General features: G+C 36.6%; 4 protein-coding genes across 5 annotated transcripts; 3 read left to right on the forward strand and 1 right to left on the reverse strand.

The window, feature by feature from the left end:
• Window positions 1-28,760: 28,760 nt before the first annotated feature.
• On the forward strand, window positions 28,761-35,716 carry LOC129948255 (actin-5C). Of its 2 annotated transcripts, none has more exons than XM_056059182.1 (3): window positions 28,761-28,919; window positions 32,483-32,680; window positions 33,416-35,716. In XM_056059182.1, exons 2-3 carry the CDS (start codon window positions 32,491-32,493, stop codon window positions 34,354-34,356), a joined length of 1,131 nt encoding a protein of 376 aa, XP_055915157.1. In that variant the 5' UTR covers window positions 28,761-28,919; window positions 32,483-32,490; the 3' UTR covers window positions 34,357-35,716. The 2 variants fall into 2 exon arrangements, with proteins under 2 accessions (XP_055915157.1, XP_055915158.1); XM_056059183.1 differs by lacking the exon at window positions 28,761-28,919 and adding an exon at window positions 31,915-32,130.
• Window positions 35,717-37,640: 1,924 nt separating this feature from the next.
• LOC129944967 (uncharacterized) lies at window positions 37,641-38,797 on the forward strand. The gene is made up of 2 exons (XM_056054628.1): window positions 37,641-38,035; window positions 38,539-38,797. The coding sequence occupies exons 1-2, from the start codon at window positions 37,641-37,643 to the stop codon at window positions 38,795-38,797; spliced, it is 654 nt and encodes a 217-aa protein (XP_055910603.1).
• Window positions 38,798-42,066: 3,269 nt separating this feature from the next.
• Window positions 42,067-43,411, reverse strand: LOC129947661 (3-hydroxyacyl-CoA dehydrogenase type-2). Its single transcript, XM_056058294.1, has 2 exons — window positions 43,197-43,411; window positions 42,067-42,938 (listed from the first exon to the last, which is right to left on the reverse strand). The coding sequence occupies exons 1-2, from the start codon at window positions 43,203-43,205 to the stop codon at window positions 42,180-42,182; spliced, it is 768 nt and encodes a 255-aa protein (XP_055914269.1). The 5' UTR covers window positions 43,206-43,411; the 3' UTR covers window positions 42,067-42,179.
• Window positions 43,412-46,542: 3,131 nt separating this feature from the next.
• Window positions 46,543-49,047, forward strand: LOC129945651 (transcriptional protein SWT1). Its single transcript, XM_056055494.1, has 6 exons — window positions 46,543-46,788; window positions 46,849-47,706; window positions 47,773-47,987; window positions 48,053-48,269; window positions 48,338-48,493; window positions 48,553-49,047. Exons 1-6 carry the CDS (start codon window positions 46,623-46,625, stop codon window positions 48,759-48,761), a joined length of 1,821 nt encoding a protein of 606 aa, XP_055911469.1. The 5' UTR covers window positions 46,543-46,622; the 3' UTR covers window positions 48,762-49,047.
• Window positions 49,048-60,948: the final 11,901 nt, after the last annotated feature.

Consider the following 60,948-nt stretch of genomic DNA (forward strand, 5'->3'; position numbering starts at 1 on the left):
TCTGGATACTGATCGAACCTGTTGGTATCGAGGACATTCTCGAGATGGTCAAAGTGTGTAACCCGTCCCTTCCGACGCATAACTGGAAAATAGCCAAGCTAGAGGAAGTGAAGGGTCTTTATAGGAGTGCCATTGTGGTACTCAATAAAGAATCATTGGCTCCTCTAGCCCTAAACGAGGGCTCCATAAACTATGGCTTCGAATCCATCAAAATTCGAATTTATAAAAAAGATGAGGTTAACGCGGAAAGCGGGCCTCCAAAAACTACCGAAGGTGAACTAGCGGTTGGTGAACCTGGGACGTCGTCTTCTCTCCTAACAGAGGGTGACGATGCACCCTTGTCCTCTCCAATCGCGACTGCACACTCTACAAAAGACGTAGACAGTCCATCCTTAATGGAGACTGAGAACGACCTTAACATGATCCTTCTGAGCGAGGACGAACTCTTGGGTTCATCCGCAGACTCAGAGGATCAGAACAAAACCGTGGTGGAGGTTGATTTGCCTAATTGTAGCCAAAATGCTGCAGTTAGTACAGATTAATCTCCAACACTCCATAAAGGCCTCGGCCTCACTTCTTCTCCGTCTGGCGAGTAACGGGGAAGACATTGTCCTGATCCAAGAGCCATGGATTGTAGGATCCGTTGTTCGAGGACTCAGGACTCCTGGATACTACACAATTTCTGTGACATATAAAGGTGAACCTAGATCTTGCATACTAGTGAAACGTAGCATTAATGTATTTTTACTCCATCGTTTCAGTGACAAAGATACCACCGTAGCTAGGCTGGAAACAACCAAATATAATCAGCCTCTCAAGTTTCGTAAGGGACTCTAACTGGTTCCATTGAGCTTAGGAGGAAGCCTCAAGATTCGTGTGGTATCACAATGGGCCAGTAAACTGGCCTAAGTGTGTCCGTTTCCATCTTGGACAGCCACTATAACCTAACCTAACCTAGGGTTAACCAAAATTTTCACCTTTTTTCAAACTACGATGGTAAAAAAACCACCCACGTAATTTTCTTGAGAGCCCTTTCTGCATCTTTCTGTCTTATTATCTGTATAACAAAATTTATTTGAAGTCGATATCTCTTCTGGCTCTTGAGCTATGGACGACGAAAAAACGTACGTACACACGCACGCACAGACATCTTTCTAAAAATCTTTTATTTCGACTCTAGGGACCTTGAAACGTCGAGAAATGTCAAAATTGTCAATTTGAAAAATCGGACCCATTACAATAACTTCCTATGGGAAGTTAATAAATTGGAGAGCTTGATCAAATCAAGAGCCTATTTGAAATGCTTAGGCTCTCCCCAGTGCTCTCCTCTGAGCTTAAAAACAAAATGCCTTATTTTTTCTTTGACCGTTTATGTTTTTTTTTCTGAACTAAAAAAGAAAAACGTCTAAAGTAAGATACATCATGCTGTTTATGATGGAAATCAAATCTTCGGTCTGCAGTAATACGCAGTCCAGTCGTTCCTTTCCATCGTTAGTCAATAGAAAAGAAGGAAAGCACTGCATTGAGAATTCAGTTTTGCGAATTCAATAATCACCATAAATAATAAAATTTAAACTTTTTTTTCTATTCATTAGCATTTGTAGTTTGAAACTCTAAAACTTTATTTTCAAGCTTTTCAACATCCTAGATTAGGTTAGTTTAGATTGATGGGCTGGCAATTGATGACGTTATCGCAACTCTTAGTTCAATGTAGATCCATTGTGATACCCTGAATTATTGAACTTCCCTAAAAGAAATAATTAGAACATTCTCGTATGATGCCTATAGAGTTTATTTCTAGTGTGAAGAAGTGCTGCTCTTCCTCATCGCTGCAGCTTTTTAACATCAGTACCAATTAAAAACAATTCCTTTGACCTGTAGAAACCCAAAACCCAATGTAGAGTTTGTTGAAATTAAATCAGTAAATGTGATGTACAAAAACGTTTAATGATTTCAACTACCATCGTTAAACGTAAGCTTTTTGATACTCTGACCCCAAAGTCATGATCATCATATGATAGAATATATGTTTATACTTTTACTATTGTTTTTGTATTTCAAATGCAAGGTGAAGCCAACAACAAAAACAACTTTAAACTTGATGAGCGTGTTGTTTTTTTTTTTTTTCTTTTAAACATTTTATGTTGATATTTGCTGCAATAAGCAATAGCATTTCTAAAGAAGAAAATTTAATTTCATATTTGATTGTTGTTTAACTTAACTTGCAATCAAATGCAGAAAACACGAAAGAAAGTAGAAAATTAATAGCCACAATATAACGACATTGTAATAATTTCACATCGCATATTGTGCGGGATATTTGCACCTCAAGTCTTATGTTTTTTTTTCATTTATTCGCTTGTAAAATAATTTGATGGAGTCATGTCGCATCATCATTTTCTTTGTAATATTGAACTAGTGAATGGACTTTAGAGTCAACTATAACTATTAAAGTTTTTCCAACTAAAAGCCTAGTCATTTTAAATTTATCGTTATCAGGTATTACAATTCTTTAGTCAGAGCCTCTTAACGTCTTTCAATTTTGTTGAACATTTAAACCATTTATTTATTTAACTTATGTGTGGTGACTAATTTGAATTTTTCTTTTTTTTCAGATATGACTAATTTATCAGTACAAACCAATTCAATTTGAAAAAATAAGAGTTAACATTTTGTAGATGTGTGATGCAAAGTACCTATTTAAATTTTTAAATTATTTAATGTCTAGTGACTCATTTTAAGAATGTTGTTTGCTTATTTATTATTAATAGATTATTCAATTGATAAGTATTTATTTCATAAAGAAAAAAAAACTTAACGAAAAGAAAAGAAGCAGATAAAAACATCGAATATATTATTTAAAAATTAAGAATGTGACGATGACTCAATTCAAATACTAAATATATTTTGTATGTTGTCAGAAATCATAAATACATTTAAATTGCTTATAGATAGATGGTAGATAGATACATTTTATTCATGAAAAACAAATTTTTATACATTGCATTGAATATTGAACATGAATAAATTAAGGCATGACAACGTTTGTCGTGTGCCTGTAGTATACAATATTATGTGATAATAATTCGTTTATAATTTTTAAACATTAATTTGATTTTTAACTGATACATTTTGCCAAATAAAAAAAATTTGTAATATTACAATTTTTAAAACAATTTTCGTGGACTTTGAGTTTAGTTAAAACGGAATGACTTTTTTTTTAGTTAAAACAAAAATTAAAATTTTAATTAATGCTAAAACATACATTATTGCATACCTAATTAAAAACTTTCGGTGATTATCCTTGTTCTATAAGCATAGGCCTTACTATAATAGTTGAATAGAAACTGCCAGTCGAAACCATTTAGATATCTCTTTACTTCCTCGATGAACAGAACATTTTTACCAAAGTAGTGACGCCTTATTGATGTTCAAATGGTAGACATGTGCATTCAAGAGGACACAAGCGTCCACAGGTTTTTCTTAAAACCAACCTCTGTCTGTCAACTCCTACTCTCACCTCCACGTGGTGAACATCGGGTGCCTAGTACCTCAACTGGAGATTGGGTTCTAACCCCAAATTCTCGAGATGGAATCAACGGTGGCGTCTACAGTTCTAGTAAGGTTGAACTACTTATTGAACACCTTATAGGGCTTCTTCGACATATTTGGGGCCCAGGCCCGTAAGAAGCGGTTTATCCGGCTCCCCTTCCTTGGAGTTATACTAAGGATCTGGCCCTTCAGGTTAGGGGATGTGCCGTTGGGTTGACTTCCTATCCACGTAAAAGCTTTCATAGTTGCGAAGCACCAACAAGCCTCGGATACGGACGGATTTACTGCTGACAACCAACGCAAACGAATAAAGGACGTGGAATGTTAGGTCCCTTAACAGACCACGTGCGGCCGAAGAATTAGCGGAGGCCCTAGAACGATATAAAGCAGATATCACCGCCATCCAGGAAATACGATGGGATGGGCCGGAAAAAAAGAGGATGAAAAACTGCGATATTTACAATGGTGACTGCTACCACGAAAACCAACAGCGCTTATTTGGATGCGGCTTCGTCATTGGAGTCAGACTTAGGCAAGAAGTCTTGAGCTATAGGTGCATCAATGAGCGCCTTATGACCATACGCATCAAGGCTAAATTCGGCAACATTAGCCTGTTTTGCGCGCACGCCCCCACAGAAGAGAAAGACGACAACACCAAAAATATATGTTCTTCGAGCTCCTAGACAAAACATATGAGTAGTGCTCTAGCTACGATATTAAAATAGTCCTGGGCGATTTTAATGCCAAGCTAGGAAGGGAAGACATCTTTGGTGGAATAATCGGGAAGAACAGCCTGCACGACAACACTTCCGACAATGGATTCAGGCTCATAGATTTTGCTGCGGGGCGAAACGTCATGGTAGCCAGTACGCGTTTTCCACACCTCAACATCCACAAAGGAACTTGGACTTCTCCAGATCAATCTACCGTCAACCAGATTGACCATATTGCGATCTACGCCAGACACGCTTCCAGCATTATGGATGTACGAACTTTCCGAGGAGCTAACATCGACTCGGACCACTACCTCGTTGTAGCCAGGGTAGCACTTCGGATTTCCAGACCCAAGGCAAAACAGGGAGGTGCTGGGAGAAGATACAACGTCGAACGGCTACAATCGCCAGAGATCGCCAAATCCTTTTCCGACCGAGTGACAAGTAAACTCTCTCGAAGTTCTCTGACAATGTATCGAAAACCAGTGGCAACATTGCCAAGATGCAATCAGAGAAGCCGCCTCTGATGTGCTGGGTTTCAAACAGCCACCAACAAGGAACCCCTGGTTTGATGAAGAATGTCGGCAGGCAAATGCAGCCAAACAACAGGCACGCAAAGTGGCGCTGCATAAAAGGACGAGAGCTGCTCATGACCTCTATAAGCAGAAGAGGCGAGAGGAGCACCGACTTCTCAGAAGGAAAAAGAGAGAGCATGAGAAGCGTACGGTCGAAGATGTTGAAAGGTTTAAAAGCAGGAATGAAGTTCGAAAGTTTTATGAACAGGTGAAACGAAATTCACAGGTACATAAGGCTTCAAAGACGAAAGTGGAAACATCATCGTGGAACCGCAGTCAATATGAATATGGAAGGACCAATTCTGCGACGAAAGCCAACAATCCCTTCCTCCCGACTTAGACGAAGTAAAGATTGCCATATCTAAGTTGAAGTCTAATAAAGCCGCTGGAGCGGATGGCTTGAATACCGAGCTCTTTAAAGCAGATGGAGATAAGTTGGTTAGGAGCATGCACCAACTTATCTGTAGGATATGTTCGGAAAAAAGCATGCCCGATGAATGGAACCTCAGTATTGTTTGCCCGATCCTGAAAAAAGGAGACACTCTAAACTGCACCAACTATAGAGGACTCAGTCTACTTAACATCGCCTATAAAATCTTCTTTGCCGTAATATGTGAACGTCTAAAGCCCATCGTCAACAACCTGATAGAACCTTATCAGTGTGGTTTTAGACCAGGAAAGTCCACAGTTGATCAAATATTCACATTACGGCAGATCCTGGAAAAAACCCAAGAACACCAAATCGACACCCACCATTTTTTTTAACGATGATGGTCCCTGCATCTACAGGGACCAGCTGTATAGAGCCATGTCTACCTTTCGATGTCAAAAAGGTTTTAGCACAGATAATAAATTTATGAGAGAAAAGTTCTTCGTGTGATGTACGGTCCCGTATGCATCGAACGACGAGCTGTACGGGCTGTACAGTGACGTAGACTTAGCCAGAAGAGTAAAAGTCCAACGACTAAGATGGCTGGGTCACGTATAGCGCATGGAAACCAATGCTCCGGCCTGGAAATCTTCGAATCCGCACCCACAGGACAGCGCAGTAAAGGAAGACCGCGGATCAGGTGGCGCGCACAAGTGGAAGGTGACCTCACCCAACTTGGAGCGCGAAACTGGAGACATCTAGCTAGGGACCGAGTTAGATGGAGAAGTTTGTTGGGTGAGGCCCTAGTTCACACAGAATTGTAGCGCCACCTTAAGTAAGTAAGTAAGTGACGCCTTATTTCTTTAAGCACGGGACAAACTCCAATAAAATGAAGGATGTCTTCCCTCTCTTGCAGATTACATAAACTACAGTTCCCCGCCGTTCGATATGGAGTAAAATTTAATTTGATGAGTTCGCCTTTAATTTTGAAGATGGTCCCTATGTTGTAGCACGAGGAACAGCTTTTAATGTAGTTATTTTCATTAAGATTGTAATTGATTAATGAATAATACTTTCGGTCTGTTGAACTGCTGAGCTTTTTCGATAAAGGCATATCTTTCATTTTCATCAGTCAGTTGGATTATTTCATAAAAGATCTTTTTCCACTGGTTTGAGTTAGCTTCTGACAAGTTAATCGTCATTCCACAGTTTCCAGCAAGTTTAACCCAATTTTTGACGAAGAGAGTTTTCTTTTTCAGTGCATACTTAAGAATCATCTTTGGAAGTCTAATCTGCATGTAGTTTAAAAGCAGAAATAAACATTGTTGGCAACCCCGACTCCAGGTGATACGTATATTTTGGCGTGTTTAATGGAAGGTAAAAGATTTTCCTTAGAAAGAACCGCAGCAGGCTTTCAATCACCTCCTGTCGTTCTTTCCCCCAAACTTGTGCACCATAAAACATAATAGATTTGGCTGTACCATTAAATACACTATATTTGGTGCTGATAGTTATTAAATTGTTGCTGAAAATGTTTTTCCAATTCTGGCATATTACTGATTTCGCCTTATCTACCTTATTTTTTAGGTGGTTTTCCATTATTAAATTGAACGGTAATTCCAATCCGAGATAGGTATATTTTTTTTACTACTTCTAGCTTACGTTCGCTATATTTCCAATTTTCACCGCTTGCAATTCTTCCGGACCCTTTTTGGAAAATCATAACCTTTGATTTTTCCACATTTACCTCCAGACCCCATATTAAGCAATACAGATAGAGCTTGTTTATCATCAGTTGCAATGAAGATGGTGATTCGGCAAGAATGACTATGTCGTCCGCGTACATGATAACCTTTACCTTTGTGTTGTCAATACCAACCCCACATGTAAGCCACTCCACAAGGTCATCGAGAAAGAGTGCGAACAGTAAGGGGCTGAGGTTGCAGCCTTGTTTGACACCTCGGTTTGCAATCAGTCTTTCTGATCTGTCTCTACCATTGCTTATGTTTGCTGTTGTTTGCTGATAAAGTTTTACTAATGCACGTACGAATTTTGTAGATATTCCTAAATTGTACAGCTTGTAGAACATTGCATTTCGATTTATCATGCCAAATGCAGCCCTAAAATCAACAAAGAAAGTATAGAGCTTTATATTATGGTAAATTGCTTATAATTAATGGAATATATTTATGACTTACAAATTTATTTTGTCTTTCATAAAACTTAATATACATAAATTTGGTTATATCTTATACAAAAAGAGAATTATTTTTCAGCATCTGTATCTTTTTTTTTAAATAAAGTATCTATTGAGTAGCACAATTCCTTGGGACTATTTTCTTCACACTTGACACATTTTTAGATGATGATGATGTTGGGTACGATTCGATTTTGATACTTTATTTACATTAGAAAAGTAGGCAAAGAAAAATTCGTGACAGTGAAAGCTTCAAAATTCCAGACGTACTGATGATGTTCATCAGGTCAGGTCATTGACGTCGTATTTTTCTTATAGACATAGATTTATGTATATATACGCGTGTTATGATGTCTTGTGTAGACAATTTGTTGACATTTACTTTTATGTAAGTACTTTTAACAAACAATATTAAATTTCCACCAGCTGTAATAGCTCAGACACACTTACTAAAGCAAATAAACAAACAAAATAAGCAACAACAAAAATGATGCGCTGCTATTAAAAATATAGTAGCTATAGTAAATTTATCATATTTCACTGGAATTCATGACACCCGTTTTTATTTGTTTTTCGCTAAAAAGTTATAATTTTATATGCCTTAAGATTGTTGATTCCATTTATATGATTTAATTATATGAGAGATGACGATGACGACAGAGCTCTGACTTGTTAAATGACCTTGATAGTAAATTGAGGATGAGTGTGTCTGATATTGAAGATCATGGATACATTAAATATAAATGGCAGATGGTTTAGGTAAGTAGGTTGAGTTTGTAGAGAAAAGTAAACAATTAACTCGAGACGTATAAAATAAAATACTAAGTTAAAATGGAGTCTGTGAATATTTTTTAAGACTTGAAAATTAAAAAAAAAGAGGCTGGGATGCGATCCTTACTAAGAACTTCCCATCCCGTCTGTCGATTTGTCTTGCTTAAAAGTTTGTAGGATTGGGTTAAAAAAGTTGTTAGTTGAATTATTCTTAAACATTTTTAAATTAAAAACAAAATTTTTCATATAAAGAAACAGTGTAGTTTGAAAATTTAATCTTCTTAAATAGATTTTTAAAAAACAAATATTTACCAATTTAAGTACCATTTCTTAAATTTTTACAAATTGAATGAATGAAATTAATTTGAGAGGTATAAAGAACCGACCATCTATTTTTACCAAATTTTGCGTACTATTTCTTGTAGATTTTATTTTTTTTTTATGAACAAACGGACTGTTGGATTTTTATAAAAAAAACTACTGAATATAGAAAACAATATTCTCTGTGAAATAAAAAAAATTTGAAAACAATATTTTTAATTTTTGAAAAGCTATTTGAGTCAAAAGTCAATCTTTAGCAAGTTTTAGTATTGTTTTTTTGTTAGGTTTTATTTTTTTGTAATAAAAACTGTCAATTTTACTGAATGTTGACAACAATATTTTTTAAAAGTTAATATGAGTTAGAAGCCATAATCTCAAATTTTTGAAAAGATATTTAAATTCAATTTTTACCAACTTTGAGTAATGTGTTTTTAGCTTTTTATTTTTTATTAAAAAATTTTACCAGTTGTGAAAAACGTTATTTTTCGTTTTGGAGATGAAATCAGTTTTTATTTGTAAAATTTTGCGAGGTGACAAATTTTTTTTTCTAGTTTTTTTGATTTATAAAAAAAATCGATAATTTGATTTTTTCCAAAAATATATTTGCTTTGTATTAATTTACAATATAATATAATTTGAAATTTAATTCAAGTCTCTAGCGTTATTGGTTCGTGGGATATTTAGGTTTAACCAACATTTTTACCTTTTTTTTAAACTGCTATGGTAAAAAAAAAAACAGCCACGCAATTTTCTGAAAAACCCTTTTTGCATCTTTCTGCATTATTATCTGTATAACAGAATTTATTTGAAGTCGATATCTCCTCTGGTTCTTGGTGATAGGGACGACGAAAAAAACGTCGCGAACGTACGGACCTACAAACGTACGTCCAAACGTTCGCACAGACGTCTTTCTAAAAATCTTTTATTTCGACTCTAGGGACCTTGAACCGTCGAAAATTTTCAATTCGACAAATCGGACACATTACAATAACTTCCTATGGGAAGTTAATATAATTTAAGAGCTTGAAAATTAAGAATAGGTAAAGTTAAATATTTTAAATTATTTTTGTATTTAAACTATGAAGCAAAAGTTACTAAAAAAAACACTTTTTATTAAACAAACAAAAATAATAACTATCGCTCTTTGTTTTTTTTTCTAATAAAATAGATAATAGATGACTCTAAAAATTATCCTTAAATGTCAATGTTATAAATAAGAATGGACAATTTGGTCTAGGACTAGCAAATCAATTTTTCGTAAGCAAAAGTAAACAAAGGTTGCAATTAGAGCATACATTTTATGATATTATAGGGTTCCGTTCAAATTGCAAAAAAATTCATTTGTATATCAATATTTGTCAAAACATGGACCAGAATTCGAAACAATAAGTAACATTCCATTAAATTACTGTAAACTCCTATAATTCTAAATGGTATTGTCTATTAAATTTTTGTTCCTTTAGATTATTATCAGAGACGAACAAAAGTTTTACCTTTATCGGCCAGCAGGACAAAAAGTTTTTCTCGAAGAGCAGCTTCGGCGGTGGCAGTTTTATGGTTTGAAGGAACTATTTTGAACGTGGTAAGGTTGCACTTTCCTTAACCTCTAAAAGGATGAACAGTTCAGCTTACATCCAGGTGCTTTAGAATAAGTTTAGTCTGTACTGAAGCCCAGCATGTCTTCTTGTTAGTCATCAAATTTTGGAGTGGTTCGAGTCCAATAACATACATTTGATGGATTTGAATCCTAATAAAATTCTTTGGGGAATTTTGACACACAACATTTATGCCCATAACAGCCAATATTTCAGTGTTGCTGAGCTGCTACAGCCAATTGTGGAAGAATAGAACTCTGCAGATGATTCCACATTAAAAAACCTTGTTAACCAATATACGGGAAAAAGAATGGTTCGCTTGCTTGGTAATACTAACAAACAAAAGAACAAAGAAAATGTTTAATATAGAAAATTGGAACAACAATGGTGACTGAACAATTATATAAACAAAAAAAGAGGCTGGGATGCGACCCACACTGATAACTTCCCATCCCGTCTGTCGATTTGTCTTGCTTAAAAGTTTGTCTATATGTATTTTTACCAAATTTGCGCACTATTTTTTGTAGATTTTATTTTTTTATGAAAAAAACGGACTGTTGGATTTTTATATAAAAATTACTGAATATTGAAACAATATTTTGTCTGAAATAAAATAAGTTTGAAGCCAATATTTTTAATTTTTGAAAAGCTATTTGAGCCGAAAGTAAATTTTTCCAAGTTTTAGTATTGTTTTTTTTTAGAGTTTTATTTTTTGTAAAAAAACTGTCAATTCGAATTTTTTAAAAATTTTACCAAATGTTGAAAACAAAATTTCTTATAAGATAAAATTAGTTTTAAGCCAATATTTAAAATTTTTGAAGAGATATTTGAGTCGAAAATCAATTTTTACCAACTTTTATACATTTTTTTTTTAGGTTTTTATTTTTTGTAAAAAAACTGTCAATTCGATTTTTCTCAAAATTTTTCTTAATGTTGAAAACAATATTTCTTATAAGAAAAAATTAGTTAGAACCTATTATCTCAAAGTTTTTAAAAGATATTTGAGTCGAAAATAATTTTTTACGAACTTTTGTTAATTTTTTTTTCGGTTTTTAATTTTTTTTACAAAAACTGTCAAATCGATTTTTTTCAAACTTTAACTGAATGTTGAACACAAAATGTTTTGAAAGATAAAAGTAAATTAAAGCCAATATCTCAAAGTTTTGAAAAGATATTTGAGTCGAAAATCAATTTTTACCAACTTTTATACATTTTTTTTTAGGTTTTTATTTTTTGTAAAAAAAACTGTCAATTAGATTTTTCTCAAAATTTTATCAGATGTCAAAAACATTATTTTTCGTTGCACAAAATTGTTTTAGAGATGAAATCATATTTCAGTCGTAAAATTTTGGAGGTGACAAATTTTTTTTTTTTAAAAACCGTTATATTGATTTTTTTCAAAAAATATACCTGTTTGGTATCACGTTATAATATATTATATAAAATTTAATTCAAGTCTCTAGCGTTTTTGGTTCGTAAGATATTTAAGGTTAACCAAAATTTTCACCTTTTTTTCAAACTGCTATTGTAAAAAAACTACCCACGCAATTTTCTTGAGAGCCCTTTCTGCATCTTTCTGCCTTATTATCGGTATAACAAAATTTATTTGAAATCGATATCTCTTCTGGTTCTTGAGCTATGAACGACGAAAAAAACATCGTGAACGTACGGACGTACAAACGTACGTACACACGCACGCACAGACATCTTTCTAAAAATCTTTTATTTCGACTCTAGGGACCTTGAAACGTCGAGAAATGTCAAAATTTTCAATTTGACAAATCGGACCCATTACAATAACTTCCTATGGGAAGTTAATAATCCAACTTGCCATTATCTCCGGAGAGAAAATCCGTATGGAATAATTTTTTAAAAAACCCATTTTCAAAGCCAAAATCTCTATGATATTTGAAAATCTATATTGTCTATGTAGTTGCATCATTTTTGTTTTAGCATGTGGAAACATGTCTATTATAAAATTTAATGATCTTTAATTTTGTAAACAAGTTTTTTTGATACGACAAATAGTTTTCGAGATAAACGTGAAAAACTGAAACAATCTCCAACTGCCGCTAGAGCTCACGTCAGATTCTTGGGGGTTTATTGGGTCATCAACAGACATCCCTTAGTAAGTGTGCCAAGTTTCAAAACTATTGGATTTTTTGTTTAGGTGAAAACCTTAACTATTAGTTTAAATCCGAATTGATTATTTTTAACGCTAGGTTTTTGTATTTTGAAAATATGGTGTTAATAACCTATAGTTTGTTCGCCAAATCCGAACAGATAATTTGCGAAAGTACCTTTCATTGACAAGAGGATTTGTCAATTCCTCACAAGAGGCACAGGCAGGGATTGGACCCAAGACTCTTGTTTCAATACTCCTCAAATATTTTCAGTTTCTCATATTTTTTTAAATGTATAATTACTAGCGATATAAACGCATGCTCTACAAGTGATCATAAATATTTGCTTTTTTATATTTTGGTTCGAAGATTTTCGAAACATGGATTTATCGCCTTTGGAGATTCCGGCTTAGAGGTTTTGAACTTCAGGAGTTTTGGTTGAGGAATATGTGTTGTACCTAATCTGTCATCAAACCGCTTTCGTATTCACAGGCAGAAGTTACAGTGGCATTACCTTCACGCAAAAAAAATACGTAAACGGTGATTTTTTAAGAGCTTGAGAACTTTGTTTAAAAAAAAAACGCATAAAATTTGCAAAATCTCATCGATTCTTTATTTGAAACGTTAGATTGGTCCGAATTTCTTCGGAAATGTTGTCTTCCAAAGCTGGAATAGTTGCTTATTTGTGTAGACTTTAGACTTGACGTAGCCCCACAAAAAATAGTCTAAAGGCGTCAAATCGCATGATCTTGGTGGCCAACTTACCGGTCCATTCCTTGAGATGAATTGTTCTCCGAAGTTCTCCGAGTACAAACCACACCAAACAGTGCATTTTTCGGGATGCATGGGCAGTTTTTGAACGGCTTCTGGTTGCTCTTCACTCCAAATGCGGCAATTTTGCTTATTTACGTAGCCATTCAACCAGAAATGAGCCTCATCGCTGAACAAAATTTGTCGATAAAAAAGCGCAAAACACATTTCGAACCGAACACTGATTTTGGTAATAAAATTCAATGATTTGCAAGCGTTGCTCGTTAGTAAGTCTATTCATGATGAAATGTCAAAGCATACTGAGCATCTTTCTCTTTGACACCATGTCTGAAATCCCGCGTGATCTGTCAAATACTAATGCATGAAAATTCTAACCTCAAAAAAATCACCCTTTATAAGCCACAGTCAACGTGTAAATGAAACGAAAAAAGAGGCTGGGATGCGACCCACACTGATAACTTCCCATCCCGTCTGTCGATTTGTCTTGCTTAAAAGTTTGTCTATATGTACTCGTTTCAATTTTAACCAAATTTGCGTACTATTTTTTGTAGATTTTATTTTTTATAAAAAAACGGACTGTTGGATTTTTATATAAAAATTACTGAATATTTAAAACAATATTTTCTGTGAAATAAAATAAGTTTGAAGCCAATATTTTTAATTTTTGAAAAGCTATTTGAGCCGAAAGTAAATTTTTACCAAGTTTTAGTATTGTTTTCTTAGAGTTTTATTTTTTGTAAAAAAACTGTCAATTCTATTTTTTTTCAAAATTTTACTGAATGTTGACAACAAGATTTTTTGAAAGATAAAAGTAAATTAAAGCCAATATCTCAGAGTTTTGAAAAGATATTTGAATCGAAAATCAATTTTTACCAACTTTTATACATTTTTTTTTAGGTTTTTATTTTTTGTAAAAAAAAACTGTCTATTCGATTTTTCTCAAAATTTTATCAGATGTCAAAAACATTATTCGTCGTTGCACAAAATTGTTTTGGAGATGAAATCATATTTCAGTCGTAAAATTTTGGAGGTTACAAATTTTTTTTTTAGTTTTTTTGATTTATAAAAAAACCCGTTGTATTGATTTTTTTCAAAAAATATACCTGTTTTGTATCACGTTACAATATATTATATAAAATTTAATTCAAGTCTCTAGCGTTTTTGGTTCGTAAGATATTTAGGGTTAACCAAAATTTTCAAAATGTTTTTTTCAAACTGATATGGTAAACCACTCACGCAATTTTCTTGAGATCCCTTTCTGCATCTTTCTGCCTTATTATCTGTATAACAAAATTTATTTGAAGTCGATATCTCTTCTGGTTCTTGAGCTATGGACGACGAAAAAAACGTAGCTAACGTACGGACGTACGGACGTACACACGCACGCACAGACATCTTTCTAAAAATCTTTTATTTCGACTCTAGGGACCTTGAAACGTCGAGAAATGTCATAATTTTCAATTTGACAAATCGGACCCATTACAATAACTTCCAATGGAAAGTTAATAAACATATCTTAATAGCAGTTTAATTCTTAAAGATTGATATACACTGCGGGTCATAAGGTTAGAAGCAGGCATTTTTGAGAATTAAAATCGATATTTCTCCCGTTACATGGTGGATTAGAAAAAACAACTACAGTAAATGAAAGTCTACTTTGTTAACAACAAAATAAAAAATTTGGGAATGTTAGAGAATTAGCTAACGGATTTTTATGACAAACTGTCAATTGAGTTGAAAATATGCGAAAATTAATCGGGTCATAAGATTAGAATCAGTGAACATATAAACGTTGTCTTGTGAAGTGAATTCATTTTATTTTCGGTATAAACGGTGAATTTCAAAAATTAATTGTTTTTATTGAGTTGTAATAAAAATGGGCAAGAAAAAATGTTTGACAGTGAAAGAAATGGCAAGAATAGATGTTTATTACTCTGAAGGTCTTTAATGCCGTGCTATAGCCCGAAAAATAAATCGAAGTGATCATTGTCTCAGCAACTATTTAAAAAATCCATCGTCGTATCTAAAAAATTACAAAGGAAACACTTTCTCTGCCTTAACACTTCGAAAAACCTGAAATACAAAATGTCAAATTCATCTTTATCAGCTAACTTAGGGATAAAGCTAATGTTAAGGCCAGCTTATTGACTGTCAAACGCACGATCCGCAATGCTAAACACATAAAGCGCCTGAAGCTTAAAAAAAACACCACTTAATGATGCAAGGAGGAAGCAACGCTTGTGTTTTGCGAAAGATCACTTGAGCTGGGATGTGCAGAATTCAATGACTGAATTTAACCTAGATGGCCAGATGGGTATAATTATTATCTCCATGACATGAGGAAAGAGGAGCGGTTTTTAAACCGTCACCATAGCAGAGAAGGAGGCGTTATGGTCTGGGTCTCAATTTCGTTTTATGGCACTATAGACTTGGTAGTCCAAGATAGTAAAATGACTGGAAAAACCTACAAAGCCTTGCTGGAATCAGTATTCCTCAAAACTACCCAGCTTTTTGGACCAATTTCATGGATTTTCAGAAGGCAATGCTCCGATACACACAGCCCAAGAGTTAAAATCCTTCATTGCAAACCAAAACATCTACTTGCTGCTTAGTCATTTATTTTTAAAAGTTACAATTTCACAGCTTTTTTGTTTATTTCTGTTTAAGCTCTTTAATTGTTGAATCTACGACAGTCAAATTAGTTAATTCAAACTATGTACCTTACTTTCATTTTTTTTTTTGTCATAACCTGCTCAACACCCACAACTCTTCGCAGTTTTATAATAATTTCATTCGGCTACGACTTTAATTCACTCATTCTAAATACAATATAAAAAATAAATAAATATTTCAGTCGTGTATTATTGATGAATGAAGTATATGCGCTGCTGGCATAATGATGGCGGGCGCCTTGATGTTGGCATGAGACATTTATTGTTGGCTAGCATTCGTTTTCACTTTGAGACTTACAATTACAATCATTCACCACGACCACCACCAACTGTTTTGAAAACTTTCAGCGTATAGTGATGGAGTTTTTTTTTGTCGAATGCGATGACACCTACTCAATGTCATTGTGCTTGCAATAACTCTGCTTTTCGCACAAACTTTTTTTTCCTAAATTATTTCTTTTTTTTTTACCTTGCCTGCTTCTGCAGCATAACTTCAACACTAAAGGTTGAGAGTGTGGGATATCTTAATCAGGGTTGCCATATCCGCAACTTGCTCGATAGGTTAGGTTAGGTTAGGTTATAGTGGCTGTCTAAGATGGAAACGGACACATTTAGGCCAGTTTAACGGCCATTGAGGCTTCCTCCTAAGCTCAATGGAACCAGCTTAAGTCCCTTACGAAACGTGAGAGGCTAATTATACCAATATGATTTAGATCGTTAAAGAAGAATTCACCTAGGTAATTCTTGCGTTTTCGAGCTAGAGCAGGGCATGTGGAGAGAAGATGAAGAACCGTTTCTTCCTCTTCCTCGTCCATACAGCTTCTGCAAAAGTCATTTGAGAATACGCCTAGTCTCGTGGCGTGCTTTCTTATTAGACAGTGTCCGGTTATGACACCTATTATCGAGCTTTTATGCGATCTGCTTAGAGAGAGCAAGCACCTTGAACGTTTTAAATCCAGTGTTGGCCAGATGTTTTTTGTGGCTTGACACCATGGTGATGTTGTAGCACCTGGTGCCTGCCCTCCTCAGAGCGTCTTGCATTAGCAGCAGTTTACAAGTAGCGATTGGTATGCCAGTACTTGCCAAACGTGGTAGGATGGGCTGTACTGTACCGTTCCTGGCGAGTTCATCTGCCTTACAGTTACCTGGAATGTCTCTATGGCCCGGCACCCAGCAAAGGTGAATATTAAGCTGTTGCGCCATCTCCATTAGAGATGATCGAAACTTATGGACTGTTATAGAGTTTGTAGAGACAGAGTAGAGAGATTTGATAGCGGCCTGGCTGTCGGAGAAAATACGGATATCAGATGTTGATATCACGTTTTCTTTAAGCCAAGACAAGACTTCTTTAATCGCCAAAAGTTCCGCCTGGACCACGCTACAATGATTGGGAAGGCGGAAAATAAAAAAAAAAATTGGGTGGCGCGACAGTCCGTTGAGAACCAAGGCCTAGTGACTTACAACTCTCAACCATTCCTGTGTGCGAGTAATGTTGTCAGGAATGGAGGGGACCTACAGTTTATGTGCCGACTCCGAACGGCTAATTTTGAGAAAGCACTTTTTCATGACAAGAGTTACTCTTGGAGAATTTGTCAATTCCTCGCAAGAGGCAGTACCCGTGAAAAGACTGTAGATGGCCATGGCATAGGCAGGGATCGAACCCAAGACCTCTGACATGACAGTCCAACGCACTAACCATCATGCCACGGGTACTACAAAGGCAAGCCAAACGTTGGACTTTATTTAGCTTATCCCAGTTTATGCCCTTTCTCTAAAGCAGTCCACCATAATGCCACACAGTACATTAAAAAAAAAAATTGGTCTGACTACCGATGTGTATAGCCAATGCGTAATTCTGGGTTGTAAGCCCCATTTATTACCAATAGCTTTTTTGCAAGAAAAGAGAGCTACAATACCTTTTTTGACTCTTTCCTGTACGTTGCGTTTCCAATTTAGTTTTTTGTCTAAGACAAGACCCAGGTATGAAGCCTCGTCTGAGAATTTTAATTGGATTCCTTTAATCTAGGGAGGATTGACAAATGGAATTTTGTATCTCCTCGAAAATAAGGATATTAAGATGCTTTCCTGAAACTGCTATAGCAACGTCGTCCGCATAGGCTATCACTCTGAAACCCTCCGCATCCAGACTAGTTAGGATTTCATTCACCACTAGGTTCTAGAGGAGAGGGGATAGAACACCACCTTGCGGTGTCCCGCTACTAACGAATCGTCTGCTAGAAGAGTTGCCCAGTTTTGAGTTAATTATTCTGCTAGTAAGCATTAAATGAATTAACTCCCGAAGCGAACTCTCTACATTTAGAGATGTCAGTGCAGATGTGATTGCAGATGTGTCTACCTTGTTAAAGGCACCTTCGATGCCAAGGAAAGCAACCATAGTGAACTCTTTATGATGGAGGGAATATTCGATGGTGCTATAGTGTGTAACGCTGTTTCCACCGATTTACCTTTACAGTAGGCATGTTGAGACGAAGACAGAAGTCTTGTATTGATACGTGCCCTTAAATGGATATCAATCAATCTTTCCAGGGTCTTTAGAAGGAATGATAATAGACTTATAGGTCGTAGATCTTTAGGATTGACTTGGGAGCATTTACCTGCTGTAGGTATAAAAACAACTTTAACTTCTCTCCATGCCGAGGGAACATGGACCAGGTAAAGACAGCTGGTAAAAATTGTCTCAAGGATTGGGGCAATTATATCAGAAGTCTTTTGTATTTCGGTTGGTATTATTCCATCTGGTCCTGCAGCTTTAAATGGTTTGAAGCTGTTGAGAGCCCATTGTAGCTTATCCTTTGTGATCAGACCTTGTGGATATGTTGTATTTGAACTTGAACGTATATAACTGTTGCAAGTTTTGGTAAGAGAACTACCAGGAAAGTGAGTGTCCAATAGTAAGTTCAGCATTTCATTACTTGAATTTGTCCAGGAGCCGTCTGTATTTTTCAATCAGCTTGGCATAGCTGGATTAGTTGAAAAAATTTTCCGTAACCTAGAGGCTTCAGAAGTTTCTTCTATCATGCCACAGAAGGATTGCCAAGAAGATCGCTTGGATTTCCTTAGTGCCTTCTTGTAGATTCTTAGGGATTCTTTGTAGGAGTCCCAATGAGAGGCTAGTCTTGCAGCTTTGGCCCGGTTGAAAAGTTTATTGCATTCCTTCCTGAGTGAGTCAAGCTCTGAGGCCCACCATTGTGGTTTCCTCTTATGTGTATAAGTGCACAAGCAATTTCTAGCGATCTGTTCTGCTGAGGTAAAGTCATTGACTTTGTTGTCAAGTTCATTAGCGTTAGAGGAAGGACTAGATAGTCCAGGTTCTAGTAAACTCTGTAATGAGTTCCTGTATGAAGCCCAGTCAGTTTTCCGATAGTTTCGAAAAGTCAATGGACTAGGTTTATCATCCACATTTATATTGAACTGGATATATCTATGATCAGAGACCGAGTGTTCTTTGGATACTTTCCAGTCCAAGATCATATGGTATATACTATCTGAGACAAGAGTTATGTCTAAGACTTCTTGTCGAGTTTTTGTTATGAAGGTTGGTTCATTTCCAACATTACTTACTAAGAGGTTAGTACCAAGAATATAATCAAAAAGAGACTCACCTCTGTCGTTGATATTCGTACTGCCCCATACAATATGATAAGCGTTAGCATCGCTCCCAATAATCAGGCGGATCCTTTGCCTTTCCGCTTTCTCCAGGGTTTTTCCAGGGAGAGGGCCAAGGTGGTCATGCCCAAGATATGCCGACACCAGCCAGAAACTAACTATAGCTATGCCGTATACTTCGCGAGGTAAGTATAACGTACGAATCGTTTACACTGATGAGCTTCTACCAACATATATACACACATATGTATGTACTTATATGCATGCCCATTATACATATATCTATTTGATTTTAAAGTATGTATAACAAGGTACTTATAGCAGTAAAACATGCTTGAAATGAACTTAAATTATGTCACACAAACTTTTTTATGCGGTATTTTTTAGTTATTATTTATTATGAGTAGCTATTATGCTGTAGCTAGGCTAAAGGCACCTACGTTCACTTTACTCGTTATTTACATACGTAGATATATTATGTCCATTACGTTTTATTTAAAACAAGTTGTACAATATTTATAAGTCTATCAATTTGGAGGAGCCATAAATAATATGTTTTTTAACTTTAAAAAGAGGAAGATGTTGTAATCGTTCATACTTTTCAAATTCAAAATTCTTGAGATTAGCTTAATATAAATTTTATTTTACAAAAAAGGACTTGAAGGTATTGACTTCGAAATTATTTCATTTTATACAAAATATTGTTGTTAACATAAGGTTATAAATATTAAATAATTACTTTTTCTTATAAGAAATAAAAACTTAAAAAAAAAACTAAAAAAATTGGTAAACATTGGTTTCAACTTAAAAATATCTGGAAAAAAAAAACTTTTATTGAAATCAAACTTATTTTGTCATATGCAAAAAATTGTTGTTAACTTCTAATTAATTGTTTCAAAAAATTTAACAGACAATTAAAAAAAAAATTAACTTAAAAAACAATTAATTTTATTTTAAAAACATGCGGTTTTAGACTCAAGTGTCTTGAGAACAAAGAAAGATATTTCCTTTAAACTTTTTTTATTTTAGACAAAATGTTGTTGTTAATAAACGGTGATTTTTTAAGAGCTTGAGAACTTTTTAAAAAAAAAAAAACTCATAAAATTTGCAAAATCTCATCGATTCTTTATTTGAAACGTTAGATTGGTCCATGACATTTACTTTTTGAAGGTAATTTCATTTAAATGTTGACCGCGGCTGCGTCTTAGGTGGTCCATTCGGAAAGTCCAATTTTGGGTAACTTTTTCGAGCATTTCGGCCGGAATAGCCCGAATTTCTTCGGAAATGTTGTCTTCCAAAGCTGGAATAGTTGCTGGCTTATTTGTGTAGACTTTAGACTTGACGTAGCCCCACAAAAAATAGTCTAAAGGCGTCAAATCGCATGATCTTGGTGGCCAACTTACCGGTCCATTCCTTGAGATGAATTGTTCTCCGAAGTTTTCCCTCAAAATGGCCATAGAATCTCGAGCTGTGTGGCATGTAGCGCCATCTTGTTGAAACCACATGTCAACCAAGTTGAGTTCTTCCATTTTTGGCAACAAAAAGTTTGTTAGCATTGAACGATAGCGATCGCCATTCACCGTAACGTTGCGTCCAACAGCATCTTTGAAAAAATACGGTCCAATGATTCCACCAGCGTACAAACCACACCAAACAGTGCATTTTTCGGGATGCATGGGCTGTTCTTGAACGGCTCGTGGTTGCTCTTCACTCCAAATGCGGCAATTTTGCTTATTTACGTAGCCATTCAACCAGAAATGAGCCTCATCGCTGAACAAAATTTGTCGATAAAAAAGCGGATTTTCTGCCAACTTTTCTAGGGCCCATTCACTGAAAATTCGACGTTGTGGCAAATCGTTCGGCTTCAGTTTTGCACGAGCTGTAATTTATACGGTTTTACACCAAGATCTTTGCGTAAAATCTTCCATGTGGTCGAATAACACAAACCCAATTGCTGCGAACGGCGACGAATCGACATTTCACGGTCTTCAGCAACACTCTCAGAAACAGACGCAATATTCTCTTCTGTACGCACTGTACGCATTCGTGTGGTTGGTTTAATGTCCAATAAAGTAAACTGAGTGCGAAACTTGGTCACAATCACATTAATTGTTTGCTCACTTGGTCGATTATGTAGACCATAAATCGGACGTAAAGCGCGAAACACATTTCGAACCGAACACTGATTTTGGTAATAAAATTCAATGATTTGCAAGCGTTGCTCGTTAGTAAGTCTATTCATGATGAAATGTCAAAGCATACTGAGCATCTTTCTCTTTGACACCATGCCTGAAATCCCGCGTGATCTGTCAAATACTAATGCATGAAAATCCTAACCTCAAAAAAATCACCCTTTACTATTACTTTACTTACTTAAGGTTGCGCTACAGTCCTGTGTGAACTAGGGCCTCCAATAAACTTCTCCATCTAGCTCGGTCCCTAGCTAGATGTCTTCAGTTTCGTGCTCCGGGCCGGATCATTGGTTTTCATGCGCTCTACGTGACCCAGTAGTTGGACATTTACCCTTCTGGCTAAGTCTACGTTGCTGTACAGCCCGTACAGTTCGTCGTTCCATCTTCTCCTCCACTCCCCTTAGATGCATAAGGGACCGTAGATCACACGAAGAACTTTCCATGCTTCTGCACCGTATAGCAGGACGGGGATGATAAGGGTCTTATATAGCAACAGTTTGGTCCCTCGAGAGAGGACTTTACCACTTAATTGCTTTCTTAGTCCAAAGAAACAGCGGTTAGCAAGAGTTATTCTGCGTTTGATCTCAGGGCTGGTGTTGTTTTCTGCTTTTACAGCGGAGCCTAGGTAGACGAAGTCCTTGACTACCTCAAAGGTACGTCTGTCGATTGTGACGTTTTGACCAAAACGTCGGTGTTGTATGCCCTTTCTAGACGACAGCATGTACTTTGTTTTGCCCTCATTAACCGTTAAACCCATTTTTGCCGCCACTGCCTCAATACTCACAAAAGCCCCATTGACATCACGCTGAGTTCTTCCGATTATGTCAATGTCATCAGCATATGCCAGTAATTGGACAGACTTTTGAAAGATAGTGCCTCTAGTGTTGACGTGTGAGTGTGAGCTCTGCACTATTCTTTCAAGCACGATGTTAAAAAAATCACATGACAGCGCATCACCTTGTAGAAAACCTTTTTTGACATCGAAAGGTTCTGTTAAGTTGTTTCCAACCTTTATGGAGCAGCGTGAATTCTCCATGGTTATCCTGCACAAACGGACGAGTTTGGCATAGGGATGCCGAAACTAGACATGGCTCTATACAGCTCGTCCCTGTAGATGCTGTCATATGCGGCCTTGAAATCGATGAAAAGTTGGTGGGTGTCGATTTGGTGTTCTTGGGATTTTCCAGGTTCTTGACGATGGGCATTAGACGTTCACATATTACGGCAGAGAAGATTTTATAGGCGATGTTAAGATCGGTCAAACAATACTGGCATGCTTTCTTCCGACTTGGTGCACGCTCCTAACCAACTTATCTCCAGCTGCTTTAAAGAGCTCTGCATTCAAGCCATCCGCTCCAGCGGCTTTATTAGACTTCAACTTAGATATGGCAATTTTTACTTCGTCTAAGTCGGGAGGACGGGATTGTTGGCTTTCGTCGTCTATGTTGAATGGATCATCCTGCCTGATAGCGGAATTCGTCGCCGTTATACTGTCTGCAGAAGTGGTCCTTTCATATCCTCAGTATTGACTGCGGTTCCACTACGATGTTTCCACTTTCGTCTGTGCAGCCTTCGGTTCTAGGTTTATGTACCAGTGATAATAACACCTAAACACCTTAATAACACTATTAAGGTGGTAATTTCAAGTCCTATTTCGCTCCCAAACTTTAAGTGCTCTAGAATCGAAGAATCAAAGATTTTACTGAAGTACTGTTGATTTGAGTGGATTAAGGCGGTTTCTTTTTGACCATAACAGAATGAGGTGTACATTTCTATTAATTAAAGTAACATCCTCATTTTTCTCAGCAAAGACAGTGTTTCACTTTATGGGCACATAAACGAATCATACAGTTTTTAACAATAAGTGGCAGCTTATTCTCATATAGTGAAAAATTAATGGGTCCGAGGATTGATCCCTTAGGCACTTCATCAGCAAGACTTAATACCGTTCATTTGCTATAACATATTGTTGTCTATCGTTAAGGTACGAATGAACTAGCTAACAAGACTACAGAAAATCATTTCTCAGAATATTACAGAGAATTGGATCACTTACAGTGTCAAGTCTAATAATGTTAACAGTTTCATTTTCTTTTTTAAGCTGATAAATTATTTGTCCTACGTTGTTTTTATACAGATTGATTCTATAAATAGAATTCTAAAACTAAACTACATAAAGTTGCGATAGAAAAATTATCACCACCAGGAGTATCAAATATCTCTTAAAAAAAGTAAAGATAATTACAATATATCAACTCAAATTTTGAATATTGTGCAAAACTGTTAGACTGAATGAAAACATCGCATTCCAAAACAAAATCAATTTTCCATTCCCAAATTTTTAAAAAACCTTACATTTTTCCAAAAAAATTCAAGCATATACTTTATGACAAGGTAACCATGACGAATGAAAAAAAAATTAATAGATATTGAAACGTAGATAACGATGATTGAAAACGATAAGATTAGATATTTATTTTCAAAGAATCATTTACGACTCAAAAAAAAAAAAACCCTTTACGCAAGCAAAAACCAATAACTAAGCTAATTCGTGATAAAACTAAAAACTCAAACGATTCTACCTAAACTAATAAAATTTTTAATAGAAAAGTAATATTTCTTATTTTAGATTATGAATTATTAGAACGAAGTTTTATAGGAAGGTATCTACTCCGAAATTGATTATCGGTTATAACGAAATATCGTTTATTGCGAAATAATCTTTGATTTTTGGTAAAAGCAATGTAGGTAGGACTTTTAAGTTTGTAAAGTAAATGGACAGAATAACAAGTAAGAACATTTTATGATTAATATACTGTAATCATATTTCCCATAAAAATTATAGCAGGAATGTAGGTAGATTAATGGTAGAACGTATTCGCACTTTTGTATAGTTTTCCGTTTTGTTTTATATGTATATGTAGGTACATAGATAAAAAACACCTTTAGTTGCGAAGCACGAACAACCCAAACGAAATAGGGACAGCGAACTTCTGATCTGTACGCGGAATGTTAGGTCACTTAACAGACCACGTGCAGCCGAACAATTAGCGGAAGACCTAAACTGCTGCAAGGCAGATATTACCGCCATCCAAGAAGTGCGATTTGATGGACCGGGCAAACGCAAACGCAAAAAGTCTTGAGTTTCAACAGTGTGAGTGAGCGCATCACGACAATCCACATCAAGGCTAAATTCGCCAACATTAGCCTAATATGCGCGCATGCCCCAACAGAGCAGAAAGATGAAGGCACCAAAGACATATTCTTCGAGCTCTTGGACAAGACATATGAGCAGTGCCCTGGCTATGACATAAAAATTGTCCAAGGAGATTTTAATGCCAAGCTAGGAAGAGAAGACATCTTTGGTGGAATAATCGGGAAGAACAGCCTGCACGACACCACCTCCGACAACGGATTCAGTCTGGTCGATTTCGCTGCGGGGCGAGACGTTCTGTTAGCTAGTACGCAGTTCACACATCTTAATATCCACAAGGGGACATGGAAATCTCCTGATCAATCAACCGTCAACCAGATTGACCACATTGCGATCGACGCACGACACTTCTCCAGTATCCAGGATATCCGAACATTCCGAGAGGCCAACATCAACTCGGACCACTACCTCGTTGTAGCCAAGGTACGTCTACGGATATCCAGATCCAAGCCAAAACAAGGAAGTACTGTGAGAAGATTCGAGGTTAGACGGCTACAATCGCAAGAGACTGCCATGTCCTTTTCCGATCGAGTCTCTAATAACTTCTTAAGGAGTCCTATGCTTTCTGCATTAAGCATTGAAAACCAGTGGCAACATTGCCTTGCAGCCATCAGAGGTACCGCCTCTGAAGTGCTAGGTTTCACACGGCCACCACAGCGAAACCCCTGGTTTGACGACGAATTCCGGCAAGCGCACGCAGCGAAACAAGAGGCATACAAAACGGCGCTGCACAAAAGGACTAGAGCTGCTCGCGAGCTCTACGAGCAGAAGGGGAGAGAGCAACACCGGCTTCTTCGATGGAAAAAAAGAGAGCATGAGAAGCGCGCGATCGAGGAGATAGAGGAATGTCACAACAGGAATGAGGTTACCAAAAGGTAAAAAAAAACTCCCAAGGTTACCAGCCACGAACCGAAGCCTGTAAAGACGATCAGGGGATGCTGAGAATATGGAAAGATCACTTCTCCAAATTATATAACGGCGATGACGAACCTAATTCCGCTGTAAGGGAGATAGAACCACTCCACCTCGGCGACGCAGATCAACAATTCCGCCTACCCGACCTTGACGAAGTGAAGACAGCTATATCTAAACTTAAGTCAAACAAAGATGCTGGAGCTGACGGCCTCGCTGCCGAACTATTCAAAGCAGAAGGCGATGACTTGGTAGGGAGCATGCACCAACTCATCTGCAAAATATGGTCGGAAGAAAGCATGTCCGATGAGTGGAATCTCAGCAAAGTATGCCCGATACATAAGAAAGAAGATCCTCTTAACTGCGTCAACTACAGAGGCATCAGTCTCCTTAACATTGCGTATAAGATCCTCTCTGTCGTATTATGTAAACGTCTGAAGCCATTCGTCATCAACCTGATTGGTCCTTATCAGTGTGGCTTCAGACCAGGAAAGTCCACTATCGACCAAATATTCACACTACGGCAGATCTTGGAAAAAACCCAGGAGCTTCAAATCGATACCCACCATCTCTTTATCGATTTTAAAGCCGCGTATGACAGCATCTATAGGGAAGAGCTCTACCAATGTCTATGTCAATGACGATGGAGAATGCACGCTGCTCTATCAAGGTCGGAAAAGATCTTACCGATGCATTTGATGTCAAAAAAGGTTTTAGACAAGGCGATGCACTGTCATGCGACTTGTTCAACATCGTTCTGGAAAGAATTGTGCAAAACTCAACCGTCAACACTAGAGGCACAATCTTCCAAAGATCCATCCAATTACTCGGATACGCAGATGATATTGACATAATTGGAAGACCAAAGCGTGATGTCAGTGGAGCGTTTTTGAGGATTGCGACGGAAGCGAAGAAGATGGGTTTAGTGGTCAATGAGGGCAAGACCAAGTATATGCTGTCATCAAAAAAGGACACTGAACAACGACCGACGTCTTGGACAAAACGTCACCATGGACCGCTATAACTTTGAGGTAGATAAGGACTTTGTCTACCTAGGCACCGCTATTAATGCAGACAACGACACCAGCGCTGAAATCAAACGAAGAATAACTCTTGGAAATCGCTCCTTCTTTGCACTTAGAAGGCAATTGAGAAGTAAAGTCCTCTCTCGAGCATCTAAAATCACCATCTATAAGACACTCATCATCCCGGTTCTCATTTATGGCGCTGAGGCCTGGTTCCTGTCAAAGAAAGATGAGAGCGTCTTAGGATGCTTCGAGAGATAAATTCTTCGGGTGATTTTTGGTCCCGTACGCATAGATGGAGATGGAGAATGGAGGAGAAGATATGACGACGAACTGTACGGGCTGTACAGCGACACTGACCTAGTTAGCAGAATTAAAGTCCAACGGCTAAGATGGCTAGGTCATGTAGAGCTAATGGACATCAACGCTCCAGCCCGGAAGATCTTCGAATCCAGCAGTAGAAGAAGACCGCGACTCAGGTGGCGCACCCAGGTGGGAGCGGACCTCAACCAACTTGGCGTGCGAAACTGGAGACAGCTAGCTAAGGACCGAGCTGGCTGGAGACGCATGTTGGTTGAGGCCCAGGTCAGCCCCGGACTGTAGCGTCACCTTCAGTAAGTAAGGTACATAGATACAAGATGATATATCATGCTTCTTGGGAACCCAGAAGATAATGTACCTACCAATTTTAGTTTACCTTAAGTTGGTTCTAATATTCGTATTTTACGTTGCACCTCTGGGTTTGGTAAATGTCCATTTTTCAGGTTGATAGACCGAAAGATGATAACTAAATAAATCTTATTAAGGCGTGAATACCTACTTACCTAGGTAGCTATCCGACTAAGTAAATTGGCTCGTATAATTTGTAAGAGATTATGCCACTACAAAAAAAACAATAACAACAAACAAATTCCTATTTATTGCTCCAAAAAGAACATACCTACCTAAACTATATGTAGATATCGATTTATAGCTAAGCAGTAACCGATGTGGGTATAAGTATACCTACGTATAATTACGTTGTTTTTAACATATAGGTATGCATTGTAGGTATGTAACTAGGTATTTTGAAATAGTCTATCTAGGTTTTAATTAAGGCCTTATTTAGCCCGGCTAGTTTTCGATTTAGGAAGCTTACCCTACCCATCACCCCAAGTGCCCCAACTAACAAATTATTGACAGTGACAGCGGTTTTTTTTTTTAAATTCAAACCCTACCTGAATGGAAAGACTTCTTTTTATGCAGTAGGTAGAATAAACAACAACAAAATCAGCTAAAACCAACATTTATTTTAAAGCTAGACTTCTATTTTTTATGCCAGACTTTTCATTGAAGTCTTTAAACAGTGTCAGCTCAAATATTTCTATGTGTGTGTACATGCACTCACACATCCATGATACAAAAGAAAAAAAAATACTCAAAAAAATCTTTTCAAAAACTTGCAAACTGACATTCCACACCATTTTAGTCACATGTGTATCTGAAAAAGTGTGTGTGTACAGATTCTCCATAATCAGCGCAATGACTCATTTCACACAGTTATCCAAAACCATCATAGTACCACTGTACAGCGTATTAGTATTGTATGTGTTAATATAGCTAGCAGCTAGCAAGCATAAACCCCAGCGCCCAGCCATTAGCCATAGTCAGTCAGTTTAGTACAACAAGCAAAATAAAACCTTTCCCCCCTTTTCTAAGAAGGTATCCATGTTTACTGACATGGTGTAACTTATATATATGTATTGGAGAGTTGAGTTGAACTGCTGGATTCAAATCAGCAACTCAACGAAACGAACGAAAAGCAGTGGCAGACGATGAAAAAAGACGATAAAAGAACTAAAATGAAAATAAAAACTTAAAGAAGATAAAAAAAATTATTCGCCACACACACACACTCGCACACAATCAAACAAATAAGCAAAAGCAAACAACACGAGGCAAGGCAATAGGCAACAGCAACAGCAAAAGGCAACGGTACGGTGGTTACTTTTATTCAATTCAAAAATCCCAAAGGGGAAACGAATTTTCGAAGGCAAATGCGGCAACATGGCTGATTGTGCATCCATTCCCATATATGGTAAAATGTCAGAAATGGAAACCAAATTGTTTGATAAGAGGGGATGCCTTTATAAACACCAACGGTGACCAGTTTGAAATCATAACATTTCACGTTGTTGTGCTGTGAGGAACGTCACATTTTCAACATAAAAGTCAATCAAAGCATATTCCTTAAATTAGGATTAAAATTTTAGTATTTATTTAATTTAAACACATTAAAACAAACCAAATGTAAGTAATATACCTACATACTAAATAAATAGAAATTCAAATTTCTAACGGTTTTACGCAATCTACCGGATATTAAGTTCAAAGTGAATCGAAATGGATTAATATAATATTTAATAAAAAAAAAAAAATGGATATAACGATACATGGGACTAAAAGTGGTGTAGTGCGTGCAAAAGTGATGTAGACGTGGTCTTTTACAATAGTGACACTTAGAAACAGTTAAAATATCTACCTACATTCTCCCCTTGAAAGATAGTATAATATCTACTATCAAGAAATACCTTGAAATATCTTGATAAGAATTGTTCTTAGCCTAATTTTTGGCATTCCATTGTGCTATTCATTATGTAATATGCATAAAAAAGATGACGTGTGCATAGCGTATACCTATTTCTTAAATAAATAATATTATTCATAGAATGTTGTTCTAGGTTTTGAAATATATGTGATAACACCTACCTACGTATGTACTTAAGCAGTATTTGTGTTAAAAATTAACAAAATTACCTTAATTAACTTCTATTTGATTCAAATTCAAGTAAATACATGCCTACACTTTTATAAATCGAGGACTTGAGTTCAAATTCTTTACTCTTGGAAAGCTTAACTTGAAAAACGACGTTACAAGCTAAAAACGTACAAATGTGCTTAAAAAATGACAAGTCCATGTTTTTCTTGTACCTAGGCACTTCAAATCTAAAAAAATTCAAGTTTTCCATTGAAATTAAATCATTTTTAAATAATTCAGACCTTAGCTCTGAACTTCAGAATGTGGTGTTGAAGCACACCACTTCACCTTGTGCAAATTTTGTCTATATAATGACGTGAGAAGTACGTACACCCACATTAAGATTGACATCTCATAATTTTTGTCAATCTTGAATTCCTTACTTTTGACCTACCTGAATACTTTCACTATTATTGTCAATTTTGCTAACTTATTTCGAAAATTATATTGAAAAAGGTAGATAAAGAGCAAGTTTTTCTAAATTCAAAGATCTTCCATAGTCCACTATAAGTCAGAAGTCACACCCTTCTTTAAAGTTTGATTTTCTTGATCAGTTATTAAAAAAAAATTCAAATTTAGGTAATAACCAAAATTAACCTCTATAAGTGGGTAAGGAAATAAATAATATTAACTTACTTTTCACTGCAAATCAAAGTCTTGAGATTAACAATTCTTTAAATACCTAAATGACTAACAAAAAAGTTCAAGGCTAAGTCAATGGGTTGATTTTTTCATTGAAGAGTCAATTTAATAGCTAAAGCTGTCAGATTTTCGATATCGAAAAGTTAATTCGAACGTAACTGTCAAGCCTCATAGTAAATTAGTTAGACGAGCAGTCATGAACCACGAGTCTTGAGATTAACAATTCTTTAAATATCTAAATGACTAGAAAAAAAGTTCAAGGCTAAGTCAATGGGTTGATTTTTTCATTGAAGAGTCAATTTAATAGCTATCATCTGTCAGATTTTCGATATCGAAAAGTTAATTCGAACACTACTGTCAAGCCTCAGAGTAAATTAGTTTTTTATAAAAACTAGCAACTCCCGTTGTTTTTGCTTATGTAGGTTTCCTATCAAATGTTATAAATTTCGAAAAATAGACCTTTTAAACTAAAACTAGTAAAAAAAATACAAAAACCTAGATTAGGTCGAATTACTAACACCTCCTCCTGTCTTCTAATTATTCCACAGATTTGCATACGAAGGCACCAAAGTATAGATATTAAATTCTTTTGTTTCAAAGTTTACTCAACTGTTACCTAAGCTAAATTTATACCTAGGCAGTAGGTTTATAGGTTTATTTATCGTCGTACCTTCTTTTTTTTGAGAATTTCAAATGACCTTAGCAGTTATTTCTAGAGCTACATACTTGCCTGCATATTTATCTACTAAATTAAAACATTTAATGCATTTAGCTCATGAAAAGTACCGGTTACTAGGTATCCCATTTACGGTATCGTAATTCATAACTGCTTAAGAAAACACAGATGGTACACTAATTAATCCAGCTCTTCTTTCTTTATTTACTTTTTTGTTTTATTTTATTCAACTTTCCACTTGAGAAGAGAAAATTAAATTCAACTAACATACCGCCTGAGTTTCTTCTAGAAAGTTGATTTTTCTGGTAAATGCCCATTTTAAGCCGGCAAAGTAAATCAGATACATTTCGCCTCGATTTACACACACATCTACACGCAAACTCAAATTCAAACACACTTCCCTCCTCTCTCCACCACCGCTATCGCCTTCTATCATCAGGCTTCACACATTTTTTATTTCATACTTAAAAGCACCAACAAAGAAGGAAATGGCACGTGAACTTGACTTATTTTTTTCTTTTTTTTCCTTTTTAATTCTTCGTTTTCTTTTGTTATTTGTTTCAATCCAAGTTCGGTTTTGGGTGTATTTTGTGTGACAAACAAGCCAACGTTGAACGACGGGAAGTCGTCATCGTCATTTTGAGGGGAAATTTTTCAAACAGCACAAAACATTACCATATATGGTCAGAGAAACGTTCGATTCACGATTTTGTGTCGTTTTGTATTCCCCTTTCCGCTGTAGATTTACCGGCCGGGTGTTATAAACACACACATACCCACACAAACAACCTTACTGTAGTATAAAAAAGCTATCGGCTTTTACATGATTATTTGGTTTTGGATGGGTGTGGTTGGTTGTGTATGGGTTTTATCTGGTTCTCGCTCGGCTCTGCTTCTGCGCAATGGCATTGTAGAAATTGCGATTTCCCCTTTTGGTCGTCGCCGCAGCTACACACCGCACCCAAACGATAGTATAGAAAAGATATAATATAGTAGTGTTAGTTGACGATAATAATAATGATGACTAAAGAGGGTATGGGTTTGTGTGTTATATGTAGGGGCAGGGTAGAGTGGGAGCAGCGGACATGGGCATCATCATCCAGCAGAAGCCTGGGGTAAAATAGCAGTTGAACTGAACGGTGGATTTTTGAATTTTTTTAACCGTAGCGTCACTTGTCATTTAATTGTCGAAGTGGTTGCGTCGCACTTTCGAGCTCTGTGAATACATATAGAATCCTACTTTGCTGCTCTCCTTCTGCAAGATTTGCTTTTTTCAAATTTGTAATAAATTTTGTGAATTCAAGTTTTTGATTTTAAAGTCAGAAATTTAAGAAAATAAATTTTCATTGAAATTTTGTGCGTTTTATAAAACAAAAAAAGAAAAGGTAATTTTCGTTGAATTTGAATATTTTTCGTTCTTATAAAACTTTTACCGGGTTTTTAAGTGTGGGTAGCTTGTTGGTGGTGTTTTTCTTTTTCAAAAATGGATAGAGAGAAAATCAACCACCTTGCTTATTTTTTTTTTTATTTTTTATACGCAGCACCAAGGGCGTTGCCCTTTTAGTGTCCTTTTCCTTAAATTTTATTTTTTCGCTTCTGGTTTTTTGCTTATAAAACCGTGATTCACTTCTGAAAAAAATCCGATCGAATACGCTTAGAAATTTGAAGAAAAAAAGAAAACTAAATTTTTTTTAGAAGATTTTGTGTATCTAATAAGTTTTTCGTTTCATTTTATAGAAATCAACATGTGCGACGAAGAAGTAGCTGCATTGGTTGTCGACAATGGATCCGGTATGTGCAAAGCCGGTTTCGCTGGAGATGATGCTCCACGAGCTGTATTCCCATCCATTGTCGGTCGTCCAAGACATCAAGGTGTCATGGTCGGTATGGGACAAAAAGACTCATATGTTGGAGACGAGGCACAAAGCAAGAGAGGTAAGTTGGTTTTCCAAAATTTAAATTGTACACATAGTATACTCTTAGATACATTTAAAAATTTAAAGAAGAGCATTACCTATGATTTAAATGATTTGAGAATTTATTCTTTTGTTCAAAATAGGGTGTGTCTTACATCCATCTCGAAGTAGATACTTACAATATAGGTATCATAACAAGGGAGTGTCTTGAACTCTCAAGTTAAATGAATCAAAATTACAAAATAGGTATTTTAATTGCTATACATTTGAACGTTAGGTATAGCTTGCTAATTGAAAATTAGAAATATATTAAAAGTATACCTACAAACCTTTGTGTACCTACTTTTTTAAGAGAATACCTTCTTCTAAATGAACTTTAGATACATACCTACTTAATAGTAAGCAATATTTTAATTCTAGCAAGAAAGAATCAAAATAGTAATTTGTTGATCTTCATATAAGTTTGCATACCTTTAAATACCTACTTTAATGCAGCTTTAGTTCAAGGCAGCAATAATTTGAAGTAAATTCACTTTTTTCCAAGTTATCTATATTTTTTGTAAATGTTTGTCACAATGATGCAGAAGCATTTTTTTCTTTTTCAAAGGGGAAGACAAAAGTCTACCTATTCTAAGTGGTTCCTAGATGAAACTAGTTAGGTACACAGAAAAATTATTAAAACACCTTGAATCCTCTCAAAAATAAAACCTAAAAACAATATTAATTTAAAATTTGCTTCTATTCTTTTTTTTAGGTATCCTTACTTTGAAATACCCAATTGAGCACGGTATTGTCACAAACTGGGATGATATGGAGAAAATCTGGCATCACACCTTCTACAATGAATTGCGTGTCGCACCCGAGGAACACCCTGTCCTCTTGACTGAAGCTCCACTAAATCCAAAGGCCAACCGAGAGAAGATGACTCAAATTATGTTTGAGACATTCAACACTCCCGCTATGTATGTTGCCATCCAGGCTGTACTTTCACTGTATGCCTCTGGTCGTACCACTGGTATTGTGTTAGATTCTGGTGATGGTGTTTCACACACTGTGCCAATCTATGAAGGTTATGCTTTGCCTCATGCCATTCTTCGTTTGGATTTGGCTGGTCGTGATTTGACAGATTACTTGATGAAAATCTTGACTGAACGTGGTTACTCATTTACCACAACAGCTGAACGTGAAATTGTCCGTGACATCAAGGAGAAGCTCTGCTATGTTGCTCTAGATTTTGAGCAAGAAATGGCAACAGCCGCATCATCTAGCTCATTGGAAAAGAGCTACGAATTGCCCGATGGTCAAGTTATTACTATTGGTAATGAACGTTTCCGTTGTCCTGAAGCCCTATTCCAGCCCTCATTCTTGGGTATGGAAGCATGTGGTATCCATGAAACCACATACAATTCCATCATGAAGTGCGATGTCGATATCCGTAAGGACTTGTACGCAAACACAGTATTGTCAGGTGGTACCACCATGTACCCAGGTATTGCTGACCGTATGCAAAAGGAAATCACCGCATTGGCTCCATCCACAATGAAAATCAAGATCATTGCACCACCAGAGAGGAAATACTCCGTATGGATCGGTGGATCTATCTTGGCATCACTCTCCACTTTCCAACAGATGTGGATCTCGAAACAGGAATACGACGAGTCTGGCCCATCAATTGTCCACAGGAAGTGCTTCTAAGCGTAGTAGTTCTCGCAAAACCGTATTATGTATTGCTAATTTTTATTTTTTAATTATTATTATTATATAATTATATATGAAAAACAAGAAAGCGAGAGAGAAGCGGGAGAGAGAAATAACAATAGATAACATCTTGTGTTGTTAATATCTCTCCCCCAAGTATCAACAACAGCCAGCAATGCGGCAAACAACATCTCCATAACCGCGAACCGCTAAATTTATAAACAAAATTAAAAAGAAAAAGAGAAATGAAGAGAAATTTTGCATAAACAAAGAAAAAAACATGTTCTTTTTTTTATTAAACTAGAAATACAAAGGCATTTCCTCTTCTTAATTATTAAATATAAAACAAAAACAAAAAAACTACCATTCACACTATAAAAAAAAAACAAACACCATACGCGACACAAAATACATTCTTTTTCATTATTTATAGTCTTATTATAATATAATAATTATTTACATTTATTATGAAGATGATTTGCATTCCTTTTTATGTATTGTATGTACAATTGTTTTTCATTTCTTTTATTTTTGTTTTTCAACAAACCTAAAAAATACTTAAAAACCCATAAATGAAAAGACTTACACGTTCAGAATGAAAACAAAAAAGACATTTTTTGATGAGAAAATTGTAATAAAAAAACAGAAAAGAAAACACTATTTGATTTATTATTTCTTTCCTTATCAAACATATAACATTTAAACAACAAAGATGGTTGATCAGGTGCAATCCATATCCGCTTCTATGGTGCCCAATTCCGCAAGCGTAAATGAATTGTTTCATGAAGCGCAAACTTTCTACTTGTCTTCAAAAATATCGGTGAATAAATTTACACATCTTGAGAAAAAAGTGCATAAATGCATCTCAAAATTGTGGAACACTAGTGTTTATCACGGACTCTTGTGTAGGTAGAGAAATCGCACGCTTGCGGAATTTGGCTTCTGGATTCTTATTCATATTTAAACTTTTATTTATTAATTGATGAAATGTGGAGTGAATTAAATTAACTCACATGCACATCACAGAAGTGTGATTTCTTTATTTGATTGTTTTCTTTTCTTGTCTTTTTATTTTATTTTGAGTTGTGTTAGCATAGCATAGTTAGAGATTAATGGTGTTTCTTAATATTCAAAGTGTATTTTGTTTTAAAGAGAAAGGAAATGCTAAATTTGATCTACATACATATTTGATAGGAAAAAGAAATAGAAAGCTAACTGCATAATACAATACGGAAACAAAATTGAAAAGTTAAGATTAGAACACTTGTCTAACTTGGAGGTTCGCTATTTGTTTCCTTACATTTTTTACCACTAAAAAAACTAAAGAAATAAAAAATACGAAAATCTATAAAAGTCACACTGATGCTTTGCTTATTACTTTGTTGGATAGAAGCTAAGTTGGACTTTAAAGGCATTTAGTTTTAAACATTAAAGAGATTTTTTTTTATAATAAGCGCACACTCAAAAGGATATATTACCCTATTATGTAGTCACAGTGTGAGCACTAGGAAAGGGAGAAAGGGTTTGAAAGGAGATGTCGGTGTTTTGAATTCCTGAATATTGCAATAGCTGGGAAAGACAGAGTGTGGCAAGGCATTCCACATTCGCATAGTACTGCTAAAGAACGAATCTCTATACTTGACAGTACGACCAAAGATGGGCTCGAGGGTATATTGATGAGTATTCCTAGAAGCGCGAGTATTACGGTTGAACTGTTTAAGGGGAGGAATGCAGCTGGCTATTTCTCTAGAGCATAAACCATTAAAATAACGGTAAAAGAGGGTGATACAAGAAACATTTCCACGATGTTCAAGTGGCGTAAATGATCTTATGATGGTAATATCACCAATCAATCTAAGTGCTCTACGTTCAATACTATCCAAGAGGCTTAAGTAAGTTGCAGGAGCACCAGCCCAGATGTCGTAGTTATACTCAAGCCTTGGACGTATATAAGTCTTGTAGTTAACAGCCAGATCAGAGGGGAAGAAAAACTTCTTGCATCGGCTTAGAAAAGCCAAACATCTTGCGGCATTTTTGGCGACATAGCGTATGTGATCATTCCACAAGAGGTGGTTGGTGATACACATACTCGTAACGAGAATATGGAGGCGTTCAGTCTCATTGATGCAAGTGCCATCCATGGATAATGGCAATGGGGGTATATCTCGCTTTAACGATACAAGACAGCATTGCGTTTTCGAAGCACGGTTTCTTATTCCCCATTGCACAATGCTGTTTAGGTCGGAATTTAATGAGCTTATCATATTTTGTCGTTGCAGTTCCACATCCGAAGAAGAGGGGTGTGAATCTGAAAACGAATATGAAAAGCTAAGAGTACTATCGTCAGCGAAACAATGTATTGGATTAGATGTTGCAGACAAGAGATCATTAATAAAAATGAGAAAGAGTGTTGGAGTTAAAACAGAGCCCTGGGGCACACCAGCATTTATTTTGTGGTTTTCAGACTTGAATCCATCCAATACCACTTGCATTGAACAATTCGAAAGGTAATTACTAATCCAATAAAGGAGGGATTCATGAAAACCGAAAGCACGCATTTTCGATAAGAGAGCCTGATGCCAGCATTTCCATGACCTTGGAAAGAAGGGACGTAAGTGCAATCGGTCGGTAGTTAGGTAGGTAGGTACATTTGTGTTACGGTCTTCCTTTACTGCGCCGTATCTCAGCATTGGATTCGAAGACCTGCTGAAGCGATGATGTTAATATTCCTGTTGAGATTTGTTCTCGTGACTAGACCAGGGGCCCTACTCTGTAATACGTTTCGAAAACGAATATTGTACTCTCTATTTCTAATGCGGATGAGAAATCTAGTACATACGGAATGACAAATCCGTATTCGGATTTTTCGTACCTGGCAATGTGTTTTCGAATGTCATTACCGTTCGAAAACGAAAATTTTGTTTCTACACCAAGAGAGGTAACGAATTGCAATTCGAATGTCGTTTTTAAAGGACACAAAAGGAAAATTGTGTTCAAGTTGTGTGAAACAGCTATAAATAAAGTTAAATTGTTCCAAAACTAATGGCGAAATTGATGAGGCTGTCGAGTCCATGGAATCAACCATTACAATTGCACTTGATGCCTAAAAAATCCACAGGACAACAAAAGACAGATACCAACAGCTCCCAGAGTATGTTCAAAACCTATACTCCCACCGACAAAGGCTGAGAAAGCGCCTCCAGAGGTTCCATCAGAGGGAACTCAACAGGGTAAACCCTGAATACCGGACTGTCAAGAACGAACTGGAATGTTTGAAGATCATGTTCCGAAACTCCATCCGACACCACAACGACATCTCCTTCAAAAAGAAATTGAGGGAGATAAAACCGGGACCAAACGCCTTCAAGGAAATAAACCGCCTCATCGGTAGGAGAAAACCACTGCCGGAAGTCATGATGAGCAACAACATCGAGCTAACTTCAACGAATGACAAAGTGGAAGCTTTTGCCAAACACTTTGAACAGAGTTTCACTACAAAACCATCAACGGACCAAGCCTTCCTCAACGAAGTAGAAACCCCCATCCAGTTGATTCAACAGCCAAACATTGAAGTTCAATTTGACGACAACTGCAAAGCTGATGAACCAGCTAATACCCATAAATTCTGCAATCCTGAGGAGATAGCTGAGATCATTAACAACTTGAAGCCGAAGAAGTCAACTGAAATGGACGGGATTTCCAAATATATCCTGAAAAGACTTCCTCAAGTTTTTTTGATAATCTTGACTATTATCATAAATAACTGCATCAACAACTGCTACTTTCCAAAAAAGTGGAAGACAGCCCAAGTAGTGGCATTCCGAAGAAAGCCAGTACCAATGTGATCTCCAACTACAGGCCTGTCTCACTCCTCAACAACATCAGCAAAATTCTGGAAGAAGTCATTTTAAGGAGACTGAAGAAATTCTGCAACGAGCATAGCATCATCCCCGACATGCAGTTTGGATTCCGACAGGCTCACTCAACGATCCATCCACTTCTAAAGTTTCAGTCCGACGTCACCGCTACTCTCAATAGCCACCGAGCCACAGTTACATGCTTTCTGGTTGTCGAGAAAGCTTTCGACAGCGTATGGATTGAGGCCCTCATCCATAAGCTCCGAATTTTTAATGTCCCACAGCCAATAATAAAGATTTTGTTTTCTTTTCTTTCTTTTAGAAACTTCTTCGTAGAAATAGATAGTTGCAAGTCAACGATTAGAGACGTAAAGGCTGAATTCGCCCAAGGATCGAAACTTGGACCATTCCTCTACAGCCTGATGACATCTGACCAGCCAGTACAAACGGATTGTGAGAACCTGCTGTTTGCGGATGACTCACTCACCTATTCGTCCTCCATGTTTTCTACGATCGCAGCCCGAAGAGTAGAATCACACATAAGCAGACTTTATACGAGTACTACCAGAAGTGGGGAATAAGAATAAATACCTCCAAATCGGAACTGGTATGCTTCCGGAGACCTGTCACCAACAACAGCCGCTGTAGATCGGCGGCAGTGGCCCGAAACCTTGTTCTTACGTTCCCGGATGGATCAAGGATTAAAGCCAAGAAGAACGCCAAATACCTGGGAATACACTTCAATGAGCTGCTGCGCTTCAACCCTCACTCTAAGGCTGTGATAACAAAAGCCAACATCGCACTCCATCGAGTTCATCCTCTCTTGAAGAAGAAAACTGGATTAAGTAAACCAACGAAAATGTTGATATACAAACAACTGCTAAGACCGGTTATCACCTACGGTTTTCCGATGTGGTTCACCGCATCAAAAGCTGCAATGGAAAGACTTAAAGTCTTCGAGAGGAAGATACTAAGGATATGCACCGATCTACAATTCGACCGTCAACGACAGAAGCACTATAGTAATCGTAAAGTCTACGGAGAAGCTGAAATCAAGCAACTTGACCAGTTCCTTGCACAGGCAGCAAGGAAGATAATCACCAAAGTCGCCAGCCACCCTAACCAATTAATGAGAAGGATGACCAATCAGGAACGACACCCGGACCCGAGATACCTTTGTGGTATGGATATCTTGGACAAACCCCCCACTGACGACGACGTCTTTCTATGCTGGCCTGGAGTCAGCATACTACCGCGGCTGAACACCGCCACACCTAACAAACCTCCATCAGGACAACCGGGACTGAACAACCCGAGATGAACCTCACCAACGACACTCTTTTTTTAGCCATCGACTTCATGTTAAACACATGTTAAATTTTGTAATTCATCAATGTATAAAGTTAGGCCCTCTTTAGGTTAGGTTAGGTGGGAGTGGCTGTCCAGATGTCATTGACACACGTAGACCTCAAGGGTCCATTGTGATACCACTAATGAGGTTACTCATGGGAGAGTAATGAATTTAAACAAACCATTTTGTACTTTTAATAAAGTTAGAGAGACGTTTTGTGTCAATCGTTGCCAGTTCACTGGTGTTATCGAAGAAGGAATTACCAAGAAAGTTATTCCTTCTGATGGAGAGTGCTGGACATGTACATAGAAGGTGTTGGACTGTTTATTCTTCCTCCTCGTCCATGCAGCTTCTACAGAAGTCATTTGTGTAGACCCCTAGCCTCAGAGCATGTCTTCCTATGAGGCAGTGTCCCGTTATTACTCCAATTGTAGAGCTTATACTTTGTCTGTTCAGTGATATCAAACTTTTTGACCGTTTTAAGTCAATGGTAGGTAGGTAGAAATGCTTAGTTGCTAGACAGGTGGTACTTTGTGACCATCTAGCATTTGTTGTTTTTTAGAGCATATTGCTTGAGAAGATATTTGCATGTAGCAAGTGGTGTTCCTATGTTACGTTTTTGTCTAACATAAGGCAGAAGTGTTCCGTTTTTGGCGAGCTCATCGGCTTTGCAATTTCTCGGAATGTCTCTGTGGCCCGGCACCCAAATGACATGAATGTTAAACTATTCCGTCATCTCATTCAGAGATGATCGACAATCGTGGACTGTTTGAGAGTTTGTGGAGACAGATGCGAGAGATTTAAGAGCGGCTTGGCTGTCTGAGAAGATAAATTTCCTTGCAAGTTAGCTTCTGCAATCACTAGTCCATTTTTAACTATTACAGCTTTGTTTTTGAAGAATTGGACATCAACTCCAACACTAGTAAGTTTTCTTACAGAAAGTAAGTTGTCCCTCAGTGCTGGCAAGTATAACACGTCTTTTATAATGACATCTACATTCTTGTTTGTTTTTTCGTTTAAAGATCCTGAGCTGTACAGCCTCGCTTAACTCATTCTCTTAAGAAAAATATTAGTTTTTCTTTGACAGATGATCACTAGCTCCAGAGTCTTAGTCTAATTTTTGTACCAAGATCTTTCATTCCTCTTGATTGGTTACACCAAACAGATGCCTTTCGTATTTTTGTTGCATCTTTGATTCGGTCCAACGTCATTTTTCCGAAAGTCTTTTGCTAAGTGCCCTATCTTGTTACACTTAAAGCATTTATCTTGAAACTTAAAGGCCTTCTTTGGTATTTCTTCTCATCGAACGCCGATTTTTAATGAAAAACTTCACCTTCCCTGTCTTCTAATTTCGCTTCTTCCAAAAGTATCCTATCTTTGACAATACCAAACGTAAGTTCTCCACCCGTTAAGTTTTGTAAGGCAGTAACTAACGGATCGAACTTTTCAGAGAGTGTTAGGAAAAATATGATTGAAGGCTTTCCCACATCTCTTTAGCAGTATTATTTTCACGGATACAACTTGAGCAGTCGTTATGCACAAACGCTACGATTTTATCCTTCGCTTTCTTATCTCTTCTAGAAAATTCTTCATATCCTCCATTAGTAGCCTCAACGACTTTCGTTAAAACATCAGCAAGATTAAGCGAGTCCAGATGTGTTCGAACTATGAACTGCCAATCATCGAATCCGCTTCCTTTGAATTGCGGAATTCCACAAACTGACTCTTTTGATTCGCCCATAACCTATTAGAGTCTGGTTGTTTTACAAACAGGATATAATATATTTATTTATATAACAAAGAAAGATGGTGTATCAACAACGCTTGAAGTCGGAATTCTAAAATTTGTGACAACTATTTTTCCCATAATATTAAAAACGATTGCTTATATTTTTCAATAGTCCCAAAACTCTGATTCCTTATTCACGTACGCTTTTGGGAAATCCATACGCTCTATCTTGTTCACTTAACCAATAAACGGTTTTGGCCTTGGGATCCAGGAAAAGTAACCAGCGTCATGTATTATATTTCTAACAATTTTCATCGAAATCCTTTTCCTAAATTGTTCGGAATATCTACATCTAATTCAGAGACTTGACTTTCGGATTATTTTTTATAGAATTAACGGCAGGCCTTTTTTTCTTTCCTTGGTAACTTCTTGGGTCGGTCACTTCTTGTTATTTTCTAAGCTGTCTGCATTTAACCTTCAATTGTTTTGTTTAACTGTATACAAAAAGTCTACATAACTTTACAACTTTATAAAGCCTAATGTTTGATCAAAAAACTCTTATTGTTTTATGTTATTTCATTTTGAAATCTATTAAATGGTAGGTATTTCTTGACAAACCTTCGTTCCTCACGTTTCGATCTTAATTTTTGCAATATTATTCGTCCCCACCTTGCACTCTTAAGTCCAATGTTCATAATGCCTACTTGAACTGATAAGAAGAGAAGATAACTCCATCCCATTAAATGCTGAACAAATAAAAACAAATTAAATTCTTTCCATAATCAAAGAACGATTTATTCAAAATTTAAAAATAAAAAAAAAAAACTGGGAACATTTACCTTAAATTAAATGCACTTTCGGTTTTGAAAACATTTTACTTATCTTAAGGTTGCATGCGAAGGGCACCATCGATACGAATAGTCTCGCCGTTCATGAGGGGATTTTCGTAGATAGCTTGAACCAAATGGGCATATTCTGAAGGTTCACCCAAGCGTTGGGGGAATGGGATGCTCTTGGCCAAAAAGGTACGAACCTTTTCAGGTAAGGAAGCCAGCATGGGGGTGTTGAAGAGACCAGGAGCAATGGTGCAAACACGAATACCCTGGGTACTTAAGTCACGAGCAATTGGGAGAGTCATACCAACAACGGCGGCCTTTGAGGCGGCGTAAGCTGCCTGGCCGATTTGACCGTCGTAAGCTGCGACCGAAGCTGTGTTAATGATGACACCACGCTGTCCGTCTTGATTGGGTTCGTTGGTTCCCATGAGACCGGCAGACAAACGAATAACATTGAAAGTTCCCACAGTGTTAATGGTCAACACCCTGGCGAAATCTTCTAACTTATGAGGGAGGCTCTTATTGAAATTGTATGTCCTGAAGGCAACAGCAGTTCCAGCACAATTAACAGCCAAATCCAGACGTCCGAACTGATCTTTGGCGACCTGCACAGCGTTTTGGACATCCTTCTCAGAACTTACATCGACTGGGACAAACACAACGTTGTCACCCAGTTCCTTGGCAACTTCGTTGCCTTTGGAGGTTGCCAAATCGGCAAGAACTACTTTGGCTCCATTGCGTGCTAAACGCTCGGCAGTAGCACGACCCAAACCTGAAGCTCCTCCAGTCACAAGTGATACTGCGTTCTGAAGGAAAAATACATTATTTAAAAAAAGAACTCAACAGGTTAAACACGAATGCAATGATTGAATGGACTTTGGACTCAAAATTTTCCTACATATTAAAAGGTTTAGTATTAAAGTTCAATGTTTCGAAATGTACAGTTGAAAGGAAATGATAACATCTAAAGAATTGAAATGGAACTTAACTTTTGTTCTTTTATACTTTGATCTTTTGGCAAAATAAGAATGAATGCAAGTTTAAGATGTCACAGGTTCGCTTACCTTAATCATTTTAAATTATGTTTTAAAAACCAACTAGAGAGAAAAAACAACAAATTGGTGGCTTTAAATTACTTTTAATTAAGTTTATTTTACTGTTAATTGAATTAAATTCAACTAAATCTAATTAAAATTATTTAAACAGAAAACCAAATTGTTAGTTCTCCCGTAGCCGGCCAATGGAAGACTTGAATTCTTGAAAAATTCCCGACCCAACCTCAACCTACAATTCTCAAATGTGTTATCGGTTCGGTTTTGGTTATCTTATCAGGTGAAGTTATCGAACTGTACAAAAAATTGACAACTAATAGGCCAGTTCAGATTTCTGTTATTTTTCAGATAACAACTATCTGAGGAATTGTTTCTCGATGTCACCTTTGTAGAGCTTGCTTAAAGTTTAAGAGACGTTGTGGAATGTCAATCAAATAAATTTATTTTCTGCATTTTAGACTAACTCAAGTTGAACCATGGAAAGATACAAAATTGAACAACGCGTTAAACTTATTCAGGCTTATTATAAAATTAGAGTTTAAATGAATATGCATATCATTTTCGGTAAATTTAATCATACAAATGTGCTTACAATCGGAGGTGGTTCTTGGGCTAACGGCATCATCGAGCCGTATTTGGCTCAACTTTCCATTACCGCAGCACGAATTTCGACTGGCGGTTTTTTTTATTCGATAGATATGTGCAAATAAATAATAACTATAGCAATTTTAGAGCGAGGAAACATTTATTTCTATTTTTAATTAATTATTAAAGTTCACTTTTTTCCATACAAAACACTCAAAAATGGTTGATTTTGACATTTCTTCCCTGTTTTTTGTTCAGTGTTGCCATACTTGTTTTTTTTTTCTTGGTAATTTCTTTTATTTTAGTGCTCAAATCGAAAAGTACTTTGCATATACCCAGACTCGCACCCACCCCAAATCCTATAGTGACCCCAAGCAGGGGGGTTGCAGGGGGGCAGCATGCCCCCCCTTACATACCTAGCTCTTAGTACGCCGTGCTATCAATTAAAAAAAACTTGTTTTAGGCTCAAGAAATGCAATACAAAAAAAGTAGGGTTAAGTCCGAAAAAGAAAATATTTTTTTTTATGAATTAAAGTTGTTTCCTCGCCCTAATATTTAAAACATGTTCTATTGAGACCCCTACCTAACTGTAAAAAAAAAATCAGAAGGAAATTCGTGCTGCGGTAATGGAAAGTCGCCCCCCGTATTTTTCCCAAAATGTGATGTTTTACGTGACAAATACAGTAGACGTGTTAACTCACGTGGTGGCAATGTCAATTGAACACCAAGGTCATGTAATTTGACACCGTTGGATTTCTTTCTTTGAAATTATTTGAAAGAAAAAGTGCATGTCGATAAGCCAACAACAATTCAAGAGCTAAAAGATCCCATAATTTGGGCCAATAACCGTATAGAACCTCAATTATGGCTCAGCGTCATCGAAAATTTAGACCATCGGATAAAGGTATGTTAAAAAACATTTGGAAATTATGGGAAAGTAATGTTATTTGGAAAATCTTTGGTTTTTGGTTATTAACGTTTTATGTTTTTTTGTAAAGTAAGCAACGATGTTCCAATAATAAGTTTTAGTTTACACACATTTGATGTCCTTTCTTTTGTTTTTAGTGTGGCATGTAGCACTGTTTTTTTTTGAAAACATACTTCGTCCACATCAATATTTTGTATGTACTACCAAATAATGATAATAGTATCCTTTAAAATATTGTTATTTAAAGAACTTCAAAAGTATGACATCAATAATTAAAGCTGTCTTTGAGTTCTTTGGAACGTTAAACCAATTTAGTGAAATGTTTGCTACGATTTTATTTACTTGTAAAAAACCCTGTTAATTATTATTTAGACACAGTGTGAGCACTAGGATAGGCAGAGAGGGGTTGAAAGGAGATGTCGGTGCACATTGGTTTTGAATTCCTGAATATTGCAATAGGTGGGAAAGACAGAGTGTGGCAAGGCATTCCACATTCGCATAGTACGGCTAAAGAACGAATCTCTGTACTTGACAGTACGACCGAAGATGGCCTCAAGGGTATATTGATGAGCATTCCTAGAAGCCCGAGTATTACGGTTGAACTGTTTAAGGGAAGGAATGCAGCTGGCTATTTCTCTAGAGCATAAACCATTAAAATAACGGTAAAAGAGGGTGAGACAAGAAACATTTATTTTATGATGGTAATATCACCAATCAATCTAAGTGCTCTACTTTCAATACTATTCAAGAAGCTTAAGTAAGTTGCAGGAGCACCAGCCCAGATATGGGAGTTATACTCAAGCTTTGGACGTATATAAGTCTTGTAAATAACAGCCAGATCAGAGAGGGAGAAAAAAATCTTGCATCGCCTTAGAAAACCCAAACATCTTGCAGCATTTTTGGCGACATCGCGTATGTGATCGTTCCACAAAGGGTGGTTGGTGATACACATACCAAGAATATCGAGATGTTCAGTTTCCTCGATGCAAGTGCCATTTATGGATAATGGCAGGGGGGGTATATTTCGCTTTAACGATACAAGACAGCATTGCGTTTTCAAAGCATTAAATTCCACGCGGTTTCTTAATTCATATTGTACATTGTTTTGTTTTCCAATTTTAAAAAATGTTACTAAATCTATTTTGTGGGTTTTAATTTTTGAAAAAAAATTTAATCTGATTTTTCGTAAATGTTTTGTTTGAATATTTGAGTAACAAATATTATTTTCAGTCTATTTAAAAAACTATTTTGTTAAATTTGTTTTAACCTTCTAATTGGATCGTGAGATTTTTGGAGTCAAGTCAACTTTTAAAAAAAAATTGCTATACTAAAATAACAGCTCACTTTATTTTGGTGAAATTAAGTGATGTACATAAAACGTACCAACGTATAATTTTTGATTTTGGTTGCAGGGACCTTAAAACGTTCAAAAATATCAACATTTTCAGTTTGACAAATCGTATCGATTACCATAACTTTTTATAGGAAGTAAATGCCAGGCTAATTGAGTGTTTAACTTGAAACATTATTTTTTGGTACATGTTTATTTTATCAAACTTTGCTCCTTTGAAAAAAAACAAGAAAAAAAAAACACAAACCTACAAAACGAGAAGCATATCTAAATAGGTAAAAACACTTATTTTCTACATGAATATGTATCGACTAGCTGCCATATTTAATTATATCTACACAATTTATTAAAAAAAAATTAAATGTTATCGAAAAAAGTTAATTTTTTCATAGTCACAATAAATGTACTTTTAATGGCCGTTACTGTTAAAAGATGTTCGATCAATTAAAAATAATAACACTGGCAGCACTTTCCAAATAGATTTGACATTTAAGGGGAAATTATATTTGTTTTCTAAAATTTTTAATAAATACAACATTGTTTTTTTAACAGTTATAAATTGATAAAAATAAATATGGATGAACCAAACGCGTCCGCGTCCAATAATAACAATAATTGGATACGATGCCAATCAAAGAGCCGCCCTGGTCAATTTTATATGTTCAATAAGAAATCAGGAGAAACTCGCTGGTGCACCACATCTCCATCATCATCACACAAAACGCAGCAAAATATTTTAGGTTAAAAGAAGTGAATAACTTCCATCGATTTACACAAAATAAAATATTTATTTTTTTTAGTTCAAAGCAACATGAAAACTCCAGCACAAGATCGTCTTAAGCGCCTTCAAAAGAATTTAGAGAAAACAAAGCACAAAGATTCGTCAGTGGTAAAGGCAAAAGATGGTTCAAAGAATAAAAGATTGGACTTTTCCTCCAATAAGCAAATCGACAAACCCCCAAAATCCTCCTCGAAAAGCAGCAAAATCCCTAAAGAATCAATCGTTTCGCATAAAACCACCGATAAACCACAAAAGAACAACGAAGGTGCACCTGTTGCAGCTGAGAAAAAGAACACGAATTCCCAATCGGATAAGAATAAGTTCCGTATTCCCAAAAAGCCACCTACCGATCTAAACGAGCGGAAAGCTTCCAAAAGGAAGGCAGCAAAACGAAAACATAATGATGTCGTCAATTCAATATGTACCTCTTCTTCATCGGTTGCAATTCCAACCGAACAGCTCCCCAATAACCCATCTTCCAGTTTATCGTTACATCCTAAAAGAGACAATACAAACGTTAGTAGTCCAAAGAAAATTAGAACTTCAAGCGAGTTCGATGAAAAGATATCGCTAGTCACTGAAGAGAAGCCCAAATGTGACCTTAATGACAACATAGAGCCATCCAATGAGCAGACGTCAAGCATCATGTCAGTGATTAAGGACTTCTGTTCGAGTTTATTTAAAAAAGCAGAGCCTGTTAACAAAGTGAGAGAATCGAAAAAGCCTTCTAATCTCTCCCACAGGTCCAGGACTTCGTTCAAGAGCAAACAGTCTGTACCAAAAACTTCCTCACAAAATAGCCATTCTGAAAACCTCCTACCGAGTCCTCAATTTAGTACCAATTCCAGCCCACCTAGTTCCACTTCAACAGGAATTGGTAAGTACCTAAGTTAAGTTTTTAATTTTGCTTCTTTTTCATTTAAATGATACAATTTTATTTCAGCTAATGATAGACTGCAACGGTTACGACAATCTTTGCAGCATCAAAGTACTATTCCTGATCGACCACAGCCGATACTGTCTCCCATGTCGTACAGTCTAGCTACTAGCCCAAGAAACGATAGTGTGTGCTCTTCATCTTCCTCTCATTTTGAGTGTGAGTCAATGGACTGGCAACCAATTTGTGAAGATTTTTCTTTTTCTCTGAATAACGCCAACGTAAGAATTCTGACGCCTATTCTAAAGGAGTAATATTTTTTGAAAGTTTACCTTCTTTTCAATAGACAACCTCGCCCTCTGTGTCCAACCAAAGCTTATCAAATGTGTCCACGCAAAGTGAGCATCGAGATATTATCAACGAAAATCTTCTTCGATTGGCGGCAGACAAAAACCAACAGAAGCAAGAGTGGAGAACCGATTATTTCTACTTTGTTGTCGACACGAATGTTTTTCTCGAAAATGTTACGTTTGTCGACGAATTGACAACGATGAAACTTTGCGGTCAGTTTTTTTTTTTTTTTTTTTACTGTTTTACTTTACTTCAAGTTTGATTACATACATCTTTTTAGATACTGATGGAACTGTTATTTACATACCGTATTGTGTACTACAGGAGTTGGATAAATTGAAAATCCGTTCACCGAGTGAAAGTATTAAAACTCGTGCCACAAGAGCCATTCATTATATTAATAAAGCCTTTGAAAAAAGGATACAACACATTCAAGGTAAGAAGATCAGTTTTTGGTTTTTTTGAAAGCACTCAAAAATTATGCAATCCTTTCAGCTCAAAGTTCTTCTGATGAAAATAAACATTTGATTAAAGTAACTTCACCAGATGATAGCATTTTGAATTGTTGTTTGCAAGTCAAAGAACACATAGATAATGTTATGCTCTTAACTGAGGATATTAATTTGAGAAACAAGGCTTTGTGCAGTGATATTTTGGTATCGACCAAGAGTGATCTGATATCGAAACATGAAAGTCGATTATGAAATATCGAGAAAATGTTAACTAAAGCTAAGTATTTTGTTGTAAATATGTACAAAAGAATTTCTTAGTCTGCTATGGTTTTTTTTAAGACGAATAAGAAAATAATTATGTTAAAAAACTCAGCTGGACTATTGGAATTTCAAAAAGAAAGAACTGTGAGTGCTAAAAACGTACATGTATTTATCATTTTCTTTTCCAATGACAATATTTATTTATGTTAATACTGTTTTATAGTATAAAGAAGGTTACTAGTAAATTGAAGTTGAATATACTTAACTGTTAAAAGTAGTATTGTGTTTTTTTTTTTCAAGAATCGAACAATGAATAGAAATAAGTTTATTTATTTTCCTATAATATAGAAATGAATAAGCAATTTCCATAACAGCATAGCTTACATTGGGCGCATTCACTAATGTAGTTACTACGTAGTGAAGTCATTCTGATTGGATACTTCCAACTACAAAATAAGTTAAAATTTTCCCTCCGACGTTGTGTAAAAAATTGGGCTACAAAGTTAGCGGAGAATGATTTTGACGTTTCAACAATCAGCTGCTCGCATTCACTATTTCTATTTACATCCTTAATTTAGGTGGTGCTACAGTACTGGTTCAAATGGTAGACATGTGCATTCAAGAGGACACAAGCGTCCATAGGTTTTTTCTTAAAACCAACCTCTGTCTATCAACTCCTACTCTCACCTCCACGTGGTGAACATCGGGTGCCTAGTACCTCAACTGGAGATTGGGTTCCAACCCCAGTGGAAAGTTGTTGGGGGCAGCAAACGAGAGAGGTGGGGAGAGGTGTTTCCACTAAGGCACCTCTCCTTATCCAGACGGCAGCGGAGGAATTCCCGAGATGGAATCAACGGTGGCGTCTACAGTTCCAGTAAGGTTGAACTACTTAGTGAACACCTTATAGGGCTTCTTCGACTTATTCGGAGCCCAGGCCTGTAAGGAGCGGTTTTATCCGGCTCCCCATCCTTGGAGTTATACTTAGGATCTGGCCCTCCAGGTTGGAGGTTGTGCGTCGGGGTGACTTCCTGGCCACGTAAAAGCTTTCAAAGTTGCGAAGCACCAACAAGCCTCGGATACGGACGGATTTACTGTTGACAACCAACGCAAACGAATAAAGGACAACGAACTTCGGATATGCACGTTAAATGTTAGGTCCCTTAACAGACCACGTGCGGCCGAAGAATTAGCGGAGGCCCTAGAACGATATAAAGCAGATATCACCGCCATCCAGGAAATACGATGGGATGGGCCGGGCAAAAAGAGGATGAAAAACTGCGATATTTACTATGGTGACTGCTACCACGAAAACCAACAGCGCTTATTTGGATGCGGATTCGTCATTGGAGCCAGACTTAGGCAAGAAGTCTTGAGCTATAGGACACAAGCGTCCATAGGTTTTTTCTTAAAACCAACCTCTGTCTATCAACTCCTACTCTCACCTCCACGTGGTGAACATCGGGTGCCTAGTACCTCAACTGGAGATTGGGTTCCAACCCCAGTGGAAAGTTGTTGGGGGCAGCAAACGAGAGAGGTGGGGAGAGGTGTTTCCACTAAGGCACCTCTCCTTATCCAGACGGCAGCGGAGGAATTCCCGAGATGGAATCAACGGTGGCGTCTACAGTTCCAGTAAGGTTGAACTACTTAGTGAACACCTTATAGGGCTTCTTCGACTTATTCGGAGCCCAGGCCTGTAAGGAGCGGTTTTATCCGGCTCCCCATCCTTGGAGTTATACTTAGGATCTGGCCCTCCAGGTTGGAGGTTGTGCGTCGGGGTGACTTCCTGGCCACGTAAAAGCTTTCAAAGTTGCGAAGCACCAACAAGCCTCGGATACGGACGGATTTACTGTTGACAACCAACGCAAACGAATAAAGGACAACGAACTTCGGATATGCACGTTAAATGTTAGGTCCCTTAACAGACCACGTGCGGCCGAAGAATTAGCGGAGGCCCTAGAACGATATAAAGCAGATATCACCGCCATCCAGGAAATACGATGGGATGGGCCGGGCAAAAAGAGGATGAAAAACTGCGATATTTACTATGGTGACTGCTACCACGAAAACCAACAGCGCTTATTTGGATGCGGATTCGTCATTGGAGCCAGACTTAGGCAAGAAGTCTTGAGCTATAGGTGCATCAATGAGCGCCTCATGACCATACGCATCAAGGCTAAATTCGGCAACATTAGCCTGATATGCGCGCACGCCCCCACAGAAGAGAAAGACGACAACACCAAAGATATGTTCTTCGAGCTCTTAGACAAAACATATGAGCAGTGCCCTAGCTACGATATTAAAATAGTCCTGGGCGATTTTAATGCCAAGCTAGGAAGGGAAGACATCTTTGGTGGAATAATCGGGAAAAACAGCCTGCACGACGACACTTCCGATAATGGATTCAGGCTCATAGATTTTGCTGCGGGGCGAAACGTCATGGTAGCCAGTACGCGTTTTCCACACCTTAACATCCACAAAGGAACTTGGACTTCTCCAGATCAATCTACCGTCAACCAGATTGACCATATTGCGATCGACGCCAGACACGCTTCCAGCATTATGGATGTACGAACTTTCCGAGGAGCTAACATCGACTCGGACCACTACCTCGTTGTAGCCAGGGTAGCACTTCGGATTTCCAGACCCAAGGCAAAACAGGGAGGTGCTGGGAGAAGATACAACGTCGAACGGCTACAATCGCCAGAGATCGCCAAATCCTTTTCCGACCGAGTGACAAGTAACCTCTCTCGAAGTTCTCTGCCGCCAACACAATGTATCGAAAACCAGTGGCAACATTGCCAAGATGCAATCAGAGAAGCCGCCTCTGATGTGCTGGGTTTCAAACAGCCACCAACAAGGAACCCCTGGTTTGATGAGGAATGTCGGCAGGCAAATGCAGCCAAACAACAGGCACGCAAAGCGGCGCTGCATAAAAGGACGAGAGCTGCTCGTGAGCTCTATGAGCAGAAGAGGCGAGAGGAACGCCGACTTTTCAGAAGGAAAAAGAGAGGGCATGAGAAGCGTGCGGTCGAAGATGTTGAGAGGTATAAAAGCAGGAATGAGGTTCGAAAGTTTTATGAACAGGTGAAATTAAATTCACAGGTACATAAACCTAAAACCGAAGACTGCAAAGACGAAAGTGGAAACATCATAGTGGAACCGCAGTCAATGCTGAGGATATGGAAGGACCACTTCTGCAGACTGTATAACGACGACGAAGAACTGAATCCCGCTGTCAGGCAGGATGACCCATTCGATATAGACGACGAAAGCCAACAATCCCGTCCTCCCGACTTAGACGAAATAAAGATTGCCATATCTAAGTTGAAGTCTAATAAAGCCGCTGGAGCAGATGGCTTGAATGCCGAGCTCTTTAAAGCAGCTGGAGATAAGTTGGTTAGGAGCATGCACCAACTTATCTGTAAGATATGGTCGGAAGAAAACATGCCCAATGAATGGAACCTCAGTATTGTTTGCCCGATCCTGAAAAAAGGAGACCCTCTAAACTGCACCAACTATAGAGGAATAAGTCTACTTAACATCGCCTATAAAATCTTCTCTGCCATAATATGTGAACGTCTAAAGCCCATCGTCAACAACCTGATAGGTCCTTATCAGTGTGGTTTTAGACCAGGAAAGTCCACAGTTGATCAAATATTCACATTACGGCAGATCCTGGAAAAAACTCAAGAGCACCAAATCGACACCCACCATCTTTTCATCGATTTCAAGGCCGCATATGACAGCATCTACAGGGACGAGCTGTATAGAGCCATGTCTAGTTTTGGCATCCCTGCCAAACTCGTCCGTTTGTGCAGGATGACCATGGAGAATTCACGCTGCTCCATAAAGGTTGGAAACAACTTAACAGAACCTTTTGATGTCAAAAAAGGTTTTAGACAAGGTGATGCGCTGTCATGCGATTTTTTTAACATCGTGCTTGAAAGAATAGTGCAGAGCTCACACGTCAACACTAGAGGCACTATCTTTCAAAAGTCTGTCCAATTACTGGCATATGCTGATGACATTGACATAATCGGAAGAACTCAGCGTGATGTCAATGGGGCTTTTGTGAGTATTGAGGCAGAGGCGGCAAAAATGGGTTTAACGGTTAATGAGGGCAAAACAAAGTACATGCTGTCGTCTAGAAAGGACATACAACACCGACGTTTTGGTCAAAACGTCACAATCGACAGACGTACCTTTGAGGTAGTCAAGGACTTCGTCTACCTAGGCTCCGCTGTAAATGCAGAAAACAACACCAGCGCTGAGATCAAACGCAGAATAACTCTTGCTAACCGCTGTTTCTTTGGACTAAGAAAGCAACTGAGTAGTAATGTCCTCTCTCGAGGGACCAAAGTGTTGCTATATAAGACCCTTATCATCCCCGTCCTGCTATACGGTGCAGAAGCATGGACCATGACAAAAGCGGATGAAAGCACCTTGGGTCGCTTCGAGAGAAAAGTTCTTCGTGTGATCTACGGTCCCGTATGCATCGAAGGGGAGTGGAGGAGAAGATGGAACGACGAACTGTACGGGCTGTACAGCGACGTAGACTTAGCAAGAAGAGTAAAAGTCCAACGACTAAGATGGCTGGGTCACGTAGAGCGCATGGAAACCGATGCTCCGGCCCGGAAAGTCTTCGAATCCGCACCCACAGGACAGCGCAGTAGAGGAAGACCGCGGATCAGGTGGCGCGCACAAGTGGAAGGTGACATCACCCAACTTGGAGCGCGAAACTGGAGACATCTAGCTAGTGACCGAGCTAGATGGAGAAGTTTGTTGGGTGAGGCCCTAGTTCACACAGGACTGTAGCGCCACCTTAAGTAAGTAAGTACAGTACTGGGCGGCCCTGGCCCTCTAATTTAGAGAAGTGGTCTTTCCATTATCTCATCTGCGGTTCTACTATGATATTCCCCTGATCGTCTTTACAGGTTTCGGTTCGTTGCTAGTACTCTTGGGAGGCTTTTTTTCCTTTTGGTAAAATTTACGAACCTCATTCCTGTTGTGACATCCAAACTTTATAATAAAAGATAGACGAAAAAGCTATTTTTAGCAAAAAAACAACAGAAACAGATGGCGTTTTATGTTTTTATCCGCCAAACATACAAGAGGGCAAACATAGCTTAAGATGTCGGATCACTTTTTAGGGGTGCCTTGAATGAGAATAAGTATATATATTTTCACAATTATAAAAGGAGTAAATAATTGTGGACTAACAATTGTAGCAACAAGCTGCGATCAAGCATCGTCAAATAAATCGGCTTACTTTATGATAAGGCCGCAACTATACCAGGACGCGAAATCGTATGTGGATATCGAAAATCATAGAGTTTTCTTACTCTATGATTATCCACATATGTATGTTTAAAAGCGTTTTTGCTAAAACATACAATCTCAATAGGAGACGAAGTTGTTGATTGGAGAATTTTTGGAAAAGATTTTTGAAGAAGACTCGAAAGGTATATTTCAAGTTTTCTTTAAACTTACAAAATCGCACATCAAACCCGGTCCTTTTCAGCGATAGTGTGTCCTCCGGAATTATGTACGCATCAATTTCTTCAAAATGGGAAAGGAGAAGAAAGTTGCAGAGTCCACAGCAAAATTTATCAAGAGAATGAATGATCTATTTGACACGTTGAACATTGAGCACCTTTATTCAAGAAACCCTAATCAACAGGTTTTGTCAGACTCCACTGAAACCCTGGATGCAATTAAAAATGCAAGTGAGTGAATATCGACATGGAAGTCAAGTACCAAATTGAAAGTCCCACCTTGCTTTAAGGGATTAAGGCAAACTCTCCTAGGAATAGAGATGATGTGGGAAAATTTCAAGAGCGATGACCAAACATATTTTCTGCTTTCACATCTTAACACTGATGTGGCAGACAATTTGTTTTCTATGCTGCGCCACAGTAAAGGGTCATATGAAAGGCACCCTTCGACTTGGAGACTCGTCCGGAATCTGAAGCAGATCATATTTCACCATTTGACTTCAGCGGAACATTCCGGATACGAGGATACAAAAGCAGAACCGCTCCCACAAATAGCTGATGGTATTAACACAACGGCAGCACAAAACGAATCGGCAATTGAAAATTTCATTTTCGAAGAGCCAGAGGATCTTGAGGATAAGGACCAGGATGCTGTTATGAAAGACAACACAACAAAGAGTCAGGAGCTCCAGAAAGGAGCTGCAGCATATTATGCCGGATTCGCAGCAAAAAAAACTCAAGAGTAAGTTAAATTGTGATCCGTGCACTCAATTCCTAATGGACGAAAATGAAGAGGATAAAGAGAGGCAAAAGACGTTTTTAATAAAACTAAGATCCTACGAGACAGCTGCCACAGTTAAGATTTTGGGAAACTCACAGTGCCTTCGATCCGTTTCGAAGACACTGTTAATAGTCTTCAGACTATATTTCTGAGAGACTTTTCAAGAATGGATTATTTGGAAAAACTGGTGGAAACCTGGACACCACAAATTATGAAAAGAAGAGATAGGATTCCAACAGACAACAAAGTGTTCAACGGAACATCAAGAGACAATAACAAAAAAATAAAGGAAACAGTAAAGAAAGAAGTGAAATATAAAATAAAAATAAATTGGGTGGCGCGACAGTCCGTTGAGAACCAAGGCCTAGTGACTTACAACTCTCAACCATTCCTGTGTGCGAGTAATGTTGTCAGGAATGGAGGGGACCTACAGTTTATATGCCGACTCCGAACGGCTAATTTTGAGAAAGCACTTTTTCATGACAATAGTTACTCTTGGAGAATTTGTCAATTCCTCGCAAGAGGCAGTACCCGTGAAAAGACTTTAGATGGCATAGACAGGGATCGAACCCAAGACCTCTAGCATGACAGTCCAACGCACTAACCATCATGCCACGGGTACCACAGAAGTGAAATATGTTTAAGCTTAATTTTTAAGTTTTGAAATGTATAATCAAAAATAATGTGATATGTAATAAAAGAAAATAAAAAAATTTAAATTAAATATTTATTTCTTATCTTTTTTAGGTGTTCCGGAATATTTGTACGAGTATATGTTCCATTTATTTTTAATTTTAATCTAGATGTTCCAGTTTATACTTATATAGTTATCTTAATCAATTTAGCATTTTTTTTGAAAACATTGCATGGCTTAAATATTGACTAGTTTAGATTAGCAGTAGAACGAGGAATAGGCCTACTGGGGACACCACAAAAAAAAAACGCGTCTAGTATTCTACCCCATTGGGTGATGTGGAAAAGAATACGAAATGCTCTTTCTTTTTTTAAATTATTGTAGGTACTAATTTTTAACAGATTCTTTTAAAATACGTAAGTATAGTGAAATGTTCTATGTACATACAAATTTTTCATTGCATGAAGTTTTTATACAAAAATTAAAAATTTAATTCAGTACATCCCGTTAAGCCGTTAAAAAAAAACACAAAAAAGGACCTAGTTTTGAATATACCTTTAAATGTGCAATTTTGATTAAGTATACTTGATACGTACAAATAACAAATAATACTCAATAATAACAACAACAAAACAATTAAATACATTTAAAATCTTCAATGTAACATTTCATTTTATCAAACATTGAAAATTTAAAATCAAACGAGAATTTTTAAATTCAAAATACCTACAACGTTATTGTATACATAGCTACAAAAATATGTATTTGTATATGCCAAATATGGCAACATTTTATTTTAATGTAGTTGCATCGTAGCCCAGCTTACCTTTTATAAACAGAAACCTTCGAAATTAAAAGTAAAAACACAATGATTTTTAGAGTGGAAAAATATATAAAAAACCACTATCCATCTTTATTCATTTAAAGCCTGCGACCGTCCTTCTTGCAACTTATATTAAGACCAGAGAGAAAAAAACTAAACGAGAGAACCAACTTCGACGGTTGCTCTCTTTTTGCCTACAAGCTGCGATTTGCACATAAACTTGCATAAGTATTAACTCCATATAAAAAAAATGTGGGGAACGAATACTTATGCAAGAAGATGTGCATACTCCCCACATTAAAAAAAAATGGCGTCCACCTTCGAAAAATGGCGGATGCCATGTTGCATTGTATATATATTTCTTATAGTACTCCTATGGAACGAAAATTTTTATTTCATCTCCACGCCGTTTATGGCGCTGCGTGTATCAAAATGCTTGGTAGGAAATCAAGAATGAGGAGAAAATTACTAAAGAAAGAATGAGAAAAGTAAATTTGTTTAGGTTCCATAAGCATTAATATGTTCGAGGGAGATAGCCAAAGTACAAATTTCAAACCAAAAAGGAATAATATTTGTTTACATTTTTGTTTTGCTTTCACGCGTGAATGTAGAGGAGATGTGCATATGTATTCATATGCTTGTAGCTATGTATACTTTAACGTTGTAGGTATTTTGAATTTAAAAATTGTCGTTAGATTTTAAATTTTCAATTTTCAATTTTTGTGAAAAATGTAATGTTGCCATATTTGGCATACACAAATACATATGTTTGTAGCTATGTATACAATAACGTTGTAGGTATTTTGAAATTAATAATTCTCATTTCATTTTAAATTTTCAATTTTTGTTAAAAATGAAATGTTGCCATATTTGGCATATGATGCATTGAAGATTTTAAATATATTCAGTTATTTTGTTGTTGTTCTTCTTGCGTATTATTTGTCATTTGTACGCATCAAGTATAAACACAATCAAAAATTAAAATTTATTCAAAACTAGGTCGATTTTTGTTTTTTAACGGCTAAATAGGGTGTACTGAATTGAATTTTAAATTTTTATATAAAAACATACAAATAAATAAATACAATATAATATGAAACTAGGTTCAAAAATTAACCTTAAGGTATCAATGACTTAATTGGAAAGATATAAGCCTAATATATAAGATATCGTGATTTTGACAGAATGGAATTGTTTCTTGTGTGGAGATATCATTATGATAACATTAATTGCTTCTATGGAACTCTTCGATTCATATAGCCCAGAACATTTTACTTTTTTCGGTTTGAATCTTTTAAGGTCTTTTCTTGTAAAAGATACAAACATACTTGTAAGTGTATTGTATGCCGAGTTTGCACCTTGTTTCAAGAGTTTTTTTTTCGGCGGGCATTTTAATTAACATGTCTCGGAATTTAGCAACAAAAACTTCTCAAAAATGGATATCTTATTAGAACAAATAGCCCATTTGACTCTAGTTGGGATCTTACTAAAGAATTCGTAGATAGAGTCCCTTTTAAAGTGAAGGGAGATTTTGTACCTGTTATCTTTTTGGCAAGACTGGTTTAAACAGTAGACGCACGTTTCGTGTTTTGTTTCACTATCAAACGTCTTCAGTTTGGTCTATAATTGCACCATAATTCGTCTAACAAACGAACAACGCTTGCAATTTATTGAATTGAAATATAGAAAATTGGACTAAGCGAATGGACCCCTTGAGGCGCGGTCAAGTTCAACATATGCAGGAAATAATCTTCAAAAATTAAATTATATGGACCGTGCTATCCATTTAAATAAAGATTTCATGCATTTTCCCGAATTGTATGCGTTTGTTTTTAACTTTCATATAACTTTTAAAAATTCATCCTTTATAAATATATACATATACCTACATATAAAACGGGCAAACTAAAGAAATTACATGAAACTACATTTTTGGTATAAAAAAGATAAAATATATTTTTTTTATTTAAGAGTCATATCAAAAATAAAGACACCCTATTGAATTGAAAAACAAATATATTACAAAATATATTATATTCACTACCTACCGCAAAAAATACTTTTGCAGTACTTTTTTTGCGTTGTTATTGTTTCTCTTATAAATACTTTTTCTATTTCTTGCCAAAGCATAACCGTAAAAACTTTCCTCTTCAAGTATAATATGCATACACACATAAAATGTCAAAACGTTGTTGCTATTGTCTCCCTCGATCTCCTACTACATTTGCATATGTTCTTCTCTATTTTCTATTCTTTCATTATTATATTATTGTTGAATTTTCCCTCATTCTCAACTATTGAGGGGTATATAAAAAAGGGATCAAATTCAATCATCTCCACGCCTCTCAGATGTCGCTTCGATCGTTCCTCTTCATGAGAGTACTATAGAAAATATATATACAAGGCATGTTGCATTGTATATATATTTTCTATAGTACTCTCATGAAGAGGAACGATCGAAGCGACATCTGAGAGGCGTGGAGATGATTGAATTTGATCCCTTTTTTTATACCCCTCAATAGTTGAGAATGAAGGAAAATTCAACAATAATTAAAGAATAGAAAATAGAGAAGAACATATGCAAATGTAGTAGGAGATCGAGGGAGACAATAGCAACAACTTTTTGACATTATATGTGTGTATGCATATTATACTTAAAGAGGAAAGTTTTTACGGTTATGCTTTGGAAAGAAATAGAAAAAATATTTATAAGAGAAACAATAACAACGCAAAAAAGTACTGCAAGAGTATTTTTTGAGGTAGGTAGTGAATATAATATATTTTTTAATATATTTGTTTTTCAATTCAAAAGGGTGTTCCTGATAATTGTCTTTATTTTTGATATGGCTCTTAAATCAAAAAAAATTATATTTTATCTTTTTTATACCAAAAATGTAGTTTCATGTAATTCCTTTAGTTTGTCAGTTTCATATGTATATGTATATATTTATAAAGGGTGAATTTTTAAAAAATATATGAAAGTTAAAAACAAACACATACATACAATTCGGAAAAATGCATAAAATTTTTATTTGAATGTATAGCACGATCCATATAATTTAATTTTTGAAGATTATTTCATGCTGATGTTGAACTTGACCGCGCCTCAAGGCGTCCATTCGCTTAGTCCAATTTTCAATATTTCAATTCAATAAATTGCAAGCGTTGTTCGTTTGTAAGACGATTCATGGTGCAATTATACTCGTAGACCAAACTGAAGACGTTTGATAGTGAAACAAAACACGAAACGTGCGTCAGCTGTTTAAACCAGTTTTGCCAAAAAGATAACAGGTACAAAATCTCCCTTCACTTCAAAAGGGACTCTTTTGTTTTCAAAAGGACTTTTTTCTTGATTAGCTTTTCGGTAATAATTTTGATTTCGTCAGTACTTGCAGTTAAACCTCAAACTATCTACCAATTCATTATTAAGATCTCATATACTAGAGTCAAATTGGCTATTTATTCTGATAAGATATCCGTTTTTGAGAAGTTTTTGTTGCTAAATTCCTAGACATGCTAATTAAAATGCCCGCCGTAAAAAAACTCTTGATACAAGGTGCAAACTCGGCATACAATGCACTAACAAGTATGTTTGTATCTTTTACAAGAAAAGACCTTAAAAGATTAAAACCGAAAAATGTAAAATATTCTGGACTATATGAATCGAAGAGTTCCATGGAAGCAATTAATGTTATCATAATGATATCTCCATACAAGAAACACTTCCATTCTGTCAAAATCACGATATCTTATATATTAGGCTTATATCTTTCCAATTAAGGCATTGATATCTGTAAGGTTAATTTTTGAACCTAGTTTTATATTATATTGTATTTATTTATTTGAATGTTTTTATATAAAAATTTAAAATTCAATTCAGTACACCCTATTTAGCCGTTAAAAAACAAAAATCATCCAAGTTTTGAATAAATTTTAATTTTTGATTGTGTTTTTACTTGATGCGTACAAATAACAAATAATACGCAAGAATAACAACAACAAAATAACTGAATATATTTAAAATCTTCAATGCATCATATGCCAAATATGGCAACATTTCATTTTTAACAAAAATTGAAAATTTAAAATGAAATGAGAATTATTAATTTCAAAATACCTACAACGTTATTGTATACATAGCTACAAACATATGTATTTGTATATGCCAAATATGGCAACATTTAATTTTTCACAAAAATTGAAAATTGAAAATTTAAAATCTAACGACAATTTTTAAATTCAAAATACCTACAACGTTAAAGTATACATAGCTACAAGCATATGAACACATATGCACATCTCCTCTACATTCACACGTGAAAGCAAAAAAAATGTAAACAAATATTATTCCTTTTTGGTTTGAAATTTGTATTTTGGCTATCTCCCTCAAACATATTAATGCTTATGGAACCTAAACAAATTTACCTTTCTCATTCTTTCTTTAG

This window comes from Eupeodes corollae, chromosome 2, assembly GCF_945859685.1.
Source record: "Eupeodes corollae chromosome 2, idEupCoro1.1, whole genome shotgun sequence".
Lineage (NCBI taxonomy): Eukaryota > Metazoa > Arthropoda > Insecta > Diptera > Syrphidae > Eupeodes > Eupeodes corollae.

Coding starts and splice junctions, on each gene's coding strand:
- LOC129948255 (XM_056059182.1), top strand. CDS start 32,491: ATGTGCGACGAAGAAGTAGCTGCATTGGTTGTCGACAATGGATCCGGT. Junction 32,681..33,415: donor CGAGGCACAAAGCAAGAGAG/GTAAGTTGGTTT, acceptor TCTTTTTTTTAG/GTATCCTTACTTTGAAATAC.
- LOC129944967 (XM_056054628.1), top strand. CDS start 37,641: ATGTTCCGAAACTCCATCCGACACCACAACGACATCTCCTTCAAAAAG. Junction 38,036..38,538: donor AACAACTTGAAGCCGAAGAA/GTCAACTGAAAT, acceptor TCTTTCTTTTAG/AAACTTCTTCGTAGAAATAG.
- LOC129945651 (XM_056055494.1), top strand. CDS start 46,623: ATGGATGAACCAAACGCGTCCGCGTCCAATAATAACAATAATTGGATA. Junction 47,988..48,052: donor TTTCTCTGAATAACGCCAAC/GTAAGAATTCTG, acceptor TCTTTTCAATAG/ACAACCTCGCCCTCTGTGTC. Junction 48,494..48,552: donor AAGGATACAACACATTCAAG/GTAAGAAGATCA, acceptor CAATCCTTTCAG/CTCAAAGTTCTTCTGATGAA.